The sequence below is a fragment of the Saimiri boliviensis genome, chromosome X (assembly GCF_048565385.1).
Source record: "Saimiri boliviensis isolate mSaiBol1 chromosome X, mSaiBol1.pri, whole genome shotgun sequence".
Taxonomy (NCBI): domain Eukaryota; kingdom Metazoa; phylum Chordata; class Mammalia; order Primates; family Cebidae; genus Saimiri; species Saimiri boliviensis.
Genome location: NC_133470.1, coordinates 37,428,069 through 37,500,157, shown reverse-complemented (window position 1 = coordinate 37,500,157; position 72,089 = coordinate 37,428,069). Strand labels below are relative to the sequence as shown.

Below are 72,089 nucleotides of genomic sequence, written 5' to 3'. Positions count from 1 at the left end.
AGAGTGAGACCCTCATTCCTAAAAAGAAAGAAAGAAATGAATGGTTTGTGGAAAATCAAGAGCTCTCAGATGTATAAAATAATGGGTTGCTGGCTGGGCACGGTGGCTCACACCTGTAATCCCAGCACTTTGGGAGGCCGAAGCAGGCAAATCTCCTGAGGTCAGGAATTTGAGACCAGCCTGGCCAACATGGTGAAAACCCACCTCTATGAAAAATACAAAAATTAGCCAGGCATGTTGGCGGGAGCCTATTATCCCAGCTACTAGGGAGGCTGAGGCATAAGAATCGCTTGAACCTGGGAGGCAGAGGCTGTGGTGAGCCAAGATAGTGCCACTGCACTCCAACCTGGGTGACAGAGCAAGACTCTGTCTCAAAATAATAATAATAATAATAGGTTGCTAGAGAAATATTCCTGGATACCTGGGACAGGCCTAGAGGGAGGGGTTTGTACCAGCCCCCATCCTGCCCCTGCCTTTGCTCCTCCCTGCCTTAGTAAGTTCACAAGGAGCGGCACCCCTGCCTGAGGCTGCCCTCTGGCTGGCCTAACCACACTTAACAATTCTCTGCCCCAGATGAGGGATGGTAGTTTGCTAGATCTAATGTGGTGAAATATACAAGAAATTCAAAGCATTTTGTTAATATTTAGTAATATTTTTCACACAGAGCTCCTGTAATGGGGTATTGTTGCCTCTGTATTGCAGTTAGAGAGACAAAGAGATTTAGAGTGACTTCCTCATACCACACAAAGGACTTCTGAGAAGTGAACAAAGTTCTGCAGACATGAGGCTTCTGACTTTTACCACTGCCAAGTAATCTCCCCTACACAGCCTCTCCCAACAATATCAGGTTTCCTTGGGTAAGCAGGAGGCTGCTGGTGAGTCTAATCACTTGGGACATCTTAATAACTGAAGTCATATTGGAGGGAAAACTAATAAAGAGGCTGTGGGTGATTGAGGGCATCTTCTCAGAAGTCTGGCTCCAAACATGTGTGTTGCCACATATTTGGAATTCTGAGACGAGAATGCAGAAGCATTTCAATCAAAATATCAGTGAGGTTTATCTGATTCTTCTAATACAGTGTTTTCAAAGAAGGAGCAAGTGCTCCAGCAGCTGAAAAGCACCGTTTATTCAAAACAGTAAATGAAGTATTTGTTACTGGCAAAAACAAAGACAATATGGATCCCAGGGCAGACTTTCAGGAAGCCAGGGACAGAGGAGAGAAAGGAAAGAACTAAAAGAAAAAGCTTAGAAAAATATGCGGTTTGGTCTTGGACCTTTGCCAGGAAAAGCTGGGTAAGGAAGGATTAAAAGCGAAAGAAAATGAAAAGGAAATAAGAGTAAAGAAAGGGCCACAGGAATAAAGAGCTGGTGATGTCTTCAATATAAATGGAAAGATCCCAGTCTTGTTGTGAGTTAGGAGTGTGGCCGTGGGGGATGGGAACAGCAGGCTGAGGTCAAACTCAGGGTAAAAAAAAAAAAAAAAAAATTAAAAACCCCAGCAAATCAGCAAGCAGAGGGGAAAAGATGAGTAAGTAGCCAGAATAGAAAGAGAAAGGAAGCACTTTTAACAGGAAGCTGACCAAAATAGATACACACAGTGCCATCTGAAGGGAAAGGGGGAGAAGGGACCATTAACACCATGTAAGCTTAGGAATTTGAGGAGAGGTGGTTTTAAATATTAAAAAGCAGAGGCCCCAGCCAACATGGTGAAACCCCATGTGTACTAAAAACATAAAAATTAGTCGGGCATGGTGGCAGGTGTGGTGGCATGCACCTACAGTCCCAGCTACTTGGGAGGCTGAGGCGGGAGAATCGCTTGAACTTGGGAGACAGAGGTTGCAGTGAGCCGAGATTGTGCCACTGTGCTCCAGGACACAGGGAGATTCTGTCTCAAATAAATAAATAAAACAAAAACCAGAGGCCCTTCGAATGACCTGCAGATTCTATCCCTGTGAATTACAGAGGACGGAGGCTCTGGATGGTGTCACAGGAACGGTTGGCTACCACATTTTCCATCCCAGAAGTCAGCCAATTTCAAAGCCAGTGGACAGGATCATAAGCACTGTTTTTTAAGTGCTCTAAAGGCCCAGGATGGCCATCAGTGGGGCAAGAGGATGAGATGTGTGAGGCCATGGAGGCATTGGGATGGATGCGTGGGTTGGTTGGGAAGAACCCCTGACCACCTGGCTGCAAACATCACAGTAGAGAGAGGCCTTGCCTGACCGTGGTCTCAAAAACCTTCATCTCCTACTGCTAGGCCCACCTGATGTCCATCTGTTGGTGCAGCCTTCTCTCAACTCTAGGACAAATTCTAGCCTTAGCTGGACTATCTCAGGAGCCCTAGCCCCATATGCTGGGACCCAGAAACGGGGCATCCATGCTGCTTACATTGTCTTGACCTTGGGGTTTTTGTTTCCTTAACTGGAAGCTACAGTTCTACTCTTGACCCTCTCTGGGTCTTGGATTTGTTCCTTGTATTTAAGGCCATGCCTTAGGCCCGTCTGCCTCCTAATACCCTCTAAGGCTGGGGGTCCTGACTTAGTCTTGGCAGGCTGCTTTCCATAATCCAGAGTCCTGCCAAAGCTCCTTCCTGGTGATTGGCTCCAACTACTGGAGACAGATGACTCCGTCACCCATTGCCCGTCTGTCCTCTTGGCTCTCTAAGAATTGCTTATGCCTGCATTTCCATCAGATGCTCTGAGCACCTTTAGGGAATTCTGTTTATGTATCTTTGGCCTTCCTAATGCTGCCTATGTCCCACGGTCAGCTGCCTTTGCCATAGCTGTTAGATGCCACGGGCTGTCTGCTATATCGGACTGCTCTCGGTTCAGAAGCTGGGTCTATGCCCCATGTCCCTGCAGCTGCGCCCGTCTCACTAGCATCTGTGCTATTCTGGAGGCCGAGGGGAGGGTGGTTTGAGGTGCCAGTACTTCCCAGCATGCCCCATCTTACTGCAGCCCACTTGGTCGTTCTCAGGGGTCTTCCGGACTTAAAAAAACAGAAATAAAAAAATAGCTTGTTTCGGTTTCTTCAAAAATAATTTACCAGAAGGGTTGTATATTTAACTCCACTGGAACCAAGAAGAAGGTAGAAAAGACATGTTTAGAATTCAGAGGCCAGGTGCGGTGGCTCACACCTGTAATCCCAGCACTTTGGGAGGCCGAGGCAGGCAGATGGCTTGAGCTCAGGAGTTTGAGCCCAGCCTGGCCAACATGGTAAAACTCCATCTTTATGAAAAATGAAAATATTAGTCAGGCATCGCGGTAGGTGCCTGTAGTCTCAGCTACTTGGGAGGCTGGGGCAGGAAAATTGCTTGAACCCAGGAGGTGGAGGGTGCAGTGAGCCGAGATCACGCCACTGTACTCCAGCCTGGGCAACAGAGTGAGACTCCATCTCAAAAAAAAAAAAAAAAAAAAAAAAAAAAAAATTCAGAGATGTGACAGACATTGATCGTGACCTACTCACATTCCCTTGACACTCACTCTTCCAGCACAAGACTAAGGCCTCCAACCACAATCACCTGTATCTCTGCCTATGCACTGGCTCTCAGCTGCGGGCAGGGCAGGCAGGAAATACCAGAGAGTCAACACCCCTGGCAGCAGCCCTCAGCCAGAGATGGAGAGGAGTTTAGGATAAATACCGTGTGTGTGTGTGTGTGCGCGCGCGCGCGCGCTCACGCGTGCGTGCATGCATGTGTGTGTGTGTGCACGCGTGCATGCATGCATGTGTGTGTGTGTGTGTGTGTGTGTGTGTGTGTGTGTGATGTATGACTAAACCCCAAAGTCTGATCTACACTTTCTCCCAGAGCTCTCCAGTGGATGGTGTCTCGGTTGCCCGTAACTGTAACATGTTCTATAACTCACCCTTTCAAGCTTCCCTTCTCTTTCTTGTCTCATTTTCCCACTCTCTTACTGGTGTTTCCTGAGAGCATCTCCCTCCATGCCCCCCAAATTTGTGCTCATATCCTTGTCTTGTGGTCTGCTTCTAGGAGAATCCAAGCTAAGACAAGACGTTTCATATTCAAGGTTAAGGATCTAATAATTTTTCTGAGAAGGCACACTTGCTTTGAACACCATTGTAATGCTGTAATAGACATCTCTTTCCTTCCCTCCCTTCCTTTCCCTCCCTCCCTCCCTTCCTTCCTCTCTCTGTCTCTCTGTCTCTCTCTCTCTCTCTCTCTCTCTCTCTCTCTCTATCTCTCTCTCTCTCTCTCGTTCTTTCTTGTCTCAGTCTGTTGCCCAGGCTTGAGTGCCATGGTGCGATCGGCTCACTGCAACCTCTGCCTCCCGGGTTCAAGTGATTCTCAGGCCGGGCGCAGTGGCTCAAGCCTGTAATCCCAGCACTTTGGGAGGCCGAGGCAGGCGGATCACGAGGTCCAGAGATTGAGACCATCCTGGCCAACATGGTGAAACCCCATCTTTACTAAAAAATACAACAAAAATTAGGAGGGCGTGTTGGCTTGCACCTGTAGTCTCAGCTACCCAGGAGGCTGAGGCAAGATAATTGCTTGAACCTGGGAGGCAGAGGTTGCAGTGAGCCGAGATCGTGCCACTACACTCCTGCCTGGCGCCTGGCAACAGAGCAAGACTCTGTCTCAAAAATAAAATAAAATAAAATAAAAGTGATCATCTTGCCTCAGCCTCCCAAGTATTTGGGAGTACACGTGCCTGCCACCACTCCCAGCTAATTTTTGTATTTTTTAATAGAAATGGGGTTCCACCATGTTGGTCAGGCTGGTCTCAAACTCCTGACCTCAAGTGATCCTCCCACCTCGGCCTCCCATCGTGCTGGGATTACAGGTGTGAGCCACTGCACCCAGCCCTGTAATAGACTTTCTATGATACATTATGATAGAGAAAAATACCGAACTCCTCTATGAACAGCACTTCCTACCTGGGTTACACAGACTCTAGTGGCCTTTGAGATATTAATTAGGGTTATGAGAATTGGGGGTCAGATACACTTAGGTTAAACAAAGTTAAGCAAGTTTCTTCACTTCAGCACTCCTATAGTCTTTAGGAAATTAATGGGCTTTGCAAATTGCCAGAAATGCAGGCAAAACTTCCTTCTCTGTTCCTTCTACTCTTGGTTCTAGCTCTGTCATTGAGAGAGCATGCCGCACAACAAACTGAACGTTTTTTCTAGAAAACAACTCCTTAGGCTGAGCATGGTGGCTCAGGCCTATAAACCCAGAACTTTGGGAGGCCGAGGCAGGCAGGTCATCTGAGGTCAGGAGGTCAAGACTAACCTGTCCAACATGGCAAAACTCTGTCTCTACTAAAATACAAATATTGGCCTGGTGTGGTGGTGCACACTTATAATCCCAACTACTCAGGAGGCTGAAGCAGAGAGTTGCTTGAACCCAGGAGGCAGAGGTGGCAGTGAGCTGAGATCACACCACTGCACTCTAGCGTGGGCAACAGGGTAAGACTCCATTTCAAAAAACAAAAACAAAAACAAACTCCTTAGATATTCAAAAGCAACTGTCCTATCTCCTCTAAGTTTTGGTGCTTTTTTTTGTTAAATGCTTATTCATTTTTCAAATATTTGGAGACCATCAATTACATGCCAGACACTGAGTTAAGAGCTGAGGGTACGGCAATGAGCAAGACAGAAATGATTTTTGTCAACACAGAGATCATTGTCTAAGTAAGGAAACAATCAAAACTAATTGACTTCTGCTTCTGGAAAGCTGGAGTAGAGGTATACATCTCTATCCCTTCCATTAAGTACAGCTAAACCCCCTGGATATTAATTGTTAGGGTGAACATAAGAAGACTCTGAAAGGTGGAGAGAAGGTAGACTGGCTAGGGACCTTGGGACTTGAGGAATGGCATGGTGGTAAGCTCTCAGGTTTTCCTTTTGCCTCATAAATCCCACTCTGGGTAATGGAGAAGCTGGTAACCCAGAAATGCCAATCTTTACCAGGCTGTAATGAGGGGCTCTGAATCTCCATCATGGGGTGTCAGAGAAGGCCAAGTGGGGAACCAGGACTTTTATCTTCAGTGGATGGGAAGATAGGCCACCCCTCTGATATCAGTGGAAACTACTTGGAGAGCCTGGATGCCCACCACCCCCCACCAGCAATGGAGGAGCCCCTCCCCTTCATTGCTGGGCTTGTATCAGAGGAAGCCTACTGGAGAGTCATGACTTCACTGCTCAGCAGCAAAGAGGCCACTCCCTACTAGTGTCAACAGAAGCAATTGAGAGGAACAGTAATGAGGTCCCCTTCCTGCTCCCAGCCAGGATAGTATCATCAGAGGCCTGATGGGGAGTCTCACTTCACATCCCCACCCCAGCAGTAACAGGGTCCTTCCTCACTGCTTTTCCAGTGTCCACATACAATGAGTAGAGAATGTGGGTGTCGATTCCCATATGGTAGTAATGAGGTGACATGGTACCAGAGGAGGCCTGTTGAAAACACACTATTTAATTAAAATTCTGAGCCTCACAACATAAGATTTCAATAGAAAATCACCAAGGACTAGGAAGATCTCAACTTGAGAAATATAATCAATAGATACCACCATTGAGATGACAAAGATTTTAGAATGATCTGATGGGGATTTTAAAAGAGCTGTCATAAACATGCTTCAAAAAGTAATTATGAACATGCTTGAAACAAATGAAAAAATAGAAAATCTCAGCAAAGAAATGCAAGATATAAAGATTAACTAAATGGAGATTTTAGAAGTGAAAAATACAAACTGAAATTTTAAAAACGCAATGGATGGGCTCATATTAGAATGAAAAGGGCAGAAGAAATAATCAATGACCTTGAAAATATAAAATAGAAATTACCAAATCTGAACAACAGAGAGAAAATGGGATGAACAATAAAAGAATGGAGCCACAGGGACACACAGAACTATAACAAAATATCTTGTCATCAGGTTCCCAAAAGGAGAGAGGAAAAATGTGAGGCTGAAAATTTCCCAAATTTGGCAAAAGACATAAATCTACAAATCTCATTCATTCAAAAGCTGAGTGAACCTCAAACAGGATAAATCAAAAGAAATACACACTATAGTCAAATTTTGAGAACTAGAGACAAAGAAAAATTCTTGAAAATAGCCAGAGAGAAATGATATATTATCTGTAGGGGAAAACAATTTAAATGAATGTGAGCTTTTCATCAGAAACTGTGGAGGCCAGAAAGAAGTGACACACCATGTTCAAGTGCTGAGGGAAAAGAACTGTCAACCTGAGTTCTATAAGCAATGAAAATATACTCCAGCAAAAAAGAGGAAAAAGAAAACATTTGCAGATGAAGGAAAACTAAGAGAATTTATCACTAGTAGACCAATCCTATAGAATGGGTAAAGGAAGTTCCCTAACACAAACGGACTCTTGTGATAAAAGAAGGAATCTTGGCCAGGCATGGTGGCTCATGCCTGTAATCCCAGAACTTTGGAAGCCGAGGCGGGTGGATCACCTGAGGTCTGGAGATTGAGACCAGCCTGGCCAACCTGGTGAAACCCCATCTCTACTAAAAATACAAAAATTAGCCTATGTGGTGGCAGGCGCCTGTAATCCCAGCTACTTGGGAAGCTGAGGCAGGAGAATTGCTTGAACCTGGAAGGTGGAGGTTGCAGTGAGCCAAGATGGCACCATTGCACTCCAGCCTGGGCGACAAGAGTGAAACTCCATCTAAAAAAAAAAAAAAGAAGGAATCTTGTGATATTAGGAAGGAAGAAAGAACAACCAAAAAAAAAGCAAAAATATAGATAAATACAATAGATCCTCCTCTTGAGTTTTATAAATTATCTTTGATGGTTGAAGCAAAAATTATAATACTGTCTTACGTAATTCTAAATGTATGTAGAAGAGATAGTTAAGACAATTATAAATCGGGGAGCATAAAAGCATGCAAGGGGAGATAAAGTTTCTGCACTCAAACTGGTGAAATGATGACATCAATAGATTGTGATAAGTTATATATAGTCATGCATTCCTTAATGATGGGGATACATTCTGAGAAATGCATTTTTAGGTGATTTCGTCATTGTGTGAACACCATAGAGTGTAGTTACACAAACCTAGATGGTATTAAACAAACCTACATGGTAAAGCCTATTGCTCCTTAGCTGTAAACCTTTGCAGCATGTGACTGTACTGATAAGCAATTATAACGTAATGGTATTTGTTTATGTAAACATAGAAAAGGTACAGTAAAAAAATATGGTCTAAAACATAAAAAAGGGGTACACTTTGTATAGAGTACTCATCATGAATAGAGCTTACAGGACTGGAAGTTGTCTTGACTGAGTCAGTGAGTGGTGAGTGAATGTGAAGGCCTAGGACATTACTGTATACTACTGTAGATTTTATAAATGCTGCACACTTAGGCTACATTAAATTTATTTTAAAAATTTTTCTTTGTTTAGTAATCAATTAACGTTAGCTTACTGTAAATTTTTAACTTTATAAACTTTCAACTCTTTTGGCTCTTTTTTTTTTTTTTGAGACAGAGCCTTTCGCTGTCACCCAGGCTGGAGTGCAGTGGCATGATCTTGGCTAATATTTGTATTTTTAGTAGAGCTGGGGTTTTGTCACATCAGTCAGGCAGGTCTTGAACCCCTGGCCTCAAGTGGTCTGCCCGCTTCAGCCTCCCAAAGTGTTGAGATTACAGGCATGAGCCCCCGCACCTTGCCTTTTTGGCTCTTTTGTAATAATACTTATCTTAAAACACAAACACTTTATACAATTGTAAACATTTTTCTTTATGTTCTTATTCTATAATCTTTTTTTTTTTTTTTTTTTTTTGACAGAGTCTCGCTCTGTCACCAGGCTGGAGTGCAGTGGTACCATCTCAGCTCACTGCAACCTCTGCCTCCTGGGTTCAAGCAATTCTCCTACCTCAGCCTCCCAAATAGTTGGAACTACAGGCGTGCACCACCACGCCTGGCTAATTTTTGTATTTTTAATAGAGATGGGGTTTCACCACGTTGGCCGGGCTGGTCTCCATCTCTTGATCTTGTGATCCGCTCACCTCAACCTCCCAAAGTGCTGGGATTACAGGTGTGAGCCACCACACCCGGCCCAGCATTTTCTATTTTTAAAATTTTTCTTTTCTTTCTTTCTGCTGCTTCTTCTTTTTTTACTTTTTAAACTTCTTTGTTAAAAACTAAGACCCAAGCACACACATTAGCCTAGGCTTACACAGGTCAGGATCATCAATATCACTGTCTTCCACCTCCACGTCTTGTCCCACTGGAAGGTCTTCAAGGTCAATAACATTCATGGAGCTGTCATCTTCTATGATAATGCCTTCTTCTAGGATACCTCCTGAAGGACCTGCCTGAGGATGCTGTACAATTAACTTTTTAAAAAATGTAAGTAGAAGGAGTACACTTTGATATAATGAAAGAAAAGTAAATATATGAACCAGTAACATAGTTGTTTATTATCATTATTGACTATCATGTACTCTACATAATTGTATGTGCTACTTTAACATGATTGACAGAGCAGCAGGTTTGCTTATACCAGCATCACCACAAACACGTGCATTGTGCCAAGACATTAGGACAACTACAGTGCCACTAGGTGATAGGAATTTTTCAGATCCATTATAATCTTACGAGATCGCCATTGTATATGCAGTCCGTCATTGACTGAAATGTTATGTGGCACATGACTGTGTGTGTGTATATATATATATATATATATATAGTACATAATATATAACACATTATCTATAAGAACCAATAAGAAAACTATACAAGGAGATACACTTAATAATACTATAGATAAATCAAAATGAAATTCTAAAAAATATTCAAGTAATCCATAGGAAGGCAGGAAAAAGAAAACAGAAATGGAAAGCAAGCAATAAAGAGAAAACAAAAAATAAAATGCAGACAAACTTCTATATATCAATAACTGTATTAAATTAAAATGACCTAAATGTACCAACTCCAAGACAGAGATTGGCAGAAGGGGAAATAAAATGGCCCAACTATATATTATCCACAAGAAGCACTACAAGAAATATAATGAGATAGGTAGACTGAAAATAAAAACAAAGGAAAGCTATATAATTCAAACATTAATTTTAAAAAAGCAGGAATGACTATATTAATATCAGATAAAGTAGACTGCAGAGAAAATCGCCAGGGACATAGGCTGACATTACAAATGATAATAGTCTCAATATACCAAGAAGACACAGATTCTTTTGTGTATATGCGCCAAATAACAGAGCAGCTAACTATGTGAATCAAAAACTGTCAGAACTGAAAGGAAAAATAAACAAATCCACAATTATAGCTGGAGACAACTATAATTAAATGTTGAGCTCCTCTCTCAACATTTAATAAACAGCTAGACAGAAAATCAGCAAGGATATGGAAGAACAAAACACCAACATCAACCAACAGGATGGAATCAATATTTATAGAATACTCCATCCAACAAGCAGAATACACATACTTTTCAAGTGCCCATGGAATGTATTCCAAGATTGGCCATATCCTGGGCCATAAAACAAGCCTTAACAAATGTAAAAGAATTGAAATCATACAGTGTGTTCTCTAACCACAATGTAAGCTAACTAGAAATCAATAGTAGAAAGATAACAGGCCGAGCATGGTGGCTCACGCCTGTAATCTCAGCACTTCGAGAGTCTGAGGCAGGCGGATCACGAGGTCAGGAGTTCAAGACCAGCCTGGCCAACATGGTGAAGCCCCATCTCTACTAAAAATACAAAAATTAGCCTGGCATGGGGATGGGTGCCTATAATCCCAGCTACTTGGGAAGCTGAGACAGGAGAATTACTTGAAGCCGGGAGGCAGAGGTTGCAGTGAGCTGAGATCGTGTCAGAGCAAGACTCGAAAGAAGAGAGAGAGAGAGAGAGAGAGAGAGAGAGAGAGAGAGAGAGAGAAAAGAAAGAAAGAAAGAAGGAAAGGGAGGTAGGGAGGGAAGAAAGGAAGGAAGAAAAGAAGGAAGGAAGGAAACAAAACAGGAAGATCTTCAAACACTAGGAAATTAAACAAAATACTTCCAAATAATCCATGTGTCAAAGGGGAAGTCACAGGTGAAATTTAAAAATACATTGAACTGAGTGAAAATGAAAATGCACCCTATCAAATTTGTGGTACACAGCAGTGCTGAAGGGGAAATTTAAAGCATGAAATGCTTACATTAGAAAAGAGGAAAAGTCTCAGATAAATAATTTAAGTTCCAACTTCAAGAACCTAGAAAAATAAAAGCAAAATAAACCCAAAGCAAGCAGAAGGAAGGAGATAATAAAGACAAGAGCAGAAATCAATGAAGTTGAAAACTGAAAAGAAAAACAGAGAAAATCAATGAAACAAAGAGCTGGCTCTTCAAGAAGATCAATAAAGCCAGTGGTGGTGGTTATACAAATCTACACTTACGGCAAAATAGCACGGAATTATACACAAACATTTAACAGTACTATATTGCCAATGTCAATTTCCTTTCTGGTTTGGATATTGTGCTATAAATATATAAGATTTGGGGAAAACTAAGTAAAGGGCTCATGGGACCCCTCTGTGCCACCTTTGCAACTTCCTATGAATCTAAAATAATCTCAAAATAAAAAGTTAAAGAAATTTGAAAACATTTGTACAGCTGAAACATTATTTATTTTACAATGTTATATAAATTCGTCACAGGGAAACTATAAGGTGCTATGATAACATATCAAGGGGACCCCATTTCTTCATCTGTTTTTGACCTTCGAAGAACCTGGTTACCCTTTTTTGAATGGTGTCTAAACTGTCAGTGTCCCTCTTAAATAGTGATGCTCAGAAGGGAACACCCTGCTTCAGACGGAATATCACTGCCCTGGTTCTAGACACAATACCTTTATTAATGTGGCCAGTCTTCTTTTGCTCTTTAGCCATAACACGCATTCTTGCATCATTTTTAGTCTTGTAGTCAAATAAAACTTTCAGATCCTGGCATTTAGATGGAATTTTTTTTTTAACCATTAGTACTTATATAATTGGTTATCACAAACCTAAATGGAATATCTTTCATTAATCCTCATGGATTTCATCTTGTTGAATTCAGACCAGCTCTGTCCCAGCCATCAAGATGTATTTCAAACTTGATTTAGTTGTCTGTAATAAGGATGTGTCCATTTGTGTTGCTGTAAAGGAATACCTGAGATAGGGTAACTTAAAAAGAAAAGAGGTTTATTTGGCTAATGGTTCTACAGGCTATACATGAAGCATAGTGCCAGCATCTGCTTCTGGTGAGGACCTCAGGAAGCTTACAATCACTGTGTAAGGCAAAGAGGGGCCAGTGTGTCACATGGCAAAAGAGAGAGAGAAAGGGACGAGGTGCCAGGCTCTTTTAAACAACCAGATCTCATGTAAACCAGTAGAGTGAGAACTCACTCATTGTTGTGGGACAGCACCAGGACATTCATGAGGGATCCACTCCCATGACCCAAACACCCCCAACCAGGCCCACCTCAAATATTGGAGGTCACATTTCAACATGAGCTTTGGAGGGGACAAAACATCCAAACCAAAAGACTATCTTCATACTGTGAGTCAGCTGCAGATATGTCAGAATCCATCATTCTGTGCCTTCATCTCACTCACTGCTATTGAAAATGTTGAGCAGCACAAGGTTCAGTAGCCAAGGTGTGCTGCTGTGAGCTTTAAGAAAAAATTCACCATTTGGCTGCCAGGAGTTAAGTTAGCTAATAGCCTTTAACCGTTAATGGCTTCAGGTTTAGCCTCGGCTAAAAAAAAAAAAATTAGTGGAAAAAAACCCCACATAATCCAAGATGTACTCTCTTAACAATTTTTTTAAGTGTGCAGTACAGTACTGTTAACTATAAGCACAATGCTATATAGTAGATGCCTAGGACTTTTTAATCTTGCATGAGTGAAACTTTATACTTGCTGAATGGCAACTCTCCCACTTCCCACTACCCCCAGTCCTTGGCAGCTACCATTCTACTTTCTGTTTCAATGAGTTTGACTTATTTAGATACTTCATATAGGTGGAATCATGCAGTATTTGTCCTTCTTGTGAGTGGATTATTCCATTTAGCATAACGTCCTCCAGTTTCAACTGTGTTGTGGTATATGACAGGATTTTCTTCCTTTTTAGGGCTGAATCATATTCCATGGAAGGTAATGTAGTGTACCACATTGTCTTTATCCATTCATGTGTTGATGGACATTTAGGTTGTTTCCACCTCTTGGCTATTGTGAATAATACTGCAGTGAACATAGGAGTGTGAGCATCTCTTCGAGATCCTGATTTCAATCTTTTGGAGAATACCCAGAAGTAGGATTGCTGGATTGTATATTAGTTCTATTTTTAATTTTTTGAGAAATCTCCATACTGTTTTTCATAGCACTTGCACCATTTTATATTTCCTCCAACAGTGCACAAAGGTTCCAGTTTCTCCCCTTCCTCACCAACACTCGTTATTTTGTTTGTTTGTTTTAAATTATGGCCATTCTAACAAGTGTCAGGTGATGCCTCATTGTGATTTTTATTTGCATTTCCCTGATGATTAGAGATGTTGGACAGCTTTTCATAGATTCGTTGGCCATTTGTATGTCTTCTTTTGAGAAATGTCTATTCAAGTCCTTTGCCCATTTAAAAATTGGACTATTTGGATTTTTTTCCATTGAGTTGTTAATATTTTGGACAAACCTCTTGTCAGATACATGATTTGGAAATATTTTCTCCTATTCCATTGGTTGCCTTTTTACTCTGTTGATTATTTCCTTCTTTTGTGCAGAAGCTTTTTAGTTTGATATAGCCCTAACTTGTCTATTTTTGCTTTTGCTGCCTGTGCTTTTGGTGTCATATCCAATAACTCATTGCTAAGATCAATGTCATTAAACTTTTAGATTAATTTTAGATTTATGCCTAGATACTTCATTTTTTGGAGCTATGCAAATTGCATTTAAAAATTTGGTTTCCAAATTGTTATTATACAGAAACTTGATTGGCAAATTATTAGCGTACAGAAATATTGGTGTGTTGACCTTACATCCTACAACCTTGCTGAACTTGCTTATTAGTTCTAGAATTTTGTGTCTGTGGATTTCTTTGACTTTTCTTTATAGACGATTATCTTCACTGTGAATAAAGACAGTTTTCTTCCTTTTCAATATGTACACATTTTATCTTTCCTGCTTTATTGCACCAGCTGGGACTTCCAGTATGAAAATGAATAGGAGTAATGACAGTATATTTCCTTGCCTTCTTCTCAATCTTAGAAGGAAAGCATTCCGTCTTTCATTATTAACAATGGTGTTTGCTGTAGATTTTTAAATAGATGCCTTTCATTAGGTTGAGAAAGTTTCTTTCAATTCTTAGTTTGCTGAAGGTTTTTTTGTTTTTTTCATGAATGGATGTTAACTTTCGACAAACGCTGTTTCCACATCATTTGATGTCATCATATGGTTCTTCATTAGCTTGTTGATGTGGTGGAGTGCATTGATTTTTGCATATTGAATGAGGCTTTCATTCATAAAATAAACACTACTTGGTTATAGGATATTATTCTCTTTATATATTGCTGGTTTGATTTACTGATGTTTATATCTGTGGTCAAAAGGGATCTTAATATGTCATTTTCTTTTCTCGTAATGTCTATATCTGGTGTTTGCATCATGGTAATACTGCCTTCAAAAAGTAAGTTGGGAAGTGTTTTATTTTCTGGAAGAGATTTGCAGAATTAGCATTATTTATTCTTTAAATGTTTGGTAGAATTTTGGAACTATCTGGACCTGGAGCTTTCTTTTCTAAAAGATATTTAATTATACATTTAGTTTCTTTTAATGGTTACTGTACTAATAATAATTTTAAAAAGCTAACATTTAGTGAAAGCTTGTTATGTGACTGGTACACAACCTAGAACTGAAATTTATATCCTTCAATCCTCTTGGCAACATTTTGGGGTAAGTATTATTATCCCGTCACTGAGAACTAAAGTGGTTTCATAGCTTGTCTAAGATCACATAGCTAATGAATAGCATAGCCTGGATTCAAACACAGGCCTTACTCCAGAGAATATATTCTTAATGATCATCTTTGTGTTCTCCTCTCTGTAAACAACCAGATACAAGGAGAATGAGAAACAGGAATAGACGCCGGGTGCAGTAGCTCATGCCTGTAATTCCAGCACATGGGGAGGTGGAGGCAGGAGGATGAGCTGAAGTCAGGAGTTTGAGACCAGCCTGCCCCACATAGTGAAATCCCATCTCTACTAAAAATACAAAAATTGGCCGGGCGCGGTGGCTCAAGCCTGTAATCCCAGCACTTTGGGAGGCCGAGGCGGGTGGATCACAAGGTCGAGAGATCGAGACCAACCTGGTCAACATGGTGAAACCCCGTCTCTACTAAAAATACAAAAAATTAGCTGGGCATGGTGGCGCGTGCCTGTAGTCCCAGCTACTCAGGAGGCTGAGGCAGGAGATTGCCTGAACCCAGGAGGCGGAGGTTGCGGTGAGCCAAGATCACGCCATTGCACTCCAGCCTGGGTAACAAGAGCGAAACTCCGTCTCAAAAAAAAAAAAAAAAAAAAAAAATAATACAAAAATTACCAGGGTGTGGTGGTGCGTGCCTGTAGTCCCAGCTACTTGGGAGGCTGAGGCATGAGAATCACTTGAACCCGGGAGGCAGAGGTTGCAATGAGCCAAGATTGTACCACTGCACTCCAGCCTGGGCAACAGAGTGAGACCCTGTATCAAAAGGAAAAGAAAAGAAAAGAGAGAAAAGAAAAGAAACCGGAACAGGAACAGAAATCACACTTTCAGTGAGAGTAGGAGAGTAAGAGGCAGCTATCGCCTGAAATTACAATGAGTATGGAATTGCTGCTTAGTGCAGTGAGGAAAGATGGTGGTCAGGAAAGAGTCCCTGGCTCTTCTAATGCCAGGCACATGTAGTAGGGTAGAGTCCTCTAGGGTATGTGGCACACCACTGTGGACAAAATCGCTAACACCTGACTTGCCCCAACATGATACAGCTGCACAGGCTGGCTGCAGAAGTGGTAACTGAAGGGGACCAGGCCAGGAATTGATGATAAGCCATCTTTGCCTGTTGGTGGGAAGGACACTGAGATTGATGACCAGACTGGCTCCTGTCTACCATTATTGGTTGAGGAGAAGAAAAGACTAAACCAACAACTCTCACACACTATCTTGTACCTTGAGAGGCTCCAAAGAACTCTGAACCAAGGAAATTTTTTGTTGCTCAGAACTCAGCACTGTCCCTTCTTCTTTCCACAGAGCTGGTCTAGCAAAATCAATCATCGTTGAAATATTAGTAATAATAAAAAGAAGGCAATATAGGAACTATACAAAAATATCCTCAAGAATAAAGGAGGATGGTGAAGACAGGACCCAAACGCACACACCAGAAATAGTTGCCATGGAAAAAAAATAAGAATCATGACCAGAGATATGCAAAAAAAACTTAATAAAAAGAAAATCTAGGGCCGGGCGCGGTGGCTCACGCCTGTAATCCCAGCACTTTGGGAGGCCAAGGCGGGCGGATCACAAGGTCAAGAGATCGAGACCATCCTGGTCAACATGGTGAAACCCCGTCTCTACCAAAAATACAAAAAATTAGCTGGGCATGGTGGCACATGCCTGTAATCCCAGGTAGTCAGGAGGCTGAGGCAAGAGAATTGCCTGAACCCAGGAGGCGGAGGTTTCGGTGAGCCGAGATCGCGCCGTTGCACTCCAGCCTGGGTAACAAGAGCGAAACTCCGTCTCAAAAAAAAAAAAAGAAAAGAAAAGAAAAGAAAAGAAAATCTGTGAATCAATCATGGGCTTAAGCAAAGATACAATACCTCAAGAAATAAATAAGATAAAGGAAATTTAAAAATGAGCTGACAGGGCCTAGCATGGTGGCTCATGCCTGTAATCCCAGCACTTTGGGAGGTCGAGGCGGGTAGATCATAAGGTCAGGAGATCGATACTATCCTGGCCAACGTGGTGAAAACCCGTCTCTACTAAAATGCAAAAAAACCTAGCCGGGTGTGGTGGCGCACACCTGTAGTCCCAGCTACTTGGGAGGCTGAGGCAGGAGAATGGCTTGAAACTGGGAGGTGAAGGTTGCAGTGAGCCGAGATTGTGCCACTGCACTCCAGCCTGGCAGCAGAGCAAGATTCAGTCTAAAAAAAAAAAAAAATGAGCTGATGGAGCTCAAGAAAGAAATAGAGAAGACAGAAATAAAAGAGAAATGAAGGCCATATTAGAAACAGCAAAAAGGAAAAGAGATAGTGCTCAAAAAGCAGCTATGGGCACGGAAGGAAGGCTTGGAAAAAGTGAGCAAAATGAATGAAAATACAACAAATAGTTTTAAAAGCTTAAAAGGATTGAAGAGAAAGTGACATATATAGAGAACAAAGTTGATCCACCATATGCATGATTGGTGTTTCTGAATAACAGAATAGATTAAATGGAACCACAACATCAACAAAAATGTTCAAATATATCAGTCAAGAGTGCTTCCAATAATAAGACTTGAGTTCATAGCTTGAAAGAACAAATTTATCCCAGGTAAAATCGCCAGAGAACAAGTAAGTTCAGTTCATATACTGATGAAGTTACCGGACTTTGGAGATTAAGAAAGAATCCTATAGGAATCCTTGCAAATAAACCACATCATTTGTGACTGGAAAAAAAAATTGTCTGTCTTCCAACCTCACCATAATAGCATCCAACATCAGAAGATGGAGGAGGAATGCCTACCAAATCTTCAGGGAAAGAGTATGTGTGCCAAGCCAGACTGTCATCCAAGTATAATGTCAAAAACAGATGCCTTTATAGTTCCCATGAGCCTTTTTTCTTGGCGATACAATTGTCTGATAAATTTCTACCAACAGATGTAATAGTAAAAATGATGAGAGCGATCAATGGGCCCATTAAAGGCTAACGCGACTATAGAAATAGAATATCACATAAACGTTATATACTCTAATTGTATAAATAGAAATCATACAGTTCTGGAGATTCTAGAGTGGGGGAAACATGGAGGCAGTGCAAGTATGCCAGTGTTCTCATCTTTGGAGAATTCTTTAAAGCCTATAGCTCAATAATAGAGACAGAAGTATTTTTCACTGAAGATAAAAATTCACTTTTACATGTTATGTATAGGGATTAAAGAACACTTATTTGTTTATTTTTAACATTTTATTGATTGAGTCCTCTTCTGGAGGCCAGGCTGGAGTGCAATGGCACAATTTTGGCTCGCTGCAACCTCTGCCTCCCGGGTTCCAGTTCAAGCAATCCTCCTGCCTCAGCCACTGGAGTAGCTGGGATTACAGTAATATGCCACCATCCCAGCTAATTTTTGTATTTTTAGTAGAGACGGGGTTTCACCATGTTGGCCAGACTGGAACATTGTATTTTTAACGAACTTTAGATTTACAGAAGAGATGCCAAGGCAGTACGGAGCATTCCTGTATACCCTTCACCCAGGTTTCTCTAATGTTAACATCTCACTTAACCGTGGTACATTTTTCACACCAAGAAATTAACATTGATATAATACTTCTAACTAAACTACAGACTTTATTTGGGTTTTCCCCTTTTTTCTTTCCAGATCTGACCCAGGATGCCACATAGAATTTAGTCATCATCTGCTTAGTCTACTTCAATCTGTGATCGTTTCTTGGTATTTAAGGAATATTTTTAAAAGCTTTTTATTATGGAAAAATTTAAACATATACAATGGTAGAAATGGCAATGAACTCCATGTACTCATCATTCAGCTTCAACAATTAACATTTTGCTAGTCTTGTTGCATTCATCCACTGCCTCAATATTTTTTTGTTTAAGTGTTTTAAAGCAAAACCCGGGCCAAATCATTTCATCCATCCATGTTTCAGTAAACATCTGTACCTAATAAAGACATTAAGGTAATATAAATGCCATGCCACTATTATATGTTAAAAATGAAAAATAATTCTTTAATATAATCTCATCTTACGCCATATCCAAAGTTCCCCAATTCTCACAAATAAATAATTTCCACTTAGTTTGTTCACATCAGGATCCGAGCAATCATATACTGTATTTGATGATAATAGTTCTTAAGTTTCTTTTGTTATATAGCCCAGACCCCCAACCTGTACCACTGATTTATTGAAAAAAGTAGATCATTTCTCCTGTAAAATTTCTTACATTTTGGATTTGGTTGATTGTTTCTGCAGGGTGTCATTTAACTCATTTTCTATTCCCTGTCTATTCCTTGTGTTTCCCGAGAATGGATAGTTAGATATAGAGGCTTTATTAGATTAAAGGTTTTTTTTATGGGCAAAAAATATTGACTAGGTGATGCTGTGTACTTCCCATCCCATCACATCAAGAGGTACATCATGTGTTTTGTCTCACTTGCACAGATGCTAAAATTGATTAGTAGGATCAGGTGGTATCAACCTGATTCATCGATTATAAAGTTCTTGTTAAGCTTTTACCTAATGGTTTTCGCTGCCAATGATGATCATCACGGATAGTCTTAGCTTTATTAGAACCCAATAAATGGTGATATTCTAATTGTATCATTTATTCCACCCATTGGCTGGAATTCTTCTAAAAAAAGACTGCTCTTTATCAACTATTACTTAGAAAAAGGCAGGATGTTTGATTCTTTCTCTTTTTTAAAAACCAATTTTCAGAACAACAAATTGATACTTTAGCAACTTCCAGTGATGACCAATGTGCGTTCTGGCTTTTTGTTTCATTTTAAAAGCATCATTAGGAATCGTGAAGTTCAAAGAATGAACGTTTATCAATCAGTTGCAATAATTATTTATTTTGATGCTTAAATTATCTCATCTTGAACCAGTGGGAACACTTACAAGTTGGTGTCTGGGTCCTTGTGACACAGCCCCAGTATTCACTAGTAGCTTCTTCACTTATTTTGTACATTTTCTATCTTTGACTAGTATCAACTATTTCTCCAAAAAGCTCTGTTTCCTTTAGGTGGAAAATGATATTTATTTGCCAACATTTTGGTACTAGTGTGCTCTCTAGATACTGAGTCACTATTGTATCTAAGTCTTTTCAGTGTACAAAGCTAAGAAATGCAATTTTATTTGAAAAAAAACTAAATCATGAATTCATACTGATACTGCCAATTCAAATGTATGATTAAAGGATTTACGCTTAATTTATTTAATTTTATACTGGCAAGTTTTTAATGTGTGGAAAACTCTCATCCCTGACAACATTAAACATAATTATGAATTTGCCTTATGACATGGATGTGTAAATAGCAGTACTAGTATTACTAAGACTATTGATAGCAGGTTAAGATGCTTTTAGAGTGTTTGGTCCTTATGGTATCTTCCACTTGGTTTGTGTAGTCAAAACACTGTATTTTAAAGCAATTTGAAATAATTTTGTTTTTCTCTATGAGGCCATGTATGATGCACTGTAATGTATGAGTGCTTCTAATTGACTGAACCCAAATCCCATCCCAAACCTGGCTGCAAAAGGGCTTTTTTATCTTTTCAAACTCCGCATACTGAAATGCATGTGGAACAAATCAGTGTGCTGAGTCTATCCCTATCAGGTTATAGGTAAGGGATTCCAGGTTGTTCGCCAAAAGGCTAAGGCGTAGGGGATCAGGAAATGTGATGACTGCTTAGAATACCTGCTTTAGGGAGGTGAGGGGAAATAGACGCAGGGATACACAGATTGATTGATACACATGAGTGCTCAGGACCTATCTGAGGAGAGAAAGCTTGAATTCCTAATGGCATTGTCTGCATGACTGCATCTAGTAGCCAAGCTAAGAGCCGAGGAGAGTGGCCTTTGCAATGGTGGGAGTAGTGAAAGAACAGGAAACACAGGATGCTGTGGTGCCGGGAATGGAGGAATTCATGAGATACACTATGAGCTCTAGACTCCAAAAGAAAGGAAGTTAAAATAGACGGAAAAATAATGATAAACACTCCAGTGAGCCAGGCGTTGTCCTAAGCACTTTACATCTGTTAACTCATTTAACCCTTACAACAATGTTGAGGCTGGTATTATCATTACCTCCATTTTACAGATAAGGAAATTGAGATGCTGAGAGGTTAATTTATCCAAGGTACACAGCTTGTGTCAGAACCAGAGTTTAAATCCAGACAGTCTGACTCCAGAGACTGAAGCAATGAGACATCATTTTGTACTCAAAACCTAGCAAAACAAAACAAAACAAAACAAAAAAAAAACCACTATAAAAGCTGTAATACTTATAGTGGGAAGAGATATAGATTAAAAAGTATCTTGCAAACTGGATATGGAAATTGAAGTATTATAGCCATTTTAAAAAGTAATTTGGGCTGGGTGTTGTGGCTCATTCCTCTAATCCCAGTAGTTTGAGAGGCTGAGGCAGGCGGATCACTTGAGGTCAGGAGTTCGAGACCAGCCCGGCTGATATGGTGAAATCCTGTCTCTATTAAAAATACAAAAATTAGCCAGGTGCAGTGGCAGGTAGCGCGCCTGTAATCCCAGCTACTTGGGAGGCTGAGGCAAGAGAATTGCTTGAACCCAGGAGGCAGAGGTTGCAGTGAGCTGAGATCTCACAGTTGCACTCCAGCCCGGGCGTCGCAGCAAGACTCCAGCTCAAAAAGAAAAGAAAGAAAGAAAGTAATCTGGTAATATTTGTTAATATTAAAATTATACTGGGCCGGCCGGGTGCAGTGGCTCATGCCTGTAATCCCAGCACTTTGGGAGGCCAAGGAGGATGGATCACTTGAGGTCAGGAGTTTGAGACCAACCTGGCCAACATGATTAAACCTCATCTCTACTAAAAATACAAAAATTAGCCGGGTGTGGTGGCAGGTACCTGTAATCTGAGCTACTTGGGAGGCTAAGGCAGGAGAATTGTTGAACCTGGAGGCAGAGGTTGCAGTGAGCTGAGATCACACCACTGCACTCCAGCCTGAGTGACAGAGCAAGACTCTATCTCATGAATAAATAAATAAATAAATAAATATCCTGGGCCAAGCACAGTGGCTAACACTTGTAATCTCAACACTTTGGGAGACTGAGGTGGGAGGATGGCTTGAGCCCAGAAGTTCAAGACCAGCATGGGAAATATAAATACACACCATCTCTAATAGATAGATAGATAGATAGATAGATAGATAGATAGATAGATAGACAGACAGACAAATAAATATTCTGTTTACTCAGCAAGCTCACTACTGGGAATCTGTTCTATAGGAATGAAAGTACTAGTAAGGACGTATATAAAAGGATGTTTTATTGCAGTAATGTTTGCAGTTGCAAAAATCTGGATGGCAAGTGAAAGGCTGTTCAATAGGACAATGGTTAAATAAATGATGATATATCCACAATATGAATATTATACAGCCATTAAAAAGGATGAATTAGGACAATACCAGGTGACATGAGGGAGTTCCATGAGGTCTTGGGAATTGAAAAAGCAAAGACCAAGATGCAAAAATAGTTGTTAAATCATGAAGAGGAAACAATAAATCTGAATGTCATTATATTGCAACCTCAAATGAATTAATGAATACACGATCAATCATCATGACTGCTAATGTCACAAAAATTGTCAACCAGACTTTTGGTGGATCTGGAAGGAAGAACACACCATCATCTATGAAGTAATCATAAAAATTGGACCTGAATCTGATGAAGCCTCCAGAGCCAAATATAAACTTACGGGAAATACAGAGGAAAGAGCATGTTACACTACCAGGGGTTTCCAGTGTTTTGTCTTCCCTGGGCCACACTGGAAGAAGAAGAATTGTCTTGGGCCTCACACAAAATACACTAACATTAACGATAGCTGATAAGCTAAAAAAAAAAAAAATCACAAAAATATCTCATAATGCTTTAAGCAAGTTTACAAATTTGTGTTGGGTCGCATTAAAAGCCGTCCTGGGTTGCATGCAGTCCGTGGGCTGTGGGTTGGACAAGCTTGTCCTGGACTAGGGAATACAAACAACAAAATCTAGACTGTGGGAAATGCTACAGGATAAATGTTTTGTTTTCTTCAATAATAAATGCAAGAAAAAGAAAAAGATAGAGGGGGTACCCTGTGGATTTAAAAGTAACTCAAAAGATATATAAACCAATTGCAAGGATTTGCCCTTATTTGGGTTTTGATTTAAGCAAACACATTATTTTGTAAAAAGTCATGCATAATATTTATTGGACAATTGGAAATTTAACATTGATTAGACATTTGATAATATTAAGGAATTATTTTTATTTTATCTTTTTTTTTTTTTTTTGCTTTTTCGCTCTGCTAATGGTGTTATGGTATTTATTTTTTTGCTTTTTTGTTGTGCTAATGGTGTTATGGTTTAAAAATAATCCTGATCTTTTAGAGATGCATATGAATTATTGACAGATGAAATGATGCGAAGCCTGGCATTTGCTGCAAAATAATAAAGAGGTAAGAGTGAGTGAGAATATAGATAAAATGACATTGGCTCTCAAATAATCATTGTTGAAGCTGGATGGTGGGTATTTGGAGTTCATTATACTATTCTGCTTTTAAAATATGTTTGAATTTTTTTCATGATAAAGTTTTTCTAAAATATTATAGCAGGTGTGCTAAATATATTTCATTTGCCCCTCCAGATCTACTCGACACCCCTCCCCACCTGTTCTGTACCTGGGAGGCTGACCTCTATGGATAGAATGGTTCAATGGGCTCCTGTGCCCTCTCTTGGGTTTGGAAAATGGGATACCTATAGGAGATGGAAGGAGGAAAGAGAGGGAGATTGGGGCTTTTAATTTCCCAGGTTTTCTCACTGATGAGTAACAGTGAACTGCCTGCCTCCAGCAACCAGCCACAGGCCTCAGCTCACAGCAGAGCTTTCTCCACCCATCCCTCTCTATTATGGGTCCCTCCCCTTGCCCTGGGTTACTGCCCTATCCCTAGTGGTTTCCCTATACCTTGCCTGCACTTTCCTAAATACTCTCTTATTAAACTTTTCTCAAATTACCCATTTTGGGTGTGCCGTCTGTTTCTCACTGGGCCCCTGTCTGATACCAGAAGGCAATCAGCAGCGAAAGGCAGTATCAGGGGAAGAAGCCCAGGGGAGGAGTGTAGGAGTGCGAGGCACCGGCAACAGAGGACAGAGGTGATAGCCAAAATACTTAACTGGTAGAGGACAGGCACTGGACCATCAGAATGGACTCCATGTGTAAACAACTAGTACTGATCCAAGCGCTGATACATTCCAGCTGGATCTTAGCCCTGCTTGAGGGGATCCAGACCTGTAGGACAGGATTGGTTGGGTTATTTGAACTCAAGTGTTTCCAGATGGGGCCGGGTGGTTAGGAAGATGCGCAGATACTAACCTCCCAGGGGAATCTCAGCTGCCAGCAGTGGCTCTGGGGGTGTAGCTGGAGAGCCTTGGTGGCTTCTGGGAAGGAAGCACTTCAGTTCTCCCTAAGGAGCTGGAGTGGGCAAGGTAAGTGGTGGCTCCATTAAAGGACAATGCTCAGGCTGCAAAATCCAAATGGAGATGGGCAGTGAGGGGAGAAAGGGCCTCTTTCCCATGCTGACATCCTGGCCTCACACAGCAAACAAACCAAAACAAAAAGTAATGCTACAGAGAGCCTGTGGCTCCCTAACTCTATTGGGGCAAAAGCCTCTTTTAAAATGTTTTAATTTAAAAATACATGCATTTGATATTTTATTTAGCTGATAGTTCAAAATAATCCATACATAAAGAGTATCACCAGATACACAGTGAACCATCTCCCTCTAATGCCTGCCCCATATGCCCAGTCCCCATCTCCCCCAAATAGCTGGTGACTATAACATTTCAGAGATTTTTTTTTTTTTTTTTTTTTTTTTTTTTGAGACAGGGTCTCACTCTGGTTGCTCAGGCTGGAATGCAGTGGCGCAATCTTGGCTCACTGTCGCCTCAAACTCCTGGGTTCAGGTAATTCTCCCACGTCAGCCTCCTGAGTAGCTGGGACTACAGGTGCGTGCCACCACACTTGGCTAATTTTTGTTCTTCTTGTATTTTTAGTAGAGACAGGGTTTCATCATATTGCCCAGGCTGGTCTTAAACTCCTGGAGTCCACCAGCCTCAGTCTCCCAAAGTACTGCGATTATAGGCATGAACCACCATGCCCAGCGCAGAGATTTTTTAATGCTGTTATGAACAAATATCAATATACATCCCCAATCCCCTCCTTTTAATACAATGTATGCTCTATTCTGCATCATGATTTTTTTCCTTAAAAACGTATTGGAGATCTTTCCAACTTGATACATACAGTTTCCTTCTTTATTTTGTTCTAGCTATGTGGTATTCCATTGTGCAGTAATAGATTTAATCTTCCTTACTGACATACATTTAGGTTGTTTCCAACCTTTTAAAATTACTAACAATACACATGTATTGAATGAATGAGTAGGTGAATGTTTAAATGGAAAACGTTGTGCAGAAACAGTTTCCCATGTCTGCTAATGTATCTGTGGAGTAAATTCCTAGAAGTGAACTTACTGGGTCAAAGATCAAGATCATACGCTCCTGTGATTTTGATAGATACTGCAAAACCGACTTCCATAGAGGTCATGCCCATTCATACTCCTACCTGGCAACGTCTGAGAGTGGCCAAGGCCCCTTAAAAGACAGTTGTGGCAGGGGTGAGATATCCTCTAAGATTGGCCTCTGTTGAAGTTAATAGAACTGAGATTCCCATTTTCTTGCTGTTAGCCGGGGATAAATCTCAGCATCTAGAGGCTACCCTCAGGCCCTAGCCACATGGCCTTCTCATAACATGGCAACAACCTCTGCAAAGCCAGCAGGAGAATCTCCCTGTAGTTGGCCATAACAGTCTTGCATGGCATAACCTAATCAGCAGAATGATTATCCCATCATATCCACAGTTCCTAGCCATATTCAAAGGGAGGGAATGATACAGAGTGTGTATGCTAGCGGGCAGGAATTTGGGGGTTGAAAAAGTTTGTATATTTGTCCCTTCTACATCTCATGTTGAAATGTGACCCTCAGGTCAGGCATGGTGCCTCACGCCTGTAATCCCAGCACTTTGGGAGGCTGAGGCAGGAGGATCACCTGAGCTTGGGAGTTTGAGACCAGCCTGACTAACATGGCGAAACCCCATCTCTACTAAAAATACAAAAATTAGACATGTATGGTGGTGGGCACCTGTAATTCCAGCTACTCAGGGGGCTGAGGCAGGAGAATTGTTTGAACCTGGGAGGTAGAGGTTGCAGTGAGCTGAGATTGTGCCACTGCACTCCAGCCTGGTTGACAGAGTGAGACTCCATCCCCCGTCCAAAAAAAAAAAGTTACTCCCCAGTGTTGGAGGTGGGGCCTAGTGGGGGTGTTTGGGTCATGGGGACAGGATCCCTCATGAATGGCCTCCCCACAGTAATGAGTGAGTTCTTGATGCCCTCCCCACAGTAATGAGTGAGTTCTCGCGATGAGTTCACATGAGAGCTGGTTATTTAGAGGTCTGGCACCTCTTCCCCTTTCTCTTGTTCTCTCTCTTGCCTTATGATACACCTGCTCCCTCTTCATCTTCTGCCGTGAGCAAAAGCTTCCTGAGGCCTCACCAGATGCAGATGCTGGCATCATGCTTCTTGCTGTAAAGCCTGCGGAACCGTGAGCCAAAATAAATCTCTTTTCTTTGTAAATTACCCAGCCTCAGGTGTTCCTTTATAGCAACACAAAGCAGACTAACACAGGAATCATCTGAGAATTTTGCCTGTCACACCTTCATTTGTTCCTGAGCCCAGCTTTGCTCAGCCCTTGGCTTCAGCCTGGAGTCCAGATGACCTGGCTATTGTCCCTAGTTCAGGGTCCTACAAAAGCCATTCCCCATCCTTCTGTGCACCGGCACCTCCCCTATTTGGTCCTTGGCTAGACTCTGCCTCAGTTTCCTAGTTGCTGGTTGTATATCCACACGCTTTTTTCATTTTTTTGAGAGGGAGTCTTGCTGTGTGGTTCAGGCTGAAGTGCCGTGGCACAATTTCAGCTCACTGCAACCTCTGCCTCCTGAGTTCAAGCAATTCTCCTGCCTCAGCCTCCCGAGTAGCTGGAATCACAGGCATGTGCCACTATGCCTGGCTAATTTTTGTATTTTTAGTAAAGATGTGGTTTCGCCGTGTTGGCCAGGCTAGTCTTGAACTCCTGGCCTCAAGAGATCCGCCTGCCTTGACCTCCCAAAGTGCTGGGATTACAGACATGAGCCACCGCACCCGGCTGCACATCCATACTCTTCTAAAGAGCAAATCATTTTACCAGGTAGCTCTCAGCTGCCTACCATAGGCACTGGGTGTTCTTGCCTCTGCTATCCCGTGAAGAATGGTCAGTGTTTCTAGGGTAGGATTCAGAACCTGTAGACAACAATAAGCCCATGAGCACCAACCACACCAGTCACTTCCTGGCGCCTCCTCCCTCTCTTCTGCCTCTGAATACGCAATGATCCATTAATGCCATGTTCTTCATGATCATGTCTTTAAAATGTATTTCCCCTGAATTTTTTTGTCCTCACGCAGTCTTTAGAATCTGAATGGCTACATTATTAGTACAATTCCTTCTCATCTTAAGGTATATTTCCTAAACGTCTTAGATATGCCAACAAGAAATACTGCTTTGAGGAGTCTCTCTTGAAGTGTCTCTCCAGTCCATCCGCTTCCCTCCAGCTCCCACTTTTCCACCAACCTTCCCACCAGACCACCACAACAGGAATTACATAGCATGCCCAGAAAAACCTCCTGCCTTGACAAAATTAGTCTTTTTAGATTTGCAGCCCTATTTGTAATGCTAGAGGTATTTTTCTCCCCAGGAGAAGTATTTTATGAGTCATTGGGAGACCATTATCCCGTAACCACATCTGAGACCACGGATGTTTTCTCATTAAGAACATTTAGATATTTTCAAAATTTACCTAGATAGGACCAGATTATTTTCAGCTGCAAATTCCTTTCTGGTACAGATCAAAACTGTGATTAAAAAAACATATATATATATATATGTCATTTATAGTTAAATTACATAAACACACAAATAGTGCACCAAATAAGATTTTGAAGTCCTTTATGTTTGGGGCTAAGAGTCAAACTCCTGTCTTATCTTTATTGATGATGACTGCAAATTTTACAGAGGGTAATGGGGAATAATTTTCCTTAAATCAATTGTAGGTAAATACTAACATCTCTCTATATCAGGTGCTAGGATTGACTTTAAAGAAGGTGGCAAGGCCGGGTGCAGTGGCTCACACCTGTAATCCCAGCACTTTGGGAGGCCGAGGCGGGTGGATCACGAGGTCAAGAGATCGAGACCATCCTCGCCAACATGGTGAAACCCCGTCTCTACTAAAAATACAAAAATTAGCTGGGAATGGTGGCGCACACCTGTAGTCCCAATTACTCAGGAGGCTGAGGCAGAAGAATTGCTTGAACCTGGGAGGTGGAGGGTGCAGTGAGCCAAGATCGCACCACTGCACTCCAGCCTGGCACTTGGCAACCGAGCAAGACTCTGTCTCAAAAAAAAAAAAAAAAAAAAAAAAAGAAAGAAAGAAAGAAAGAAAATGGCAAAGGGTGCACCTCTCTTCCTCTTCTAGTGACTTGTCACCATGCCTGAAGTCACACCATTAGATGCTTTTCCTCTTAGTCTCATAGGGTTTTTGCTCGTTAGGAACCCCTCTACTATATATATATTTTTTTGAGACGGAGTCTCACTCTGTCACCCAGGCTGGAGTGCAGTAGTGCGATCTCCGCTCACTGCAACCTCTACCTCCATGGTTCAAGCGATTCTCCTGCCCCAGCCTTCTGAATAGCTGGGATTACAGGTGCGTGCCACCACGCCCGGCTAATTTTTGTGTTTTTAGTAGAGATGGGGTTTTGCCATGTTGGCCAGGCTGCTCTCGAACTCCTGACCTCAGGTTATCTGCCCGCCCCGGTCTCCTAAAGTGCTGGGATTACAGGCATGAGCTGTCACGCCCAGCCCCCTCTACTACACACACACACACACACACACACACACACACACACACATTTTGGCAGTTTTTACAGTTTCTTTAAACACAAAATGTGCACATGAGCTGCCTATTCATTTTCTTTGCTGCACAGTATGGCGTTGAGGTTGGTGACTCTGGTGGCCAGCTGAGTGGCTCTTTCCATGATGGTTTTGCGGTTCTTGGAGGAAACAGTGTGAGCGATCTCAGCACAGTAAGATTTCTTGCACATCAGCAGCACTTCCAGCAACTTGATTTTGTGGACCAGGAATTTCCGGAAACCACTGGGCAGCATGTGCTTTGTTTTTCTCTTGCTCCCATAACCAACATTGGGCATCAAGATCTGGCCCTTGAACTCTCTACAAACTCTGTTGTCAATATCTCTGGGTTTCTGCCAGTTAGGCTTGATTTTGACATATTGGTGTGATGGGTGCAGAATGAACTTCTTGGTCCTCTTTTTGACAATCTTGAGTTTCATAAGGGGTCTGAGGGCAGCTGTGATGCCAAGGAGGAGATGACTGCCACCTCTGCAGTCAGCACTGAGGAAGAGAGAGTCCCCTCTACTATTTTATTATTTTATTTTTTGAGACAGAGTCTTGCTCCATTGTCCAGGCTGCAATGTAGTGGCACAATCATGGCTCACTACAGCCTCAACCTCCTAGGCTCAAATGATCCTCCTGGGATTATATGTGTGAGCCACCATGCCAGGCCCATTTCTTTTTAAATTAAGCATTTTATCACACCTATAATCCCAGCACTTTGGGAGGCTGAGGCAGGCAGATCACCTGAGGTCAGGAGTTTGAGACCAGCCTGGCCAACATGGTGAAATCCCATCTCTACTGAAAATACAAAAGAAAAAATTAGCTGGGAGTGGTGGCAGGCACCTGTAATCCCAGCTACTCAGAAGGCTGAGGCAGGAGAATCGCTTGAACCCAGGAGGTGGAGGATGCAGTGAGCTGAGATGGCACCACTGCACTCCAGCCTGGGCAACAAGAGCAAAACTCCATCTCAAAATAAAATAAAAATTAATCAATCAAGCATTTTGAGATAATTATAGGTTCACATGCAGGTGTAAGAAAAAGTATAGAGACACTTCCATGTATCCTTTACCCAGTTTCCCCAATGGTAATATCTGGAAAAACTTTAGTACAATAACACAAGCAGGATATTGACGCTATTACATTGTCAATACAGGTACAGAACCTTTCCATCCTCACAAGGATTCCCTCATGTTGCCCTTTATGGGTATACTCCTCTCCCATCCTACCTTGACCCCTGGCAACCACTAATCTGGTATCCACTTCTACGATTTTTGTCAAGAAAAGTTATACAAATGAAATCATGCAGTATATAACTTTTTTCATTCTTTCTTTCTTTCTTTGTTTCTTCTCTTCTCTTTCTTTCTTTCTTTCTCTCTTTTTCTTGCTTTCTCTCTCTCTTTTTTTTTTTTTTTTAGAAACAGGGTCTCATTCTGTCATCCAGGCTGGAGTGCAGTAGCTTTGACCTTCTGGGCTCAAGCAATCTTCTTGTCATTGCCTCCGGAGTATCTGGGGCTACAGTGCACACCAGCATACCTGATTATTTTTAAAAATTTTTGTAGAGATAGGGTCTCACTATATTGCCCAGACTGGTCTTAAAGTCCTGGCTTTAAGCGATTTTCCCACCTCAGCCTCCCAAAATGCTAGGATTACAGGTGTGAGCCACTGTGCCCAGTCAGTTTTTTTTTTTTTTTTTTTTTTTTAATTATTGAGTTTTGAGAGTTCTTTATAGATTCCATGTACCAGTCCTTTGTTGGATAATTGATTTACAAGTATTTTCTCCCAATTTGTAGCTTGTCTTTTCATCTTCTTAGTAGAATCTTTACTGGAGGAAAATGTTTAAATTTTGATGAGGTCCAACTTATCAATGTTTCACTTATGACCTGTGCTTTTGGTGTTAAGTCTAAGATCCCTTTGCCTATTCCTGAACCCTGACAATTTTCACCTGTATTATTCTCTAAAGGTTTTCTCATTTCATGTATTACGTTTAAGTTGGTGATCCATTTGAGTTAATTGTTCATAAAGAGTAAGATTTAGGTCAAGTTTTATTTTTTGCCTGTGGATGTCCAATTACTCCAACATCATTTGTTAAGAAATCTTTATTTTCTCCGTTTAGCTGTTTTGCACTTTGTCAAAGACCATTTCACCATACTTGTGTGGGTCTATTTATGGGTTCTGTGTCCTATTCTATTGATTTATGTCTCTTTCCCTCCACCAATAACACAAAGTCCTAATTGCTGTAGCTATATGATAAGTCTTGAAATTTGGTATAGTAATTCCTTCCACTTTATTCTTCTTTAAATTTTGTTTGTATTGAGGCTGGGAGCAGTGGCTCACACCTGTAATCCCAGCACTTTGGGAGGCTGAGGCAGGTGGATCACCTGAAATCAGAAGTTCAAGACCAGCCTGACCAACGTGGTGAAACCCTGTTTCTACTAAATACAAAAAGTTAGCCAGACGTGGCAGCACATGCCTGTAATCCCAGCTACTTGGGAGGCTGAGGCAGGAGAATTGCTTGAACCCAGGAGGTGGAGGTTGTAGTGAGCCGAGATTGTGCCATTGCACTCCAGCCTGGGCAAGAAGAGCGAAACGCCATCTCAAAAAATATATATATTGTTTTCACTAGTCTAGTTCCTTACCTTTCCATACAAATTTCAGAATAGTCTTATGTATATCTGCAAAAATTCTTGCTGGGATTTTGATAGTATTTGCATTAAATCTGTGTATCAATTGATGTACTTACTATGTTGAATCTTCCCATCTGTGAACACAGTATATTTCTCCAGATACTGAAATCTTTTTCTTTCATCAACATTTTTGTAGTTTTCACCATATAAGTCCTATATATGTTTTTTTTCATTTTTATTGTGTTTAAATATACATAAAATTTATCATTTTAACCTTTTTTTTGAGACAAGATCTTGCTCTGTGGCCCAGGATGGAGTGCAGTGGCACGATCACAGCTCACTGCAACCTCTATCTCCTGGGTTCAAGCTATCTTCCCACCTCAGCCAACCTAGTAGCTGGGACCACAGGCACACACCACCACACCCAGCTAATTTTTGTATTTTTTGTAAAGACAAGTTTTTGCCATGTTGCCCAGGCTGGTCTCAAACTCCTGGACTCAAGTGACCCACTTGCCTCAGCCTCCCAAAGTGTTGGGATTACAGGTGTGAGCCACTGCGCCCGGCCTTAACCATTTTTAAGTGTATAGTTCGGTGGCATTAAATACATTCATAACATTGTGCAATCATCATTAACTTCCATCTCCATAATTCTTTTCGTTGTGTGAAACAGAAACATTGTATTAAACACAACTCCCAGCTTCCCGATTCTCCCAGCCCCTGGCAGCTACCATTCTGTCTTTTTCTACAATTTTGACTATTCTAAGTATCTCCTATAAGTAGAATCATATACTATTTATCTTTTTATGGCTGGTTTATTTCACTTAGCATAATGTCTTCAAGGTTCACCCATGTTGTAGCATATGCCAGAATTGCCTTCCTTTTTAAGGCTGAATAATATTTCATTGTAATGGATGGACCACATTTTGCTTACCCATCTATCTGTTGAGGGACGCTTGGATTGCTTCTACATTTTAGCATTTGTGAATAATGCTGCTATAAACATGAGTATATAAATATCTCTTCAGGTTTCAGTTCTTTTGGGTATATACCCAGAAATAAAACTGCTGAATCATATGACAATTCTATTTGTAATTTTTAAAGGAACCACCATGCTGTTTTCCACAGTGACTGTATCATTTTACATTCCCACCAACAGCACATAAGGGCTCCAATTTCTCCACATCCTCACCAACACCTGATTCTTTCTGTTTTTGTTGTTGTTGTTTTGTTTTTTGTTTGTTTGTCTGTTTTTGAGACAGAATTTCCCTCTGTTGCCCAAGCTGGAGTACAGTGGTATGATCTTGGGTAACTGCAACCTCCATCTCCCAGGTTCAAGTGATTCTCCTACCTCTGACTCCTGTGTAGCTGGGACCACAGGCACGTGCCACCATGCCTGGCTAATTTTTGTACTTTTAGTGAGATGGGGTTTCACTATGTTGGACAGGTTGGTCTCGAGCTCCTGACCTCAGGTGATCCACCTGCCTCGACCTCTGAAAGTGCTGGGATTACAGGCGCGAGCTACTGTGCCTGACCTACTTTCTGTTTTTTAAAATAGAAGCCACCCTAATAGGTGTGAGGTGTTATATCATTGTAGTTTTCATTTGCAGTTCTCAAATGATTAATGATATTGAACATCTTTTCATGTGCTTATTGGCCATCTATACATCTTCTTTGGAGAATGTTATGTTTTGTTTTGAATGATTGTAAATGATATTTTGTTTTCAATTGTGAAAATATTCACATGTTCCTTGCCAGTATAGAAAAGTACAATTGATTTTTAATGTTTTTCTTGAACACTGTCTTGGCTGAAGTCATTTGTCAGTTCTAGCAGTTTGTGTGTGTGTGTATTTTTGTAAATCCCGTAGGATTTTCTACATATACTACCATGCCATCAACAAATAGGGACAGTTTGAAAGAATTCTTTCTAATCTGTATTCCTTATATTCCTTTTTCTTGCCTCACTGTGCTGGCTAGAACTTCCAGTACTATGTTGACTAAGAGTAATGAGAGTGGGCATTTCTGGCTTCTTCCCTCTCCTAAGGGGAAGGCATTCAGTCTTTTATCATTAAGTATATTAACTGTAGAGTTTTTGTAGATGCTCTTTATCAAGTTGAAAAAGTTATCCTCTAGGGCCAGGCATGGTGGCTCATGCCTGTAATCCCAGCACTTTCAGAGAGGCTGGGGCGGGTGGATCACAAGGTCAGGAGTTCGAGACCAGTCTGGCCAATATGGTGAAACCCCTGTCTCTACTAAAAATACAAAATAAAAAATGTATTTTTTTTAATGGCACATGCCTATAATCCTAGCTACTCGGGAGGCTGAGGCAGGAGAATTGCTTGAACCCGAGAGGCAGAGGTTGCAGTGAGCTGAGATTGCACCACTGCACTCCAACCTGGGCGACAGAGCAAGACTCTGTCTTAAAAAAAAAAAAAAAAAAAAAAAAAAAAAAAAAAAAAAAAAAAAAAAACTCTTCTATTCCTAGTTTGCTAAGAGTTTTATGATTATCATAAATGGGTATTAAAATTTTCCAAATGTTTTTTCTTCATCAATTGATATGGTCATATGAGTTTTCTTCTTTAGCTTAGTAATATGGTGAATTATATTAAGTAGTTTTAGCAAATTGAACCAGGCTTGTACCTCTGGAATAAAGTCTATCATGTTGTATAATTCTTTTTATATATTGTTGAATTTTATTTGCTAATATTAGTTAAGAACTTCTGTATGTATATTGAGGAATTTTGGCCTTTAATATCTTTTTTTTGTGCCGTCTTTTTCTAATTTTTTTTTTTTTAACCAGGATAATAGCTTCACAAAATGAATTGAAAAATGTTCCATCCTCTTCTATTTTCTAAAGGAGATTGTTTAGAATTAGTTTAATTCTTTTAAATTTGGTAGAATTTTCCAGTGGAATCATCTGATATTTCTTTTTGGGGGTGGGGTTAAATTACAAATTCAATTTCCTTAACATATAAAAATTCAAATTATATATTTCATATTGGGTGAGTTGTTTTAGTTTGTTATTTTTGATTAATTGGTCTATTTCCTCTAAGTGGTCAAATTTATATGTAGAGTTGTTCATGGGATTCCCTTATTTTCCTTTTGATGTCTGCAGGGTCTATAGTGATAGTCCCTTTTTCATTTCTGATATTGGTAATTTATATCTTTTCTCTTTCTTTCTTTCTTTGTCAATCTTGTTAGAGGTTTATAAATTTTACTGATGATTTCAAAGAGCCAGCTCTGTGTTTTATTGATTTTTCTCTATTGTTTTACTGTTTTCAATTTCATTGATTTCTTCTCTTATCTTTATTATGCATCTCCTTCTGTTTGCTTTGGGTTTATTTTGCTTTTCTTTTTCTAAATTCTTTTTTCTTATAGCCACTACCAGGGCCCATTTTTCTAAATTCTTGAGGTATATTCTGCTGTTGTTGAGTAGAGTATTCTATAAATGTTGATTAGATCCTGTTGGTTGATGATATTGTTGAGTTTTTCTATATCCTTGCTGATTTTCTGGCTAGTTGTACTATCAGTTGAGAGAGGGAGGTTGCTGTCTCTAATTGTGCATTTGCATATTTCTGCTTTCAGCTGTATCAGATCTTGAGTCACATATTTTGCTGCTCTGTTACTTAGTGCAAACACATATAGGAGTGCTATGTTCTTTTGGTGTACTGACCCTTTTATCATTATATAATGTCCCTTTCTGTCTCTGGTAACTTGCTTTCCTTTGTAGTCTACTTTATCTGATATAATAGAGCTATTCCTATTTTATCGTGATTCATGTTTATATTATATATCTTTTTCCATCCTTTTACTTTCAATCTGCCTTTATCATTACATCTGAAATGAGTTTCTTTTTTTTTTTTTTTTTTTTTTTTTTCCGAGACGGAGTTTCGCTCTTGTTACCCAGGCTGGAGTGCAATGGCGCGATATCGGCTCACCGCAACCTCCACCTCCTGGGTTCAGGCAATTCTCCTGCTTCAGCCTCCTGAGTAGCTGAGATTACAGGCACGCGCCACCATGCCCAGCTAATTTTTTGTATTTTTAGTAGAGACGGGGTTTCACCGTGTTGACCAGGATGGTCTCGATCTCCTGACCTCGTGATCCACCCGCCTCAGCCTCCCAAAGTGCTGGGATTACAGGCTTGAGCCACCGTGCCCAGCAGTGAAATGAGTTTCTTATAGACAGTATATAACTGGTTCGTGCTTTTTGGTCCACTCGGCCACTTTCTGTCTTGTAATTAGTGTATTTAGACAATTTACATTAAATATAATTATATTTGCTACTTTATTTCTTGTTTTCTGTTTGTTATTTCTCTTTTTCATTTTCTATTTTCTTTCTCCTGCCTTCCATATTGATTTATAGTGTTTTTTAGTGTATCTTTTTATGTTGTTTTCTTATTGGTTTCTCTAGGAATTACATTATACATACATATAGATCACAGTTTATTTGTGTCATCACTTTGCCAGTTTCAGTGAAAGGTAGCAGTCTTACCTCTATGTCTATTTATTCTCCCCCATTTATATAATTGTCTTGATTTTTTCCAGAGCCATTTAAAACTATATCAGTGTTATATTTTTTGCTTAAACTGTCAAATATGATTTAAAAACCCAGGAGGAGAAGGAAAGTCTATTGTATTTACCCAGATATTTTGCTTATCATGTTCTCTCTTCCTTTCTCATGTTCCAAGGTTACTTCTTTTATCATTTCCTTTTTGTTTAATAAACTTTCTTTAGCCATTATTTAGAGTAGATCTGCTGGTAACAAATTATTTTAGTTCCCCTATATTTGAGAATGTCTCGATTTTCCCTTCATTCTGAAGGATATTTTCACTGGATATAGAAATGCAGGTTGAAGCTGGATGCAGTGGCTCATGCCTGTAATCCTAGCACTTTGGGAGGCTAAGGTGGCTGGATCACTTGAGGTCAGGAGTTTAAGACAAGCCTGGCCAACGTGGTGAAACCCCATCTCTATGAAAAATACAAAAATTATCCAAGTGTTGTGGCACACATCTGTAGTCCCAGCTACTCGGGAGGCTGAGGCAGGAGAATCGTTTGAACCCAGGAGGTGGAGATTGCAGTGAGCAGAGATCACACCACTGCACTCACTCCAGCCTGGGTGGCAGGGTGAGATTCCATCTCAAAAAAAAAAAAAAAGGAAATGTAGGTTGACAGTTCTTTTATTTTAGTACTTGAAAGATACTGTACCACTTCCTTCTACTCTGTTTCCTAATGTGAAATCCTGTTATTTGGTTGTTTTTCTCCTGCCATAAGGTATAATTTCTTTTTTGATGCCTTCATAATTTTTTCTTTGTCTTTAGTTTACAGAAGTTTGATTATATGTGTCTTGGTTTGAGTTTCTTTGGGCTTATTCTGTTTGGAGTTCACTCAGCCTCTTGAATCTCTAGGTGTATGTCTTTTGCCAAATTTGGGGTGTTTTTAGCCATTATTTCCTTGAATACTTTCTTAGCCCTACCCTCTCTGTTCTCTCCTTTTGGGTCTTCAGTAATACCAATGCTAGATCTTTTGTTAAAGTGCTACATGTTCCAGAGGCACTATTTATTTATTTATTCTATTTTTCATTTGTGTCAAGTGTGCTTGTAATTGCTCTTTGCATTATTTTTATGATGACTGCTTTAAAATTTGTGTCAGGAAATTTTGTCTCACGGTTCATCTCAGTGTTGGCATCTAAAGATTATCTTTTTTTACTCAGTTTAAGATTTTCCTTGTTTCTAGTGTGATGAGTGATTTTTTTTATTGAAACTTGGACATTTTGGGTATTACGTTATGACTCTGTATCTTATTTAAACCTGATGTTTTAGCTGGCTTTTTGGCCACTGCATTGGCAAGGGAAGGGGGTGGGGTGATCCCTCATTACTGCTAGGTCAGCATAGAAAGTCTATTCAGCCTCTGTTGACATCTCGGTGGGGGGAGGTGTTCTTTATTATTGCTGGGTGGGGTGGGAGTTCAGGCTCCCCACTAGGCCTCTGCTGACACCCCAGGAAGAGGATGGCATAAATACTGCTGAGCAATGGTAGAAGTCCTGACTCTCTACTAGGCTTCTTCTGATACTGCCCAAGCAAGGATGAGGGCTAGAAGTGCAGGTTCCCTATGTGGTTTCCTCATCACTACCCAGCAGGGATAAAAGGACTAGCTCCATATTTGGCCTTCTCTGAAGATATCCCAGTGGATGAGTGAGGGCACATTGTTATAGCCTGGCAAAGGTGGAATTCTAGGCTCCCCAGTTGGCCTCTACTAGTATGAATGAGGATGGTGCTACCCTCCTCCTATGGTGTTTAGTCAGGGCAGAGCAGCTTCTGTCTAAAAGTTTTCTCTTTTCCTGTGTTTCTCCTTTCTTGGCTCTTTGGCCAGATAGAACAGCTTTTGTTAGGCTTTTTTTTTTGGTCTACACTTATTGATATTTCCAAGTGCCATCTTCTGCAAAGTCTGCTCCTTTCAAAGAAAGTGCCACCTTTCAAAGTCCTCTTATGTTTATTTCATATATAATGTCCAGAGTTTTTCATTGTACTTAATAGGAGGAGTAAGGAAAAGCATGCCAACTCCATCTTCTTGGAAGCAGAAATTTCCAAGTTTTAAAGACTTGTTGTTAAATCATACCATACATATGGAAAAGGACACATATATTAAGCATACAGGACAATGAAGCTTTACCAACATTATACCCGTGTAACTAGAACCCAGATCAAGAAACAGAACACAACCAACACCTTTCAGAAACTTCCGTATGTTCCCTCTGATCACAAGCCCCCCACCCTTGCAAAGTTAACCACTATCCTAATTTCTGCCAGTATAGATTAGTGCTCTCTATCTTTGTGCTTTATATAATGGGCCCCTTTAAAACATGTAAATACCCCTGGAAGATTTAATGTCTTAAGATGTCATTGACCAGTACCTTACAATGAATTCATTTGTCATATAATTTGACTTATGTTTAATAACAATTCATTTATTAATATTATAAAACACATTAAAGTTATAATAACCTTTCTCATGCTTCATGTCATTTGATTCTTACAAATGCCTATGAAATAGATTGTATTATTAACCTCATTTAAGGTGAGAAAATTGAGGCTCAAAGAAGTTAAACTGTTTGTCTAAGGTCACCCAAGTAACAGGCAGAAAGATTTGGCAGCCCCAGAAGAAAGGGACCTTGTTTGTCCACCTGTCCATGTATCAATTTTAGAGAAGAATCTGATTGGCTCTAGTTTAGTCTTCCAACGATTAAATGTCAAGGGCGGGAAAGGACACTGATTGGCCTACCCACCATAGTCATGTGGAGTCAGGGAGGGGATCTTCAAGTGACCCAGAGGAAGGATTGAGAAAGTAAGCTAGACAGACAAAACCTCACTCACCACAGTCCCCAGTGGGAACAAAAACAACTACTCCTATTTCTTGATGTTTATGGACATGTTAAAATAATCAAAACTTCTGTGTCTTTTTTTCTGCCTCTTTCTCTGTATTCACATAGGACTCATTTTAACAGTTTAGAATCACATTTTGTATAATCTGGAATGAAGTGGAATGGAAGAGACTATGTATCTTCTTAGTATATAGAAGAGGGAAAGGAGGCTGGTAAGGGAGTGTTTTGTCCAATTTCATATATATACTTATTTTATGTTTTTCCCTTCACTTTCATGTATCATAAGAATAACTTCATGAAATTAACAATTTAAGCCGGGCTTGATGGCTCACGTCTGTAATCCCAGCACTTTGGGAGGCCAAGGTGGGTGGATCACAAGGTCAGGAGTTCCAGACCAGCCTGGCCAATACGGTGAAACCCCGTCTCTAAAGGAAAAAAAAAAAAAAAATAGGGCCGGGCGCGGTGGCTCAAGCCTGTAATCCCAGCACTTTGGGAGGCCGAGGCGGGTGGATCACGAGGTCAAGAGATCGAGACCATCCTGGTCAATATGCTGAAACCCCGTCTCTACTAAAAATACAAAAAATTAGCTGGGCATGGTGGCGTGTGCCTGTAATCCCAGCTACTCAGGAGGCTGAGGCAGGAGAATTGCCTGAACCCAGGAGGCGGAGGTTGCAGTGAGCCGAGATCGCGCCATTGCACTCCAGCCTGGGTAACAAGAGCGAAACTCCATCTCAAGAAAAAAAAAAAAAAAAAAAACAACTTTGTCTCAAAAAAAAAAAGAGAAGAAATTAACAATTTAATGAAAAAAATTATTCTCTAACCCCAATGCCCCAACATGTGTCTTCCAATCTTCGTCAAGTTATCTATTTGTGTATATCTATATACTTACATATAAATGCCATGAAGTCTGGTTAATTTCTTATGTTTTGTAGGAACAGGGTCTCGCCATGTTGAGCAGGCTGGTCTCAAATTCCTGGCTTCAAGTGATGCTCCCACCTTGGCCTCCCAAAGTGCTGGGATTACAGTGATGAGCCACTGCACTCAGCCACTCATGGATTGTTTTGATCTCAGCAGAAAATCATTCAAAGCAAAACCTCTCAGGGACATCACTATTTGAGAAAGAGACCCTTTTAAAACAGAAAAGTGTTCCTGAACTGGAGACGAAGCCTGCTCTTAGAAGGCTCCCTACTGACAGATGGACTTTGCCATAGTGCTGGTGTTGCAAAGCCAGTAAGACAGTCTCCACCCGCAAAGAGCTCAAGTTCCTGGCTTCATTTCATGCACCTTTAGTAACCTCCAGCTAAATGCAGGCTGCCCCACCTCTGCCTGGAATAATAAGGGTTTCTTGAACTCTCCATCAATAGGTCCTGTCAGACAAGCCATCTGTATCATTCCGGGTCCTGGCAGGAAACAGATGGCACCCTCAGATTAGGTAAATTGAGAAGAGTTTAATAAAGAGACTATTTACAAAGGAATATCAGGGTATAGGGAAACCACAGGCCAGAAGGCGCAGAAGGAGGAAGCAATCTCTGGAAACTTGACAGAGAAAATCCCGTGAGGAGGGCCTCTTGACAGGAGCTGTAGCTTTTGGTCCAGGGACACAGCCAGCCAGCTCTCAAGGAGGTATTTGGGGGAAATAAATACTCTGACCTCTCTCCTCTTGGTTTCCCACCTCCTGCTGGCGGCCAAGGTCAACTGGAAGGCAGAGGGCATAGGAACCCTTTGATGGAGTTCATCCAGGCCCGCCTCTAGGAGCACAGAGTGGGTGGAGAAGGGTGGGGTGGGTCTGAAGGGGTCAAAGGAAGCCATGTGTTCCGCCACGTGGTCCACCATGTGAGTTTAGAAACACTGTACTGCAGTTCTCTGTCCAGGTTGGTTGCTCTCAGAACTTCTGGTAGGGCTGGGGGTGTAGGTGAGGGGGGTTGGCATAGCCTCTTCCTTACTATTTCTAGCAGGAGGTAGGGCAGCTTACCTAGTCCTCTTCTGCCTGGGTTGTGGGCTTTCTGTTCATCTCCACTGCCCACAAAAGTCAGTGTCATCCTCAAAAGAGGATGTCTGCTCTGAGCCCCAGCCTCTAGGCAGGGGACTACCTTCCCATACCTGTCCTGCCAGCTTGCTTGCTTGCTTGCTTGCTTGCTTTCTCTCTTTCTTTTCATTCTCTTTCTCTCTTTCTCTCTCCTTTTTCTTTTTCTCTTTCTCTCCCCTTTCTTTCCCTCTTTTTCTTTTTCTCTCGTTCTCTCTCCTTTCTTTCTCCTTCCTTCCTTCCTTCCTTCTTGATGTAGTCTTGCTCTGTCACCCAGGCTGGAGTGCAGTGGCACAATTTCTGCTCACTGCAGCCTCTGCCTCCCAGGTTCAAGCTATTCTCCTACTTTAGCCTCCAGAATAGCTGGGGCTACAGGTGTGCGCCACCACACTCAGCTAATTTTTGTACTTTTAGTAGAGAGAGGGTTTCACCGTGTTGGACAAGCTGGTCTCAAATTCCTGGTCTCAGGTGATCCTCCTGCCTCGGCCTCCCAAAGTGTTGGGATTACAAGCATGAGCCACCGTGCTCAGCCATGCCAGCCCTATTTCTTGTCCCCGGCCGTGCCTTGAAGGGCTAGTTGCCTCTACAAGTGGACTGCTACACACCCTCAGCATTGCCAGTCCACAGGATCATTCACAGCCCCACCTGGTTCCCTCAGGTTCCCCATGGCTACCAGAAGGCAGGACACACAACCCCTGTGTCTGTGAAGACTTAACCTAGGCCACTGGCCTACCTGGGGTCCCTGTGCTCACCCCACCTCCATGCTTCAGCTGGCCTTTGCTCCCTCTCCCACTGGCCAGCTCAGTTCCTCTTTATTCCTAGCCTGTAATATAAGATGGGCTGCAGTAGAAGCCCCTTCCTTTAAAGATAAAAGTTAACCAATGTGCAATTTAATAAACCAAGATGTTAATCTATAATCAGAAACCTAAAGACACTGGGTTCTTGTAGCTGCTTTACTGGAACTATCTCTCCATGTAAGACATGAGGGAAGTTAAAGGAAGATTGGGAGGCTGGGTGTGGTGGCTCCTACCTATAATCCCTGCACTTTGGGAGGCTGAAGCAGGAGGATCACTTGAGGCAAGGAGTTCAAGACAAGCCTGGGCAGTATAATGGGACCCTGTTGCTACAAAAAATAAATAAATACAAATAAAGGAAGGTTTGGGGGGCTAGAGCCGATGAGACTTTCTTTTTACTCTTATCCAGTTTTACTATTTAAATGTTGCTTTTAAAACCAAGTTTATATATTACTTAAATTTTTTTTGAAAGGGATTCTTGCTCTGTTGCCCAGGCTGGAGTGCAATGGGGCGTTCTCAGCTCACTGCAATCTCTGCCTCCCAGGTTCAAGTGATTCTCCCGCTTCAGCCTCCTGAGTAGCTGGGACTACAGGCATGTGCCACCACGCCCGGCTAATTTTTGGTATTTTTAGTAGAGACGGGGTTTCACCGTGTTAGCTAGGATGGTCTTGATCTCCTGATCTCGTGATCTGCCTGCCTCATCCTCCCAAAGTGCTGGGATTACAGGCATGAGCCACTGTACCCGGCCTTATTTTTTTTTTTTTTTGAAATGGAGTTTCACTCTTGTCGCCCAAGTGGGAGGGGCAGTGCTGCAATCTCAGCTCACTGCAATATCTGCCTCTCAGGTTCAAGCAATTCTCCTGCCCCAGCCTCCCGAGTAGCTGGGATTACAAGCGTGTGCCACCACGCCTGGCTAATTATTTTGTATTTTTTTTTTTTTTTTTTTTTTGGAGACAGAGTTTCGCTCTTGTTACCCAGGCTGGAGTGCAATGGCGCGATCTCGGCTCACCGCAACCTCTGCCTCCTGGGTTCAGGCAATTCTCCTGCCTCAGCCTCCTGAGTAGCTGGGATTACAGGCACGCGCCACCATGCCCAGCTAATGTTTTGTATTTTTAGTAGAGACGGGGTTTCACCATGTTGACCAGGATGGTCTCGATCTCTTGACCTCGTGATCCACCCGCCTCGGCCTCCCAAAGTGCTGGGATTACAGGCTTGAGCCACCGCGCCCGGCCAATTATTTTGTATTTTTAGTTGAAATGGGGTTTTACCATGTTGGCCAGGCTGCTCTCAAACTCCTGACCTCAGGTGATCCACCTGCCTTGGCCTCCCAAAGTACTGGGATTATCAGCGTGAGCCCCAACACCCGGCCTACTTTAAAATTTTTGTAACTATATTTAAAAAAAGAATTCCAGCTAATTGTAACCAGTAACTCTGAGTGGTATAGATAATAGAAGCGCCGTGCACATTGCGGGCACAAATCACAAAACATGGTAAGAAGGGCAAGGCCACTGAAGATGGATTTGAAATTTCTGCTCAAGGTAAACCTTGCTTCAGTGAGAGTAGAACCATGTATGTTTCCCTGGTTATGTGAGGAGTTTGTGTGGAAACCTGAGTTAACTACTACGGCATGTTTGATTTATTTCCATAATGGTCTGGCATCCTGCAGAGGTAGGTGCTCTGGGATGCGGTCCAGTTGGCTTGCCCCTACCTGGCTCTCACTGTGTTTTTACCATTTGCTGGGAGATCTCACTGCTGCATTGGAGCTTCCATATGTTTCATTTAATAACTGACATTGAGGACTCACAGGCAGAGGAGTTGGTATTTTTACTTTGGGGTCATTTAGATATTTGTTGAGAATGAGGGCTGGGAGCAGTGGCTCACGCCTGTAATCCCAGCACTTTGGGAGGCCGAGGTGGGTGGATCACTTGAGGTCAGGAATTTGAGACAAGCATGGCCAACATGGTGGAAACCCAGTCTCCACTAAAAATACAAAAACTAGCTGGGTGTGGTGCCATGAGCCTGGAATCCTAGCTACTCAGGAGACTGAGGCAGGAGAATCACTTGAACCTGGGAGGCAGAGGTTGCAGTGAGCCGAGATCAGGCCACTGCACTCCAGCCTGGGCAATAGAGCGAAACTTTCTGGAAAAAAAAAAAAAAAAAAAAAAAAAAAAAAAAAAAAAAAAAGCCCATTCCTAACCAAAACTCTAAAGCAGGTAGTTTGCGTCTGCTGCCCTTCCACCTTCACTACCCCACCTACCTGGGAGGTCCATCCTGGGGACACTGGAGTAAAATTATGAGCAACCATAGGCCTATGCTGAGGGCTTATGGAGAAACTCACCTCTTCCTCCCTCTCCTCTTCATCTCGCTGAAGCTCTGGGTACTGGCCTCCCAAGGTGAACATAAGTAAGAGATTCTCAATTGTTGGTTGAAACTTAAACCCAGCTGGCTTCCTGAGCTGAGGGAGATGTTAAGATATGTAAGAGATTTAACTGTTAACTAGGGATCTCTGTAGATTTGTGTGAGGAATAATAACTCAACTCTATAATAATCTCCAATAAAGCTTTGAAAAACAAGACCAGGAATAACTTACTAGTATCTTGCCCTAATGGATATTAAAATGCTCTATAAAGCTAATGTAATAAAAAAAAAAGTAGGACATTGGAGAATAGAGCAGTCAAATAGAATAGAGAAGAAAGAAATAGATTTTATCGGAACTTAGTACAGTATATAATAAACGTGGCATTTCAATTCAGTAATGGCTTATTTAACAAATGGTGCTAGAATAATTGCCTAGCACATGAAAAATACAAAGATAAACTCCTATTTAATTCATGTTTAATTACAGAAGCTACAAAGACAAAGTAAAAAAATTATAGTATTTATGTAATATACAGCTAGGGAGACCTTAAATAACACAAGAAACTCAGCATAAAAGAATAAAAACAGATTTGATAATATTGACAATTAAAATTTACCAGTGGCACAAGACACCATGAAAAGTCAAAGGACAACTAAGATGCTGTGAGAAAATAGTTGCAATTAATGACAGATAGAGGATTAATATCTATAATATTAGAATTAATATTAATATTTATAAATTTTTTTTGAGACAAAGTTTCACTCTTGTTACCCAGGCTAGAGTGCAATGACACAATCTCAGCTCACCGCAACCTCTGCCTCCTGGGTTCAAGCAATTTTCCTGCCTCAGCCCCCCAAGTAGCTGGGACTACAGGCATGCACCACCACGTCCAGCTAATTTTTTTGTATTTTTAGTAGAGACGGGATTTCACCATGTTGACCAGGATGGTCTCGATCTCTTGACCTCGTGATCCACCCACCTCGGTCTCCCAAAGTGCTGGGATTACAGGCTTGAGCCACCGCGCCTGGCCTAATATTTATAATATTAAGTTGAACTATATAAAGTTGCTGATAGTTAACTGTTTTTGATCAAAAGAAATGACAATTTTGATGCCAACCCAACACATAGTGCTTCTATATATTGATAAGAAAAAGACAACCCAATAGAAAAACGGTGAAGACTGTAAATTATAAACAGGTGATTCATAGAAAACAAAATACAAATAGCTGACCTATAAATATGTGAATATATATGTTAAACTCACAGAAGAATGACTACTATTAAAATAAAAACAGAAAAGAACTCGGCAGATGGCTACTATCAAAAAAACAGAAGATAACAAGTGTTGGCAAGGATGTGTAGAGATCCTTTGTGCACTGTTGATGGGAATGTAAAATGGTGCAGCTGCTATGGAAAACGGTATGGAAGTTCCTCAAAAAATTAAAAATAGAATTACATATGATCCAGCAATTTTACTTCTGGGCATACACTTCAAACAATTGAAAGCAGAATCTCAAAGATATAGTTGTACACTCATGTTTATAGCAGCATTAGTCAGGATAGCCAAAAGATGGAAGCAACCTAAATGTCCACTGACAAATGAATGGGTAAACATAATATGATATAGACACACAATGGAATATTATTCAGCCTTAAAAAGAAAGTAAATTCTGACTCATGCTACGACATGGATGAACATTGAAGACATTATGCTTAGTGAAAGAAGCTAGTCACAAAAAGACAAATATTATGATTCCATTTACATGTGGTACCTAGAGTAGTCAGATTCATAGTCACAGAAAGTAGAATGGTGGTGGCTAAGGGCCAAGGGGAGTGGGGAATGGAGAGTTATTATTTAATGGGTGGAGAGTTTGAAATTTGCAAGATTAAAAATGGTTCTGGAGATTGGTTTGCAGCACTGTAAATGTACTTAACACTGCTGAACTATATACTTAAAAACGGTTAAGGTGGTTAATTTTATGTTATACACATAATACGACAGTTTAAAATTTTTAAAAAGCACACACACAAATAATAGGAAAACATTTTTCATCCTTAAGGCAAAATTTAGAACTAATTTTGACAATGACATAGGGAAATTTGTACTTTCTTTAATTTCTGTTGGAGAATTGCTATAGCATTTTAAGAAAGTAATTTGGCAGGATCTATTAAAATCAAAGATGCACATATTCTTTGACACAGTAGTCCCGCTTGTGGGACTCTAGCCTATAGAAATACTTGTACCAATACATTAAGTATGTATGTGTAAAGATGCTTTTTGCATTGGTCAAAACTGGAAATAATCTCCCCCCCCCAAAAAAAATGGGCAAATGGTTGCATATTACACAACTATTTATTATTAAATTTAATTTAATTTTAAATTCTGGGATACATGTGTAGGACATGCAGGTTTGTTACATACGTAAACATGTGCCATGGTGGTTTGCTGCACCTATCAACCCATCACCTAGGTATTAAGCTCCACATACATTAGCTGTTTATCCTGATGCTCTCCCTCCCCCTGCCCCTACAACAGGCCCCAGTGTGTATTATTTCCCTCCCTGTGTCCATGTGTTCTCATTGTTCAGCTCCCACTTATAAGTGAGAACATGTGATGTTTGGTTTTCTATTCCTCTATTAGTTTGCTGAGAATAATGGCTTCCAGCTCCATCCATGTCCCTGCAAAGGACATGATCTCATTCCTTTTTATTACACAGCTATTTAAAAGAAGGAGTACTAGCTATAAGGATTGACCTGGAGAGAAAAGTATGAGATGTTATGTTATTAACAGTAATATGACATATTATTGTAAGATAATAAGCAAGTTCCACAAAAAAGCATATAGTATGATCCCACTTGTGTGAAAAGCAAATTTTAAAACCCCTGTAATCTGTTTATATATTGTGATGGTTAATTTTATATATCAACTTGGTCAGGTTAGAGTGCCAAGTTGTTTGCTCAAACACCAGTCTAGATGTTACTGTAAAGATATGTTTTTAGATCTGACTAACATTTAAATCACTAGAGTTTGAATAAAGCAGAATACCTCTATAATGTAAATGGGCCTCATCTCATCAGTTGAAGGCCTTAAAACAGTGACTCGGGTTCACTGAAGAAGGAGGAATTCTCAGTACTGCAACATCAACTCTTACCTGAATCCAGATTTCAGACTTGCCAACCCCCACAATCTCATGAGCCAATTCCTTAGAATCAACCACCTCTGGGGAGAAACTTGAAGCTTTCCTAGTAACATTGGGAAGAAGGCAAGAATGTCCCCTCTTACCACTGCTTTTCAACATTGCAATGGAAGTCCTAGCTAGTGCAGTAAGACAAGAAAAAAAAGTAAAAGATTTACAGATTCAGAAGGAAGAATCTGTCTTTGTTTACAGATGGCATGGTCATCTACGTAGAAAATTCAAGAGAGTTGACAAGTACTCTTGGAATTAAGAAGTCATCATATCAAGGTTGCAGGATATAAGTTAATATACAAAAGTCAATTGCTTTCCTAATATATCAAAAATGACCAAGTGGAATTTGAAACTTAAAATATACATTTACATTAGCACCCCCAAAAATGAAATATTTCAGTATAAATCTAACAAAATGTGTACAAGATACATATGAGAAAAGCTATAAAACTCTGACAAAAGTATCAGTATCAAGGAAAATCTAAATAAATGGAGAGCTGCTCCGTGTTCATGGATAGTAAGATTCAATATTTTCAAGATGGCAGTTCTTCCCAACTTGATCTGTAGATTTAATGCAATCACAATCAAAATCTCAGCATGTAGAAATTGACAAGCTGATTCTAAAGTTTATGCAGAGAAGCAAAAGACCCATAATAGCCAACACAATGTGTAAGGAGAAAAACAAAGTCGAAATACTAACACTACCCAACTTAAAGACTTACTATAAAGGTACAGTAAGCATGTGGCATGGATGAAAGACTAGGCAAATAGATAAATAGAACAGAAGAGAGTCCAGATCTTTGACAAAGGAGCAAAAACACTACAGTGGAGAAAAGATAATCATTTCCACAAATGGTGCTAGAACAACTGGATATCCACATGCAAAAAAATGACTCTAGACACAGACCTTACACTCCTCACAAAAATTAACTCAAAGTGGATCACAAACCTGACTGTAAAATACAAAACCATGAAACTTCTGGAAGGTAACTTTGGAGAAAATCGAAATCACCCTGGGTTTGGTGATGGCTTTTTAGATACAACACCAAAGGCATGACCCATGAAATAACTTTATGGACTTCATTAAAATTAAAAATTCCTGCTCCGCAAAAGACACTGTCAAAACAATAAAAAGACACACCACAGACTGGGAGAAAATATTTGCAAAAGGCATATCTGATAACGGGCTGTTACCCAAAATATACAAGGATCTCTCAATAAGAAAACAAACAACCAGATCAAAAAACAAGTCAAATACCTTAACAGACACCTCACCAAAGAAAGACAGGTGGCAAATAAGCATATGAAAAGATGATTTCATTTCCTGTGGGGAGCCCAAAAATTAAAGTTTTTAAAAAGAGGCTTGCATTGTATGTCATCAGGGAAACGCAAATTAAAACAAGATACCAGCACGTATGTATTAGAATCGTCAAAATCCAGATTAAGGATTTAAATCTAAGGTCTCAAGTTATAAAAATCCTAGATGAAAACCTAGGAAATGTCATTCTGGATATCAGCCTTGGCAAAGAATTTATGACTGAATCCTCAAAAGCAATTGCAACAAAAAAATTGACAAGTGGGACCTAATTAAATTAAAGAGGTTTGGAAAGCAAGAGAAACTATCAGCGGAGTAAACAGACAACTTACAGAATGGGAGACAATATTTGCAAACCACGCATCCAACAAAGGTCTAATATCCAGAGTTTATAAGGATCTTAACTTAAAAAGCAAAAACCAAATAACCCTATTAAAAATTAGGCAAAGACATTAACAGACACTTCTCAAAAGATGACATGTATGTGGCCAAGAAACATATAAAAAATGCTCAACATCACTAATTATTAGAGAAATGCAAACCAGAACCCAAATGAGATACCATCTCACACTAGTCAGGATGTTGATTATTAAAAAGACAAAAAATAACATGCTGGGGAAGCTGCAGAGAAAAGGGAATGCTTATATATTGTTAACGGGAATGTAAATTAGTTCAGCTACTGTGGAAAGCAGTTCAGAGAGTTCTCAAAGAACTAAAAACAGAACTACTGTTCAACGCAGAGATCCCATTACTGGATATATGCCCAAAGGAAAAGAAAGGAAAATAAATCTACAAAAAAGACACATGTACCTGTATGTTCATCGCAGCACTGTTCACAATAGCAAAGACACAGAATTAACCTAGGTGCCCATCAATGGTGGACTTGATAAAGAAAATGTAGTACACATACACCATGGAATACTATGCAGCCATAAAGAGGAACAAGATCATGTCCTTTGGAGCAACATGGGTGGAGCTGGAGGCCATAGTCCTAAGCGAATTGACACAGGAACAGAAAACCAAATAGTGCACGTTCTGACTTACAATTGGAAGGTAAACATTGAGTACACATGAACACAAAGAGGGGAACAACAGAGCTGAGGGCTACTAGAGGGAGGCGGGGAGAAGGGAGCAAGGGCTGAAAAACCACCTATTGGGTACTATGCTCATTACCTGGGTGATAGGATCATTTGTACCCCAAATCTCAATGCCACACAATATATTCATGTAACAAACCTGCACATGTATCCCCTGAATCTAAAATAAAAGTTGAAATTATTTTTAAAAACAAACAAACAAACAAAAGAAATTGCTACAGCCACTCAACTTTCAGCAACCACCACCCTGATCAGTCAGCAGCCATCAACATAGAAACAGGACCCTCCATCAGTGAGACAATCACAGCTCACTAAAGGCTCAAATGAGTGTTAGCATTTTCTTTCTCCTTTCCCTTCCCCTTCCCTTCCCTTCCCTTCCCCTTCCCTTTCCTTTCCATTCTTTCTGACAGTCTTGCTATATTGCCCAGGCTGGTCTTGAACTAGCCTCAAGCCATCTTCCCGTGTCAGCCTCTCAAGTGCTGGATTACAGGCGAAAGCCAGAGCTCCCAGCCATCATTAGCATTTTTTAATAGTAAAATATTTTTTAAATTAAGGTATGTACATTTTTTCAGACATAATGCTATTGCACACTTAATAGACTACAGTAAAGCATAAACATAACTTTTATATGCACTGGGAAGCCGAAAAATCCGTCTGACTTTTTACTGTGATATTTGCTTTACTGCAGTGCTCTGGAACCACACTCATAATATTTCTGAGGCAGGTCTGTAAACAAAAAGTGACTTTTGAACAGAAATAATGGCAAACTTAGTAATTTTCTATAGACTCTTATTGCTGAAAGTAATCTTAGTTATGCAGTCCAAAGTTCCTGCTTTTACAGATGTGAGTCACAGAGTTGATACCACTCTCCTGGGGCCACATAGCCAGATAGCTTGAAGCTGAGAGGTGATCATGGTTCCAGCCTCTAGCAATCTTTCCATATACCGTGGATGAAGTTATCAGATTCTAGAGTATAACTTCTGCATGAAATAGTATGCAGATCAGAAAGGGACTCCCAGAAGACACCTGGGTCATTCTTCGTTTAGATCTACACGGGACCATGATTAAATTCGCTAAACTACATAAGATGCTATCTAAGTTTATTCTGTAATTTCCCTTGGGAGTAACACCGTTGATAGTAGGCATTGAAAAACAATGTTTTGGGCGAGGCGCAGTGGCTCATGCCTGTGATCTCAGCACTTTGGGAGGCTGAGGCAGGTGGATCACCTAAGGTCCGGAGTTCGAGGCCAGCCTGGCCAACACGGTGAAACCCCATCTCTACTAAAAACACAAACATTAGCTGGGTGTTGTGGTGCATGCCTGTAGTTCCAGCTACTTGAGAGGCTGAGGTAGGAGAATCGCTTGAACCCGGGAGGCGAAGGCTGCAAAGAGTTCAGATCATGCCACTGCACTCCAGCCTGGGTGACAGAGTGAGACTCTGTCTCAAAAGAAGAAGAAGAAGAAAAACAATGTTTTGTTGCATTGCTCTTCCTCCTAAATGCCTGGATAAAGTATCTGCCAGCCTGAAAAAAGCTGGCCAAAAATATGGCCTTTGTAATGCAGGGTCTTTTAATTCGATTTTATTTATTTATTTGAGACAGAGTACAGTGGCGTGATCACAGCTCACTGCAGCCTCCACCTTCCCAGGCTCAGGTGATCTTCCCACCTCAGCCTCCTGAGTAGCTGAGGCCACAGGTGTGTACCACCATGCCCGGCTAATTTTTGTATTTTTAGTAGAGAGAGTTTGACCATGTTGTCCAGGCTGGTCTTGAACTTCTGGGCTCGAAATCTGCCTGCCTGGCCCTCCCAGTGTTAGGATTACAGGTGTGAGCCACCACATCTAGCCTTAATTAGATTTTTAAAGGACTGAAAACTAGGGTGTCTGGTGAATACTCTGAGAGGGGAGCTTTTTCTTCCTGTTCGCTCACCCCTTGCCACCCTCAAATGAAGGGGAATTGAAGCTTCTCTGCATGGTCACATTTTCCTTTCAGTTCAGTGGGATCACAACGATGTGTATTAGTTGAGAAAGATCATTCTTTTTTTTTTTGGTAAGGTTATTTCTCATGTTTGTTAGTTCTGTTCTGCTGAACATTTAAAAACATATATTGGTTTTTATGCTTTTACAAAAGAGGGAATTTTTACTACATTTTAAATGTCTTATGTACAGGTTCGTCTTGGTGTCCACCATTGTGCCCCAAAGAAAACTGATTCCGAGGACCGATTCCCTGAGTAATCAATACACGTGCACTTGTATATTTTTGTATGAATATAAAGCATGATATAGCCGGGCGCGGTGGCTCAAGCCTGTAGTCCCATCACTTTGGGAGGCCGAGGCGGGTGGATCACGAGGTCAAGAGATCGAGACCATCCTGGTCAACATGGTGAAACCCCGTCTCTACTAAAAATACAAAAACTTAGCTGGGCATGGTGGCGCGTGCCTGTAATCCCAGCTACTCAGGAGGCTGAGGCAGGAGAATTGCCTGAACCCAGGAGGCGGAGGTTGCGGTGAGCCGAGATCGCACCATTGCACTCCAGCCTGGGTAACAAGAGTGAAACTCCGTCTCAAAAAAAAAAAAAAAAAAAGCATGATGTAGAAGAAGAATAAACCAAACCTAACAGTGATCCCAGGGTGTGGGATTCAACTGGGGAGGTCAAGGTTTTTCTAAACCTTCTATTTTCTGTTTAACTGGTGTGATGGTTAATATTAAGTATCAACTTGATTGGATTGAAGGATACAAAGTGTGGGTGTGTCTGTGAGGGTGTTGCCAAAGGAGATTAACATTGAGTCACTGGACTGGGAAAGGCAAACTCACCCTTAATCTGGGTGGGCACAATCTAATCAGCTGCCAGCGAGGCTAGAATATAAACAGGCAGAAAAATGTGAAAAGAGAGACTGGCCTAGCCTCCCAGCTTACATCTTTCTCCTATGCTGGATGCTTCCTGCCCTCAAACAATCAGACTCCAAGTTTTTCAGTTTTGGAACTTGTACTGGCTCTCCTTGCTCCTCAGCCTGCAGACAGCCTATTGTGGGACCTTTTTCTTTCTTTACTTTAAAATTTTTTTTTTTTTTTTTTTTTTTTTTTTTTTTTTTTTTTTTTGAGATGGAGTTTCGCTCTTGTTACCCAGGCTGGAGTGCAATGGCGCGATCCACCGCAACCTCCGCCTCCTGGGTTCAGGCAATTCTCCTGCCTCAACCTCCCGAGTAGCTGCGACTACAGGCACGGGCCACTATGTCCAGCTAATTTTTGTATTTTTAGTAGAGATGGGGTTTCACCATGTTGGCCAGGATAGTCTCAATCTCTTGACATCATGATCCACCCGCCTCGGCCTCCCAAAGTGCTGGGATTGCAGGCGTCAGCCACTGCGCCCGGCTGTGGGACCTTTTGATCGTGTAAATTAATATTTGATAAACTCCCCTTTAGATATATATCTGTTTCATTAGTTCTGTCCCTCTAGAGAACTCTGGCTGATACAACTGGTTACCAGGTGCATGAAGTACCTCTGCAACTAAATAAAAGCAAAAGAGAAAAATTCTCACAAGCCATGTTGATTATGTTGTATCACAGAAAGCAACATTGAATTGGGTCACAGGTCCTAAATTCTCATTTATTAACAAACATTAAGTACCTACTGTGTGTCAAGGACTGAAAAAGACTGGAAACAAAAAGGTCAACAAACCAGGATCTCTATCCTTAGAAAGCTCAGAAATTCACAACAACTGGTACAATGGAAATGTCTGCACATGTGGACTATTTTACTGTGTACTAGAGGAATTCAATCTTCTTTGCTCTATCTCTGAAACTGTCATCCAGTATCTTGGGTGGTCCTGACAGGCCAGCTGAGAATTGTGCCAATGTAAATACAGGAATAGAACAATAATAGTAAAAAAAAAACGGGCTTTGAAGAAAGTTAGATGAGTTTCTCCTAGTTAATCAAACCAGATGGAGGGATGGAGGTTGGGGGTAAGATGTGTTTTCTATTTGAGGATCTCTTTTGAATTCATTTCCTAATGTAAACACTGGAGAGAGAGATTAGGAAGCATACAAAACAAACAAGTCAATCACAAATGTGGAACTAAAATTCAGCCCTGGGATGACCAGCTGGGATGGGTTTTTTGGTGCATTTTAGGTCTGGGTTAGTAAGGTCAGCCCTCAAGAGGCTGTGATGATTTCCTGCTGCATAGTTATACTTTAGAATCATCCAGGACCTTTTAAAAATAAAATCCCCAGGTCCCTTCCCTGCAGATTTTGATTCAGTAGGTGAAGGGTCAGGGCTGGAAATGTTCATATTTGAAAAGTTTCGCAGGCGATTCTGACACACACCTCTGGTTAAAGACCAGAGGAAGCCTTGCTGGGGAAGGTCAGCCTGGGTTTAGATTTTATCTCGTGTTGAACCCATTGTAGAATAGGCACCTTTTCCTATATGTAGCAGGAAATGAATGGTGACTCTGGAGGGCAGGGCAAGGTGGGTATCATTTGGAAAAGCTGTGGTGAAGGGCCCAGGAGAACTACTGAGAGAGGCACTGCTCCAGACCTCAGAGATCTTGCTGAGTTTGAGTTCTGGTTCATTATTGGCCTGCCCAGTTGCCTCTCCAGGGGAATCCTCTATCACCATCACCCAGGGCCACCCCATTTGACCCACAGTCTACATGCCAGTAGGTACTTTGCCTGACAGATGGGCACCTCACCCCATCTCTACCTGAAGCTCGCTCACTGAAAGTCTGGCAGGGGTGATGCCAGTTAGACCAGGAAACCTTGCTGTATCCACCTTTGCCCACTCTGTGGATACCTCCCCACAAAGACCCAGAACGCTAACAAGCCCAGGGACAACCCCTTCTATCTACGGGGTAATGTTAGCAAGCCCTCAAAGCTGTATTTCTGCATTTGGTGGTGAATGAGATGAGGTCAGGATCCCCAAGTTGGGACATCAATCCTGTGAGATAGGTGGGGCAAGTATTAATATTCTTAATTTAGAGATCAAGAAACAGACACATAGCGTGATGGCATTGCCCAGGTCACACAGCTAGTCAGTGACGAAACCAGGACGCCAACTCAAGATGCCCCTCAACTCCTGTGCTTTTTGCATTTCCCTACCCTGCATCCAAACAGCTGGATTTCCTGTGAGCATGTTACCATACAAACTGTCAGACTTTCCATAAGTGTGTTTGTTAGTCCCCCCCCTCCTTCCCTTCTTTCTTCCTTTTTTAATGTCCATGAGAATTCACCTCTCAAATCTCTAACCACTGGAAGTGCCATTGACCTTGGCCCCCAGCTGCAGCCTCCGAAATCCATCACCTCATTGGTGCCAAGGCCATGCTTCCTACAACCTGCCTCCAAGCAGTTATTTGAGTGCTGCAGGGATGCTGAGGCAGGCCTGTTCCTGAGAGACATGGAAACTCCTTTGACCAACAACTTTAGTCCAGGGACTCCCCATTGGCCCTGCCAAATCTTTTTGTTGTTATTTTTTGAGACAGTCTCGCTCTGTTGCTCAGGCTGGAGTGCAGTGGCACAATGTCAGCTCACTGCAACCTCCACCTCCTGGGTTCAAGCAATTCTTCTCCTCAGCCTCCCAAGTAGGTATGATTACAGGCGTGTGCCACAAGATCTGGCTAATTTTTGTATCTTTAGTAGAGATGGAGTTTCACCATGTTAGCCAGGCTGGTATCAAACTGCTGGCCTCAAGTGATCTGCCTGTCTCGACCTCCCAAAGTACTGGGATTACAGGCATGAGCCACCACACCAAGCCCCCAAACCTTTCTGAGACTGAACTGCGGTATAAGATGCTTCCATGCAAACTTCCTTCCTTCCCTTTCTCTCTCCTTCACAAGTCAGACCTGCAACGAAGTCTGATAGATCTTCCAGTCTTTTCCGTCTCCCTTCCACATTTTCTCGCACAGACGTTTTCTTTAATAGATTTTTTGCATGTTTTATCTCATCTTCGTGTCTGCTTCTCTGAAGACCCAACTAACACTATCCACTCTTATTTCCTCCCTCCCTAGCTTCCTTCTTTCTGTACCCTGTCAACCATACTGGAGGTGCATGCATGAATACTATTAATATATGGTTCCCATTCTCAAGGTTCTCACCGTCTATTAAAGGATACAGACTTAGAGATAATTCTAACACAGTGAGATAAGTACGATGACAGAGGTATGCATGGGGCATTGGCAGGGTCCAGAAGAGTGGTATCTAACCCAACTTGGAGCTGAAATGGAGGAAACCATTGAAGACGAATTAATAGGAATCAGCCAGGTGAAATGAGCTAGGTAGAGGGAGGGGTAAAAAGACATTGCAGGTTGTTGCGTTGCTGGGGCTGATGTTTTTAGGCAAGAGAGGCCAGGAGAGGGGGCCAAAGAGGTGGGGAGGGGCTGGGTATTGGAGAGATTTGAACGCTGCCCTGAGGGTTCAACTATCCTGGGGCCAGTGTTTCCTGAATGTGAGTCTAGGCCAGGCTACCGGAGAATTACCTGGCATCTGATAAAAAATATCCACCCAGATAGTGTGCCCTGCCAGAGGGGAGCTCATTTAGGGGCTGTGGCTCACGCGTGTAGTCCCAGCACTTTGGGAGGCTGAGATGGGCAGATCACCTCAGGTCAGGAGTTTGAGACCAGCCTGACCAACATGGAGAAACCTGTCTTTACTAAAAATACAAAATTAGCTGGGCATGGTGACACATGCTTGTAATCTCAGCAACTCGGGAGGCTGAGGCAGGAGGATCACTTGAACCCAGGAGGCAGAGGTTGCAGTGAGCCAAGATTGCCTCTAGCCTGGGCAACAAGAGTAAAATTCTGTCTCAAAAAAAAAAAAAAGTGTTTTTTTTCTGTTTTTTTTTTTTTTTTTTTTTTTTTTTTTTTTTTGAGACGGAGTTTCACTCTTGTTACCCAGGCTGGAGTGCAATGGCGCGATCTCGGCTCACCGCAACCTCCGCCTCCTGGGTTCAGGCAATTCTCCCATCTCAGCCTCCTGAGTAGCTGGGATTACAGGCACACGCCACCATGCCCAGCTAATTTTTTGTATTTTTAGTAGAGACGGGGTTTCACAATGTTGACCAGGATGGTCTCGATCTCTCGACCTCGTGATCCACCCGCCTCGGCCTCCCAAAGTGCTGGGATTACAGGCTTGAGCCACCGCGCCCGGCTTTTTTTTTTTTAATAAAATCAAAATTTGTTCCTTCAAGCTCTAGAGAGGGTTAAAAAATCCCCTAAGATATTTTAAAAAGAAAAAAATTCTGAAGGATTACTTGACTAGTTTCCCTTCCCTACATAATATGGTACTACTAGGCCCCACTGCACTTGGAAAAGTTTTTTGTTTTGTTGTTTTGTGTTTTTGAGACAGGGTCTCACTGGAGTGCAGCCTAGGCTGAAATGCAGTGGTACGGTACGATCGTAGCTCACTGCAGCCTCCAATTCCTGGGTTCAAGAGATCCTCCCACCTCAGTCTCTTAAATAACCGAGACTCCTTGTGCTACCATGTCAGGCTAATTTTTCTTTCTTTCTTTTTTTTTTTTTGAGATGGAGTTTCGCTCCCAGGCTGGAGTGCAATGGCGCAATCTCGGCTCACCGCAACCTCTGCTTCCTGGGTTCAAGCAATTCTCCTGCCTCAGCCTCCCGAGTAGCTGGGATTACAGGTGTGTGCCACCATGCCCAGCTAATTTTTTGTGTTTTTAGTAGAGACGGGGTCCACCATGTTGACCAGGATGGTCTCGATCTCTTAACCTCGTGATCCACCCGCCTCGGCCTCCCAAAGTGCTGGGATTATAGGCATGAGCCACCGGGCCCAACTCTAATTTTTCTTATTTTTTGTAGACACAGGTTCTGGCCATGAAAGAAAAAAAAAAAAGGCCAGTGTTATCAAAACAATGAAATGAACATTGCATCCTTATTCTGTGCCGTGCATTATTCTAAATTATATGCAATCATTAACTTCTTATAAAAATTCTCTGAGGTAATCTATAGCAGACGCTCTTGGCCTCCTAGCCATACACCCTCAGGCTTTACCACTTCAGTGTGCCCCATCTGCCATATCTGCTTGAGGGCTTGGCCCAGAGTTGGCAGGATGGAAGTCTCAAGGTTTTGACAACCCCAGGAGCAGCCCTCAACCAAAGACAACCAAAGAATTAATAGGAGTCAGCCAGGTGGAATGAGCTAGGTAAAGGGAGAGGTAAAAAGGCATTGCAGGTTGTTGTGTTGCTGGGGCTGATGTCTTCAGGCAACGGGGGGCCAGGGGAGGAGGCCAAAGAGGTTGGGGAGGGGCTGGGTACTGGAGGGCTTTGTTAGCGTATATATAGCCCAGCTCCCTTGCTCCTAATGTGGGATGCCTCATGTTCTATACCATATCCCATAGTTCCTCAGTGAGATTAAGTCCAGAGTGGTCCACTTTTCTACCTTGCTGGATAACCCATCCTTTAACTCCTTTTCTTCGTGGCTTATTTCCTGACTCCTTTACTGGTGTTTTCCTTTACCTCCTGATATGGTTTGGTTGTGTCCCCACCCAAATCTCACCTTGAATTGTAATAATCCCCAGGTGTCGAAGGTGGGGCCACATGGAGATAATAGAATCATGGAGGCAGTTTTCCCCATACTGTTCTTGTGGCAGTCATAAGTCTCACAAGATCTAATGGTTTTATAAATGGGAGTTCCCCTTCCGCCATGATTGTGAGGCCTCCCCAGCCATGTGGAACTGTGAGTCAATTAAACTCCTTTCCTTTATAAATTACCCAGTCTTGGGTATGTCTTTACTAGCAGTGTGAGAACAAACTAATATGCCTCCCAAATAAACCATTTGTACTCGAGCCTTTGTCTCACAGTCAGCTTCTGGAAGAATCCAAACTAAGATATAAATGAGGACCACAGAAAATCTGAGAATGATTCGAAGAATAGAAATATCTCCATGTAGAATCGCTTGAACTGGGGAGGTGGAGGTTGCAGTGAGCCGAGATCTCACCACTGCACTCCAGCCTGGGCAACAGAGCAAGACTCCATCTCAAAAAAGAAAAAAAAAATCTCTGTGTAAATAGAAATGGTCACTGAGTTGTAATGGTTGCTAATCACCGGCTCTCCAGGCTTGACAAGAATGCGTATTTGAACTCACGTTAAATTTTTTAACAGAGGCAAAGCACTTTCAAGACCATAAAGACCACTCAGAGATTTCTCACCCTTACCAGGCATCAAAGCCTTTTCCCCACCTTTTATTCAAGAGAGAAAAAAACCCTCCAAATGTCTACCTAAAAAATATTAGTTTAAAAAAAGCTCAGCTTTGCCTTTCTGAATCATCTCCAGTCAAACTTAGACACATCTGTTACCTGATTTTAAAGGGATCCTAACTCTTGCCAGTTGCAAATCTGAGCTAACTAGAAAATTAGATTTATAAATTATATTTTAAGAGAACATAATAAAGACAAAAATGTATTTTAAATTGTCTTTCCACATATACTCTCTTGACTGACTAAGCTGCTTTTCTACTGGAGAGTAGAAATCCTAGCACTGTGTTTTATATTTTGTGCTAATTAAAATTTAACGAAACCTGTTTTTTGCAATTTGTAAAATGTGTCATAATATACCACCAATCAACACAAATAATGTCAAATAAAATACCCCATTTTGAATTGTGAAAACTGTGATGATATAGCAAGATAAAGGACTAAGTGTATTAGTGAAATGACTAATTGAAATTTTTGTTGGTGCTCTTTGATAATTTCCATGAGTGGCCATTGATTTGCCTAAAAGGGCTTTTGTGACTCACGAGTATGATAAAATTGCATTAAGTCTTGTATTTTGTACAAAGAAACCCGATTCAGTCAGCATTTCCAATTATCAGCCACATCGGGAGCTTTATTAAGCAAATAAATATTATTGACAATATATAAACAGAGATATCACTTACACATTTGTTTGTTGACTCCACCCGATTAAGGCAAAATGTGCAGTACAAGATGTTTACCATAACTTACTGTTTAACTGATCAACGTTGCTAATAAAGCTGCCTCCAAAGCTGCCCCCTGCTGTCCTGCATGAAAATGCATATGTTAAAAAATTACGAAAGAAGCTATTTTAAGCCTGGAAGATAGACTCTGCATCTTAACATCTGTAAAAGCCTTTTACATGAAATATCATTCTTGACTCAGTATTTGAATCATGCTTATCACATACAAATGACAATAAAATCAGTTTGTTTGAGGTCTACTTAATACTGTAACTATGGGCTTTTATTTGCCTACCACTCAATTCAACAAACTTTAGCACTTAGGAGTTCTGCCTTTGTAAACAGTCACTGGCAAACTCATTTCATATTGTTTTATTTATTTATTCATTTTTGAGATGGAGTCTTGCTCTGTCGCCCAGGCTGGAGTGCAGTGGCGAGATCTCGGCTCACTGCAACCTCCGCCTCCCCGGGTTGGAACCATTCCCCTGCGTCAGCCTCCCGAGTAGATGGGACTATAGGCACATGCCACCACACTGGGTAATTTTTGTATTTTTATGTAGAGACAAGATTTCATCAAGTTGGCTGGTCTCGAACTCCTGACCTCAGGTGATCCACCTGCCTCGGCCTCCCAAAGTGCTGGGATTACAGGCATGAGCCACCACGCCTGGCCTCATATTGTTTTAAAGGTCCCTTTAATATGGTATGCATATTAAGTTATTTGCATATTTGCATTAAAAGGATTAAGTAGCATGAAAACTATAATTAAACAATTACAACAATAAGAGCTAACATTTACTCAACACTATGTGCCAGACATTCTGTACACACACTGTCTCATTTTAGTCTTATCACAACTCTGTATCATTATTATCCCCATTTTAGACGAGAAAACAGAGGCACAGAGAGCTAAAGAACTTGCCCTAGGTCAAACCATTAAAGGCAGCAAAGGAGGATTAAACCCATCATCCTGATAAACCCTTACTGCTAGTTTGTAGTTAGCCATGGCTGAGCCCACAGAAATCACTTGTCTAAGGTAACTACCAAACAAATATGAGAGACCAAACCAAGGTTTGTGCCCACACTTGTCAAGTGATTCTTTTTTTATTTTTGAAAAAAAACAATGGAAAAGGGGCAAATGATATGTTTTATGATTTTCCTTTTTTATTTTTTTTTGAGACAGAGTCTCGCTCTGTTGCCCAGGCTGGACTGCAGCAGCATAGTCTTGGCTCACTGCAACCTCTGCCTCCCAGGTTCAAGCAATTCTCCTGTCTCAGCCTCCTGAGTATCTGGGATTAGAGACGCCACCACGTCCCGCTAATTTTTCATATTTTTAGTAGAGATGGGGTTTTACCATGTTGGCCAGGCTGGTCTTGAACTCTGGGCCCAAACGATCCACTCGCCTCAGCCTCCCAAAGTGCTGGGATTACGGCTGTGAGCCACCGCACCCAGCTACAGCTTACTTTTAGCTCTACTTCCATCTTCCCATCCTTTTTTGGCCACCTTTTCACTCCATTTCTCAGACCTCCCTTGTCATTTCCTACGGTAGAACCCTGTGTTCTCTCTTCTCTATTGGTAGATTTAATTACATCATCTAATAAATGAGCATTAATAATGTAAAAAAGAACAATATGTACTAAGATGTTCGCTTTTGGCTGTAAATAGAATACGTCTCTAAAATTAACTTGACAATCATGGCATTTAGTAACTCATATATGTCTAGATGGAGGTGATACCAGAGTTGCCCAATGTAGTGGTACATTATCAAGGACTTAACGTGACTTTTACTGTTTTCCTATGTTCGGTATGGTCGGTTTTGTCACATTTGTGCTTCATGATCACAAGATGGCTCCGGGCGTTACATTCTTACAAAATAGCATTGAGAGGGGAGGCAAAAAAGGGAGGAATGTTTCCTGTCTTGTGTCCCTTTCTAAGAGTGAGCAAAACATTCCCAAGATTACCCTGTTGGATTTCATTAACCAAGTTTAGATCACATGCCCATGCTTAAACAGATCACGGACAAGAGGAATGAAATCACCCTAATTGTCTGGGAATTGGGTGTTGGAGGAGTACCTTCTCTGAGCACATGGCCACCTTGTAAGTGATTCTACAAGGTGAAATGGGTTTGGGGAGGTAACAGGTGGCGTCTGCCAGACTTAATAATTTTGAACTACTGAAAATACACATACAAAAGAAGTGCTGGAAACGCTTAAAAAGAGATAAAGGGGCCGGGCGTGGTGGCTCACGCCTGTAATCCCAGCACTTTGGGAGGCCGAGGAGGGCGGATCACGAGGTCAGGAGATAGAGACCATCCTGGCTAACACGGTGAAACCCCGTCTCTACTAAAAAGACAAAAAAAAAAAAAAAAAAAAAATTAGCCAGGCGCGGTGGAGTGCACCTGTAGTCTCAGCTACTTGGGAGGCTGAAGCGGAAGAATTGCTTGAACCTGGGAGGCAGAGGTTGCAGTCAGTGGAGATGGCATCACTGCACTCCAGCCTGGGCAACAGAGTGAGACTTGGTCCAAAAAAAAAAAAAAAAAAAAAAAAAAGGTAAAGGTAGGGAGAATCTCTTGGCATGACCAGTTTTCCTGATTCCTTCATAGAATAATTTCCAACTTTTGGCATGGAAAGGCCTACCTGTGGTTTTAAGTTCTTTCAATTTACCTTCCTCCCTTACTTCTAGACAGCTGGCTCCTGGATACTAGAACTTGAACTCTAGCCTAGTTTTGCAGTTCAGGTTAAATTATCCATTCCAAATACTAAACAGTCTAGACAGTCTGGGTAGTGGAAGAATCAACTCCCGTGACTTGATGAAGGTCCATGTATCACTCTGCCCAATGTGCCACCATGATCCTTATCAGCTACTCAGAGCCTACACTCCACTGGGCTTACCGTCCTTCCCTGTCTACTCTTCCTTAGACTGCATGGCTTTGTTTAAAGGGGGAAGGAAACCAATATCCTTTTAAAGCCTTACGCTAGGCATTTTACATGGCTATTTGATTTCATGTTCACAAGAACCATAAGAAGTAGATGTTATCATCTAAGGTCCAGAGAGGTGAAATAACCTAACTCCAAATCATGCACTTGGTAAGTGGTACATTTGCCATTCAAACCCAATCCGACTGGGTGCAGTGGGTCACACCTGTAATCCCAGTACTTTGGGAGGCCGAGGCAGGCAGAACACCTGAGATCAGGAGTTTGAGACCAGCCTGGCCAACATGATGAAACCCTGTCTCTACTAAAAATACAAAAAAAAAAAAAAAAAAAAAAAAAACCTAGTTGGGCATGGTGGCAGATCCCTGTAATCCCAGCTATTTGGGAGGCTGAGACAGGAGAACTGCTTGAACTGGGAGATGGAGGCTGAGGTGAGCTGAGATCATGCTACTGCACTCCAACCTGGGCAACAATAGCGAAACTCTGTCTCAAAAACATAAATGAGGCCGGGTGCGGTGGCTCAAGCCTGTAATCCCAGCACTTTGGGAGGCCGAGGCGGGTGGATCACGAGGTCGAGAGATCGAGACCATCCTGGTCAACATGGTGAAACCCCGTCTCTACTAAAAATACAAAAAATTAGCTGGGCATGGTGGCACGTGCCTGTAATCCCAGCTACTCAGGAGGCTGAGGCAGGAGAATTGCCTGAACCCAGGAGGCGGAGGTTGCGGTGAGCCGAGATCGTGCCATTGCACTCCAGCCTGGGTAACAAGAGCGAAACTCCGTCTCAAAAAAAAAAAAAAAAAAAAAAAAAAAAAAAAAAAAAAGCCGGGCCTGATGGCTCACACCTGTAATCCCAGCACTTTGGGAGGCCGAGGCGGGTGGATCACGAGGTCGAGAGATCGAGACCATCCTGGTCAACATGGTGAAACCCCATCTCTACTAAAACTACAAAAAATTAGCTGGGCATGGTGGTGCGTGCCTGTAATCCCAGCTACTCAGGAGGCTGAGGCAGGAGAATTGCCTGAACCCAGGAGGCGGAGGTTGCGGTGAGCCGAGATCGTGCCATTGCACTCCAGCCTGGGTAACAAGAGCTAAACTCCATCTCAAAAAAAAAAAAAACAACAAAAAAACAAAACCATAAATGAATAAATAAAATAAAGAATCTTCTTCACAAGTCCTTCTTCTACCCGCTCTTGATGCCTTTGTAATCAAAATTGTTGAGGGCATTTGAGAGTCTTAGAGCATGCCCCTTGGAAAGTCAGCCTCTATGGATCTGAGCACACTCCTTTTGGATAGCTCTTGTACTGGCGCAAAACAGCATTAGGAAGGTCTGTTTTCTTATCTTATTATGTAGGTAAATAAGAAATCCATCCATAATAATGGCTTGTCACATTCACATAGTGCTTGGCCTTTATGAAGAGAATTCAGCCCTATTGCTTTGCTTAATGTTCACAGCAACCCTACAAGGTAGGTGTTGTTACTCTCATGTTACAGGTGAGAACATTAAGACTTGTAAAGGAGAGGTGGCTTGCCCTGCCTGAGGTTACACAGGGACTGCATGAAGACAGGGATAGCACAAGCCAGGGCTCGTGACTCCAGATTTACTCTCCCCCACTCCACCTCCGCCAAGTCTAGGTCAATGTGGAGATGTACCAAAGCAGAGAAAGAAGAGCTTGGGAAACTTCTGCTTGCTGTTCTGTGTTGTGAGCTTTGGAAGACACCGAACTAGGTTTTGGTTTTTCTTGAGACGAAGTCTCGCTCTCGTCCCCCAGGCTGGAGTGCAGTGGTATGATCTCGGCTCACTGCAACGTCTGCTTCCTGGGTTGAAGCGATTCTCCTGCCTCAGCCTCCCAAGTAGCTGGGATTACAGGCACCTGCCACCACCACGCTCAGCTAATTTTTGTAGTTTTAGTAGAGACGGGGTTTTACCATGTTGGCCAGGCTGATCTCAAACTCCTGACCTCAGGTGATCCGCCCGCCTCGGCCTCCCAAAGTGCTGGGATTACAAGCATAAGCCACTGTGCCTGGCCGAAGATTCTTTAGCTAAGGCTAATGCCATGCTGTGAGCATCCCTTTCTGACCCCTGGGATAATGGGGAGCTACCTTTTAACTTCAAGCCTATGAGATGGTACATTAATGAGATCCTTGAAGAGGTTACTGTGTGTTCCCTGTGGTTGGGGAGCCAGGACTGGAGCCTGAAATAAGACACCCTATGATAGCGGGAGAGGGGCTGTACTGGAACACTCTGCACCTCTGCATGTGGGAGCCATGGGGAAAAAGAGGCTGGAGGCTGGGCACAGCAGCTCACACCTGTAATCCCAGAACTTTGGGAGACTGAGACGGGAGGACTGTTTGAGACCAGCCTGAGCAACATAGTGAGACTCTGTCTCTACAAAAAGTAAAATAAAATAAAATAAATAGCCAGGCACGGTGGCTCACACCTATAGCCCTTTGGGGGGTCAAGGCGGGTGCATCAACAGGTCAGGAGTTCGAGACCAGCCTGGCCAACATAGTGAAACCCCATCTTTACTAAAAATACAAAAATTAGCCAGACGTGGTGGCATGCTCCTGTGGTCCCAGCTACTTGGGAGGCTGAGACAGCAGAATCACTTGAACCCGGGAGGCGGAGGTTGTGCTGAGCTGAGATGGCACCACTGCACTCCAGCCTGGACAACACAGTGAGACTCTGCCTCAGAAAAAAAAAATGTAAAAAAAAAATAGCTGGGCCTCATGGCACATGCCTATGGTCCCAGCTACTTGGGACACTGATGTGGGAGGATTGCTTGAGCCCAGGAGGTGGAGGCTGCAGTAAGCTGAGATTGCACCACTGCACCCCAGCCTGCATGACAGAGAGAGACCCAGTCTTGAAAAAAAAAAAAAAAAGAGAAAAGAAAAAAAGGTTGGAGTCTTCTTTTGTTAATCTTTTTGGAAATAGAAGATACATATTAAAATGTGCCCAAACAACAGGTTTACAGCTTGATAAATGTTCACAAACTGAATATCCCCATGAAACCAGAACATTCATTACCGGCCTCTGATAAGGTCCCTGTACCTCCCTTTTAGCCACTACTACCCACCAAGGGTAACCACTATCCTGATCTCTAATAATACAGATTATATTTGCCTCTTTTGGTTCTTTATATAAATGGAATCATACAGTATGTACCGTTTAGAGGCTGGCTTCACTGCTCAGCATTCTATTTACGCGATCCATCCATATTGTTGTATGTTGTAGATCGTTTATTCTGGATACTGTATGGCGTCCCATTGTGTGAGCATTCCACAATTTATCCATTCTACTGTTGATAGACATCTGCGTAGTTTCCAGTTGGGGACTATTATGAATACTCATGGATATTTTAGCACGTGACTATTGGTAAACATATGTACCCATTTTTCTTGCATGTATACCCAGGAGTGAAACTTCAGAGTCATAGGGGTGGTGTTTGTAAAAGTTACAACAGTTTTAAGTTTCCAGAGAGGATTTCTTGAAGTGTGGATTCGAGCCTCTACTTCTACCCTCCCACATCTGCCCAAGAACCAGAAGCCAAAAGGGGTGTGGATTTTAGAGAAACACTGTATGGTGAGCATCGCCAGAGCTACAGTGAAAGGGGCCCAGTGAAGGAGGCCCCCGTGAGCCCCATAGAAGAAGCCATATGCCAGGAACACGGCTCAACCTACGGAAACATTTTAATCTAGCACAGGCTTGGTCCTGTCTCCATGTGGGCATTGTGAAGGGCTGCTGCTGAAGGGGCTAGTCTTTGAGCTCCAGTTCTGGACAGCTCATTTTCATCTGACCCACTCCACTCCTTGGCTGCGTGACCTTGGGAAGGTCATTCTTTCTCTCTAGGCCCCACTTTTCTCATCTTTCTGATGTGTGGCTGCTTTCTGCTCTGAACTCGTAGTTGGCTGTTCTAAATGCCTCACGAACAGGAACCACATCTTCACTTTCCTCCGTGTTCCCAGAGATCACCTCCTGCTCTACATACCTATGGGTACAGTAGGTCACTGGACAACACGTGTCTTGCAATTTCACTTTCTAAAGCAAAAAGAATCTGCTTTTATGGTTTCAGTGATGCACAAAATGAGGATTCAATTGGTGCATTAAAATTAACAACATGGTATGTGTGTGCCTGTCCAAATATAGATGTTATACTGCACACCAGCTTTATGGAAAAATCCATTTCCATTCTTGTGCAACTGATTTTTCTCTGAAGGAACAGAGCAAAGACCATCTATGTATCACAAATTTGTCAACTCACTGTTTTACACAAGGACGTTGGGTAATTAGAAGATTCCAACATAGACCCAAAGAATTCTCTTCATCTGGGAACTTGTTTTATCACTTGCTACTGCCTTGTTCCTAATGCTCAGCATTTAAAGGTTATATATAGGAAAAAAAAAAAAAGACTCCAGACATTATGTAGTCACTGTCTAGAATGGCATTATATTTTAACAAGATATTATCACTCTGGCAAAAAAATCATTTTTAGTGGGTAGGAAATTATTCTATTATGCAGTATTCTTCAAGCAATTAGAAATCACATTGTTGTGTGGTGAATGATCAGCTCTTCTTGCTGGAGTTTGCTATTATACTGTTTGTATTTAAAATGTGGGGCTGCAGAGAGAAGGTTTTTTTAGTAGAAGCGTGAACACTCTAAGCAGCTCAGGCAGGTGAGCCATGATGCAATTTTATTTCCCAGGAAATTCTTTCTGGAGTTCCCCTGAAGTTCCCTGTCTTACTTCACCCATAGATACCTTGAATTCTTTCCCTTTAGCTAAGGAATACTTAGCTAGGCACCCCTAGGGCTTTATAGGGAACTGACAACTTAAAACTTGGTATTGATCCAAAAGTTTGTTGGAAAATCTGTCTTAGAATTCAGAACAGATTTTCTTCAGTTCTGTATGAATGACTCTGGTTCCTAAGCAAACCACCGGAGCCCATGTCACCCACAGGAAATGAGACTCTAGTATTAATAACGGTCAAGAACCACTTACGCGGTAGAGTGTTATTTCTTGGTGAAAATCCACTCTAAGTTCTTTCCTGTGAGAACAGAAACTCAGCCCGCCTTCTCTCCTCCCTTCTGTACTCTACTGTCAGAAGTGGGGATCCCTACAGCATGGAGGATTGGAGTGTGCAGGACAGGAAAAGGAGTTGGAAGGAATCCAGAAGTCTGAGCAAAGGCAGGGGTTTCCCAGCAGGGGCAGAAAGAGAAAGGGAAAAGGAGCAAGGGTGGGCCCAGCAATGATGCAGGGGTAAGGGTGAGAATATTTATAGCTTCAGCTGCAATCAGAAGGAAAGTCCCTAGATATAGAGATGATTTTGCTCATGGGACATTGGCAACTTGTACAGTCATAATTGAGGGACTGTCCCAGTGAATACACAAGTTGATGCTTTAATAGACACTCAAGCCTACTGAAACTTAACCTTTCTTTCTGCTTAAAAAAAAATCATAAAAATAAATCATCCTACAAAAAAAAAAAAAAGATACATGCACCTGTATGTTCATCGCAGCACTATTCACAATAGCAAAGGTATAGAATCAACCTAGGTGCCCATCAATGGTGGATTGGATAAAGAAAATGTAGTACATACACACCATGGAATACTACACAGCCATAAAAAAAGAATGAAATCATGTCCTTTACAGCAACATGGATGGAGCTAGAGGCAGGTATCCTGAGCAAATTAACACAGGAACAGAAAACCAGATGCCACATGTTCTCACCTATAAGTGAGAGCTAAACACTGGGTACATAAGGACAAAAATAAGGGAACAATGGACACTGGGGACTACTAGAGCGGGGAGGAGGAAGAGGGGCAAGGGCCAAAAAACTGCCTACTGTGTACTATGCCCACTGTCTGGGTGACAGGCTCATTAGTACCCCAAACCCCAGTGTCACACAATGTACCCATGCAACAAACCTGCACATGTACCTCCTGAATCTAAAATAAAAGTTGAAATTATTTTAAAAATCATACTTTAGATATACAAAAAGGATACAGAACAATCTAACAAATATCCAGCTTAAGCTATGAAACATTTCAGATAGAGATGAGCCCCCTGTTCCACCAATTTTCACTCTCATTCTCTCTATCCCCAAAACAGCTACAAGTTTGGTATTATCATTTCCATGTGTATTTTTTTTTTCTTTTTTTTTTTGAGACGGAGTTTCACTCTTGTTACCCAGGCTGGAGTGCAATGGCGCGATCTCGGCTCACCGCAACCTCCGCCTCCTGGGTTCAGGCAATTCTCCTGCCTCAGCCTCCTGAGTAGCTGGGATTACAGGCACGCGCCACCATGCCCAGCTAATTTTTGTATTTTTAGTAGAGACAGTTTCACCATGTTGATCAGGATGGTCTCGATCTCTTGACCTCGTGATCCACCCGCCTCGGCCTCCCAAAGTGCTGGGATTACAGGCTTGAGCCACCGTGCCCGGCCTCCGTGTGTATTTTTATTTTATCATATGTAGATAATATATATGTATGTTATAAATCTATGGAAGTTATATCCTATTATAAATAATTAGGGACATATGTTTATCCTAAATTATTTATAATATTTTTGCATATCTTAGCATTTTATTGTTTTTTGTTTTGTTTTGTTTTGTTTTTTGAGACAGAGTTTCACTCTTGTTACCCAGGCTGGAGTGCAATGGCGCGATCTCGGCTCACCACAACCTCCGCCTCCTGAGTTCAGGCAATTCTCCTGCCTCAGCCTCCTGAGTAGCTGGTACTACAGGCAAGCGCCACCATGCCCAGCTAATTTTTTGTATTTTTAGTAGAGACGGGGTTTCACCATGTTAACCAGGATGGCCTCGATCTCTTGACCTCGTGATCCACCCGCCTCGGCCTCCCAAAGTGCTGGGATTACAGGCGTGAGCCACCGCGCCTGGCTATATCTTAGCATTTTATAAGTGGTAGCACTTTTTTTTTTTTTTGAGGCGTGGTCTCATTCTGTCACCTAGGCTGGAGTGTAGTGGCACAAACATGACTCACTGCAGCCTTGACCTCCTGACCTCAAGCAATCCTCCTGTCTCAACCTCCCATGTAGCTGGAACCACAGGTGCACACAACCATGCCTGGCTAACTTTTAAAACATTTTTAATAGAGATAATGTCTCACTTTGTTGCCCAAGCTGGTCTCAAACTCCTAGGCTCAAGCAATCCTCCTGCCTCAGCCTCTCAAAGTGCTGGGATTACAGTCATGAGCTACTATGCCCAGCCTAATGGTAGCACTTTCTGTGTGTCCTGTCACTTGCTCTTCCTCTCTAACATTATGTTTTAAAAATTAGTCTGTGTTGCTTGGAAATATACTACAAAGCTATTGTAACCAAAATAGCATGGTCCTGGCATAAAAACAGACACATAGACCACTGAAACGGAATAGAACACCCAAAAATCAATCCACACATCTACAGCCAACTGATTTTCAACAAAGTTGCTGATAACCCACACTAGGAAAAGGACAGTCTCTTCAATAAATGATGCTAGGAAAATTAGATATTCACATGAAGAAGAATGAAACTAGAACCCTGTCTCTCACCATATACAAAAATCAAAATGGATTAAAAGCTTAAATGTAAAACCCAAAACTATGAAACTGCTAGAAGAAAGAGGAAAAATGGTTCAGGGTGTGGGTCTGGGCAGGGACTTTTTAAATTTTTTTATAAGTCTCAAAAGCAGAGGCAACTAAAGCAAAAATAGATAAGTAGGATTATATCAATTTCAAAGGTTTCTGTGCAGCAAAGGAAACAATGGAATGAAGAGACAACTTACAGAATGGGAGAAAATATTTGCAAACTATGCATCTGGCAAGGAGGTTAATATTCAGAACATGGAAGGAACTCAAAGAATCCAATAACCAAAAAAACAAACAAACAAAAAAAAAAAACAAAAACCTATCTGATTAAAAAGTGGTCAAAAGGCCTGGATAGACATTTCTCAAAAGAAGACGTACAAATAGCCAACAGGTATATGAAAAAATACTCAGCATCACTAATCATTAGGGAAAAGCAAATCAAAACTAGTATGATATCACCTCATCCTAGTTAGAATGGCTGTTATTAAAAAGACAGAAGATAACAAGTGTTGGCAGGATGCTGAGAAAAGGGAACCTTTACATACTGTTGGTGAGAATGTAAATTAGTACAGTCATTAGGAAAAACAGTATTGAAGGTTCCTCAAAAAATTAAAAATAGAGCTACCATATGATCCAGCAATCCCACTACTGGTTATATATCCAGAGGAAATGAAATGATCTGTACTCCCATGTTTATTGCAGCACTATTCATAATACCCAAGATATGGAATCAACCTGTGTTCATCAGTGGATGAATAAATAAAGAAAATGTATCTATACACGATGGGACTGGGAGTGGTGGCTCACACCTGTAATCTCAGCACTTTGGGAGGCTGAGAAGGGCAGATCACTCAAGGTCAGGAGTTCCAGACCAGCCTGGCCAACATGGTGAAACCCTGTCTTTACCAAAAAAAAAAAAAAAAAAAAAAAATTAGCTGAGCATAGTGGCAGGTGCCTGTAATCCCAGCTACACAGGAGGCTGGGGCAGGAGAATCAGTCGAACCTGGGAGGCGGAGGTTGCAGTAAGCCGAGATTGCACCACTGCACGCCAGCCTGGGTGACAGTAAGACTCTGTCTAAAAAAAATAAATAAATATACACAATGAAATACTACAGATAAAGAAAATGGGGTGTGTGTGTGTGTGTGTGTGTGTGTGTGTGTGTGTGTGTGTATGTATGTATGTAATGGAATACTATTCAGCTGTAAAAAATAATTAAGTTCTGTCATTTGCAACAGCATGGATGAACCTAGAGGATATTATGTTAAATGAGCCAGGCACAGAAAGACAAATACTGCATGATCTCACTCATAGACAGAATCTAAGAAAGTTGATCTCATAGAAGTAGGGAGTAGTCGTGGTTATAAGAGGGTGGGGAGACAGGGTATGGGAAGAGGTTGGTCAATGGGGACAAAGTTACAGTTAGATAGGAGGAATAAGTTCTGGTGTTCTATGGCACAGTAGGGTGATTATAGTTAATAATATTTTGTATATTTCAAATTTGCTAGAAGAGAGGACTTTGAATGTTCTCACCACAAATGACAAATGTTTAAGGTGATGGATTTGTTAATTGCCCTAATTTGAACATTATACAATATATATGTATGTATTAAAACATCATATTGTACCCCATAAATATGTCCAATTCTTAGGTGTCAATTAACAAAATAAAGCTTAAAAAAATTAGTCCGGGCTGGGCGTGGTGGATCACGCTGGTAATCCCAGCACTTTGGGAGGCCGAGGCGGGCAGATCACTTGAGGTCAGGATCCGAGATCAGCCTGCCCAACATGGAAAACCTTGTGTCTACTAAAAATGCAAAATTAGCCGGGTGTGTCATTTAAAAGAAAAAAAACCCACAAAAATAGACAATACATAAGTGAATGAACATGGCTATGTTCCAAT

General features: G+C 41.6%; 1 protein-coding gene across 1 annotated transcript; it reads right to left on the bottom strand.

The window, feature by feature from the left end:
• Nucleotides 1-29,032: 29,032 nt before the first annotated feature.
• On the bottom strand, nt 29,033-40,813 carry LOC101049649 (uncharacterized). Its single transcript, XM_074391552.1, has 2 exons — nt 40,449-40,813; nt 29,033-29,480 (listed from the first exon to the last, which is right to left on the bottom strand). Exons 1-2 carry the CDS (start codon nt 40,811-40,813, stop codon nt 29,033-29,035), a joined length of 813 nt encoding a protein of 270 aa, XP_074247653.1.
• Between the last annotated feature and the right edge of the window lie 31,276 nt (nt 40,814-72,089).

Bases quoted from the DNA above. Each gene is read 5' to 3' on its own strand.
- LOC101049649 (XM_074391552.1), bottom strand. From the start codon at position 40,813: ATGGTGGACCACGTGGCGGAACACATGGCTTCCTTTGACCCCTTCAGA. The intron at 29,481-40,448 runs GTAAATAGTCTC...TCTCTTCCTCAG, and splicing joins CTATACCCTGATATTCCTTT to TGCTGACTGCAGAGGTGGCA.